The 72,089-nt window shown below is 32.3% G+C and overlaps 5 protein-coding genes and 2 long non-coding RNA genes across 9 annotated transcripts in view; 2 read left to right on the forward strand and 5 right to left on the reverse strand.

The window, feature by feature from the left end:
• Positions 1–4,826: 4,826 nt before the first annotated feature.
• On the reverse strand, positions 4,827–5,786 carry LOC108468329 (protein FANTASTIC FOUR 2-like). Its single transcript, XM_017769219.1, has one exon. It carries the CDS (start codon positions 5,784–5,786, stop codon positions 4,827–4,829), a length of 960 nt encoding a protein of 319 aa, XP_017624708.1.
• A 13,395-nt stretch (positions 5,787–19,181) lies between these two features.
• Positions 19,182–26,367, reverse strand: LOC108469959 (probable transmembrane GTPase FZO-like, chloroplastic). Of its 2 annotated transcripts, XM_017771095.2 has the most exons (11): positions 25,481–26,334; positions 24,672–25,225; positions 24,447–24,515; positions 23,356–23,553; positions 22,431–22,562; positions 21,829–21,915; positions 21,265–21,705; positions 20,957–21,124; positions 20,576–20,806; positions 19,852–19,967; positions 19,182–19,607 (listed from the first exon to the last, which is right to left on the reverse strand). In XM_017771095.2, exons 1-11 carry the CDS (start codon positions 25,983–25,985, stop codon positions 19,325–19,327), a joined length of 2,784 nt encoding a protein of 927 aa, XP_017626584.1. In that variant the 5' UTR covers positions 25,986–26,334; the 3' UTR covers positions 19,182–19,324. The 2 variants fall into 2 exon arrangements, 1 of the variants encoding a protein (XP_017626584.1); XR_008287206.1 differs by lacking the exon at positions 19,182–19,607 and having other exon boundaries at positions 20,576–20,754; positions 25,481–26,367.
• Positions 26,368–28,227: 1,860 nt separating this feature from the next.
• On the forward strand, positions 28,228–40,197 carry LOC128296399 (uncharacterized). The gene is made up of 2 exons (XR_008287017.1): positions 28,228–28,348; positions 39,838–40,197. It is a non-coding gene; the product is annotated as an uncharacterized LOC128296399 (long non-coding RNA).
• A 13,707-nt stretch (positions 40,198–53,904) lies between these two features.
• On the reverse strand, positions 53,905–55,543 carry LOC108469064 (uncharacterized). The gene is made up of 4 exons (XR_001869034.2): positions 55,167–55,543; positions 54,962–55,074; positions 54,799–54,880; positions 53,905–54,164 (listed from the first exon to the last, which is right to left on the reverse strand). It is a non-coding gene; the product is annotated as an uncharacterized LOC108469064 (long non-coding RNA).
• A 2,644-nt stretch (positions 55,544–58,187) lies between these two features.
• Positions 58,188–60,077, reverse strand: LOC108468938 (uncharacterized). Its single transcript, XM_017769807.2, has 6 exons — positions 59,922–60,077; positions 59,633–59,797; positions 59,388–59,510; positions 59,037–59,276; positions 58,781–58,945; positions 58,188–58,697 (listed from the first exon to the last, which is right to left on the reverse strand). The coding sequence occupies exons 1-6, from the start codon at positions 59,970–59,972 to the stop codon at positions 58,380–58,382; spliced, it is 1,062 nt and encodes a 353-aa protein (XP_017625296.1). The 5' UTR covers positions 59,973–60,077; the 3' UTR covers positions 58,188–58,379.
• Positions 60,078–68,055: 7,978 nt separating this feature from the next.
• LOC108467915 (chloroplast stem-loop binding protein of 41 kDa a, chloroplastic) lies at positions 68,056–70,143 on the forward strand. Its single transcript, XM_017768733.2, has 6 exons — positions 68,056–68,545; positions 68,633–68,754; positions 69,004–69,106; positions 69,200–69,338; positions 69,427–69,704; positions 69,808–70,143. Exons 1-6 carry the CDS (start codon positions 68,165–68,167, stop codon positions 69,988–69,990), a joined length of 1,206 nt encoding a protein of 401 aa, XP_017624222.1. The 5' UTR covers positions 68,056–68,164; the 3' UTR covers positions 69,991–70,143.
• Positions 70,144–70,505: 362 nt separating this feature from the next.
• Positions 70,506–72,089, reverse strand: part of LOC108469877 (RAN GTPase-activating protein 1) — a 3,595-nt gene continuing 2,011 nt past the window's right edge. For both annotated transcript variants that reach the window (XM_017770962.2, XM_017770963.2), the window contains one exon: positions 70,506–72,089. This exon is cut by the window's right edge and continues 348 nt beyond it. In XM_017770962.2, the coding sequence (XP_017626451.1) occupies positions 70,810–72,089 (1,280 nt within the window). In that variant the 3' untranslated portion in view covers positions 70,506–70,809.

Raw genomic sequence — 72,089 nt, forward strand, 5'->3', positions numbered from 1 at the left:
AAGTCACTAAACTGTTAAATTCTTTTTAGAAAAAGTGTAACACCCTTAGCTGCCAAGATGACATGGCGTGTATCAAACAACCAATCAAACCGCCCAACGGACCATGGCATTACTGATAGACCTAGATCCTTTGGCGTTGCTTAAATCTTTTAGAAAACAGTTATGAAGATTTCCCTTTCTAATTTTAAAATATTTTTCTTTCTCTAAATCAGTAACGCATTTTTAAAGAAATGAAACAATAGGGGCAATAAAAGTCAGTCTATCAATCATCTGTTGCCATCAATGGTGATTACTTATAAAAGAGATCATAAGCTGCAATTCTAGAAAGCTTGGCGTATGCTTTTATAATAAGGGTAAGTTCTCTTTTAAAAATGAAACAATACAGACCATAAAGTGAAATAAAAAAGTTGGTTACAAAACGGATTTATACGCCACCTGTCAAAGTAGCCATGCATGATACAAAAATTGACAAGTGACTCACTTGCAAACGTAGCTCTAACGTAGTCCCCTTCTACAAGTCTTCTCTTACTAATTAATCGCCTAAGAAAGAAAGGTAACGAAGTAAGTTCAGTTGAACTTAGTGAGTTTCAAATAGACACATAATGTTTAACAAGTTACCGATAATCAGCCTAAAAATGAAGTCATGTTCGAAACTCAGTTTTACAAACACATTACGCCAAGTTGCCTGTATAGTTTTCTGACGACAACACTTCATCAAAACAACGCGCACAGTGCCCCTAGCGAAGACATACTACTAACTTATACATACATATCAACCATAATCATATTTGTTTTCATATTCCTTATTAAATTGAACATGTGTTCTCTCGCAAGGTTGGGCCATGATCTGCTAGTCCAGTTTGCAATAAGGCTTCCCTACCGGAGGCATCACAAATAAAGCTTCTTTCTACATTTTCATATGTCACAAATAGTCTGGTACTAGGCTCGCACACAAGGTGGGTATTCTAATCTTGACATTGGCTATGCTTACACACAACACTGACTTATTACACATACGTTAATAGACACCACCTCGACTCATCTCTAGTAGAGACAACTTACCTTGCACAACCATATATCATAAAGTTTCAAAACCCAAAGGAAGCAAAAAGGAACTTACCAGAACCTTCAAGTCAAAATCTAATCTATTGGTCATTTTCCTCGAATGTTCAGACCTTCGCTAGCTTCTTGAGCTAGATAAGAAACCATCATATCTATCAGGCCATTTTATCTACTAAAAAATGATCATGCATGTACTAATGCAAAGACGTAAATTCCCTCTACATCAACCTAAGGGTTTTCCAGAAATTACCAGTTAGCTAGTACTTATCAATGACGTTTTGAAAAGCTTCTGAAAACCTTCCTTGTCTTCTCTAGTAAAGATAAAAAGAAATTTTTTAAGGACACAGGGAAGAACACAGAAAGGAACAAAGGTGAAAATGTGAGTTACAAGCATCCTTTTATAGCATATACAGCGAAAAATAAGCTTAATGGGAAGGTTAGAAATCTCATTATCACCCTTAAATTCTGAAACTAAGCATGCCTAACAAGATTTGAAATATAATCTTTTACCAAATGCAACTGCTACCACTAATTAGAATGGTAAAACATTACTTGTACACTTAAGCAACCAACTAAACAGGTCATACGGCTACTTAAACATATCAAGTTTTCATCTACAGTACTCTAGTTCAATTTCAACTAGGTCTCAACTAAACTCTAACGATACTTGCCGAGCTTTCATTTCTACAAATTTCATTGCTCCGCAAACTAGCAAGTTCACTCAGGACATCTAGGGTTGGCAAATCATTTCATAAAAGAGTCTGTCAAACCTTAAAGTTCGCCAAATGGCTAATTCCAACAAGGTGCCCCCCAAAACGACATACTGTTAAATTCACGCAACACGCCAACCAAACACTTTTAACTGATAATTCACCCTTTTCTACTCTAGCTTACTCAATTATACACCAAAAGCATATCGGTATGATCTACTCTAGGTAGGCTGTTACAAAAGTTAGATTAGCGAGCTCCAATTGATGATTCAAAAATCGATATGGTGGATCAACACCCTTGATGAGTAGAACATACCTTAGGTCCAAGTTGAAGTGACGGTTAGTGTCAGAGATCAGAGAAGAAATTTGTTTGATTTTTGATTCACAAATTCATGATATTCAAAGTTGTTTCATAAAAAAAAAATAAACTATAGAATAGAGGGCAAAGAAGAACTTTTGATTGTGCAGGCGGTGCGAACAGAGAAGGTCATACAACATCGATTTTAACAGCCTAGTGACTTAAATGAAACTTTTGAATAATTTAGAGACTATTTTGTAAGTTTTTGAAGTTGAGTGATCGAAATGTAAACTTACTAATAGTTTAGTGACCTTGATTGTAATTTACCCATAAGTTTAAAACTGATATTTACATATAAATATATTTATATAGATGTAATTGAGATATATTTTCATGTATATATAATATATAATTTATTTGTTACCAAAATAAAATGACAAGAATATTATATTGTAAGCATGAGAACTTAAGTTCAATCCCAAACAACCTCATTTACCTCCCCTAATATATTTAAATACACTGTGCCTCTACTACTACAAACTCATCTCTTTAGCTCCTTATCACATTGCTAGATATTGACATTTGTTTCACTTAATTTGTAAAATTTTCAATTATGGCATTGACTTTCACAATAAAAATAGATCGACATATACAACTACCCAAACCCTTTCACCTTCTTATTTATTCCTAGTTAACTTATAGCGTCCTCCATCACCGTCCTATATTAAATTTCTCTACTTGTTGAACGTTATGTGGTAAAGAAATTTGAATGAACCAATAAGTATTGGATTTGTTTTTATTCAATTTTGTATATTGAGTAATCTCCGGGAGCTGCACCACACATGTTTTGACGAAAATGATCATAAAATTTTTCATATTCCGGCCTAGCTAGCAAACTAGAGGAAACGTCTTTATATCAAATTAAGCATCTTTCCTTAGTGAAATTATGCGATCTTTTTCCCTATATGAAGTTTAAAAAAAAAAGTATTGAGACATGGTGATTGCCTAAAGATTTTGCTTACAGGTGGGGTGATATGGTGAGAGAATATATGTGCTTAAAGGAAGGTGACCCCAAGGTTCTCAAAGCATATGATGTTTAAGACACAATAAATGCATAAAAAGTGGGTTAATGTATATGGATATCGAAACTCCACGATAGGACACTGCACTCCTCTTTTAAGGAATGTAACCCGCCGCCCGCCCACCTCGCTCTTCGTCTTTGTCTGTGGACTCGACCACCTGGACCCTTTGTCCGTATATATATATTAATATCCCTTACCCCAAAACTCACCTGTTTGACATCCGAATTTGGCACCCACCCCTAAAGATTCTTTTCTTATTTTGCTGAAAAAAGGATCTTTTTTTCCAACATCTATATTGATATGTTTTCAACTTTCCCATGATCTTTCATCTTCAGTACAGATACAGTTCGAGTTTGAGAGGTAAGAATTGTGGGGTCGCTTTGTAAGTGAATGAGAAATTGTCAGTCACATGACATAAATGAAGACGAAGAAGAAGAAGAAGAAGAAACCAGAGGAGACGTTCACCAGTACTAATAATGGCATGGAAGCAGCAGATAACAAATGCATAGCAAAGCACATGGATGATAATGAGCAATGAGGTCAGTTGCATGTTCATGTTGGCCGGCTCTTGCTTGCTTTGTGGGTCCGAAACTTGATAGTTACCTGGCATCCGTACAATGGAGTACCCCCCCTCCCACTTGCGTTATCCCTGTTTCGCGGTGTATATAACTACTCTTCTAATTTTCCAACATTTTGCTCGTGTATATCATTTACGGAAATGTATGTATGTATGTATGTATGTATGTTAATCTATCCGATAAGGAAGATGCTGCTACACGTTGGCCTCTCACCACTGAAACCAATCACATCCACATCGTAATCAAGCACGTTCATTGCCCAACTTTATTTTAACTATGACAAGGATTTGTCCCATACTGTTAGCGTATAACTTTATATGTATTGATAATAAAACTCAAACATTAACACTTCGTTAAGGATCTTAAAATTTAAATTTTAACACATAATTAAATTTGTTGACCGTCATCAGGAGCAAATACAAGGGACAGGCAGGCCCAAAGTCGAAAAAATGAAAATTTGTTTCAATGTTTTTATAAATAATAAAATTAAAATTTTATATATTAAAAATAAAAAAATAGCTTTTAAAAATAATGATAGCTAAAAATTTATAATTCAATTCCATCACTCTAAAATTACATCACGTAATATATGGACTGACTTATTTTGATTAACTTTGATATATTTATTTCATAAAAGATGTAATATATTTATCAACATTTAAAACCCAAGAGTTGCATGTAAATTGTGATTGTAAACCGTTTGGACTGAAGTTAAGATTCCAAATATAAGTTATTGGAGGAATTAAAATCTTATCATTTTCCTCAATGGTGTCCAAGAAAAATTTCCCTACGAAAGCGATGAGCAAAAATTATAGAGGAAGTCCCCCATCATTAATGGATCAACAGTCATATATTTTATAAATATTGATAAGTAACTGAGGTAGGAAAATAAACCAAAAATAGGAGCTGCAGCATAGGAGAAAAGGGAGTGTAGCACGTGACATGGTCTGGTCCAATAACGATAATAACTACCATAAGCATATTTTAGGAAATCCATGGTACGGTAATCTCTTACTTTTTGATATACATAACTCCTGAAAATTAGAAATTAGTAATAATAATTATTATGATAAAGGTAAAAGAAAAAGGAGGGAAATTAGGGGATCCAATCATAGTAATTATTGTCTCTGGGGTTGAGAGAAACCTTCCAACTTTTAGCTTTCAAGTTGTCACCCCACCAACAATGGCTGCCAATTAAGCAACACTTTGTGCCTACGCCCACTTTCTTTGCATCGGCTTGGCCTAGCCAATTTCCTTGTCTCAATTTCAGCCCCAGTACTCCCACTATTTCCTTCCATAACTTCACCTCCCTCATAATGGTTTCTTCTTTGAATTCACCTTCTAACGCTTGATCATTTTCACCATCTTCATCATCTTCATCATCATCTTCTTTTTCTACAAGGTCCTCTCGGACTTCCTCTTCGCCGCCTTCGCTGTGGAAACCATCGGTGACATCCTTGAAAAGTGAAAGCCTAAGCCTGCCTTCACTTCGTTCTGCATGGAAGTACGTATGGCAAGGAGGGATAGTAACGGCTTGAAGAACCAAACGGCCACCCTCTCGGTGAGACTTGACTTGGACGCCATTGGAACCGGTAATGGATGTTAATGGAGGTGGGAAGGTGTTGATACGACTCGTTTTTCGTTTCAATGAACTTTCCCTTGGTTTGGAATTCGATGGATTGTAAACCCCGGTTTGTAATGAAAGCAAGGAAATGTCGCTAACATCACTTCCAGTTTCACTACCTAATCTCTCGGTGCACATTTCAAGGCTTTTTTCACTTAGGATAGAAGCTGAATGCTTTACCAGAGGATGCACGTATACATTGTCATTTTGGGTAGAATATTCATTGGCGTTGGAGAGGAAGTGGAGGAAACTCCAGCCCCCCATCTCCATATTTTGATTGCCTATGAGCTTGGCGTCTTTTTCCTCGTTAGTAGGAGCAATGGAGGCAGGGGAATTTGATTTAGGTGGAGCCAGTTTCAGACTCAAAAAACGTGGTTCCACCACCCTTACCTCCAGGCATGATTGCAACCCTTGACTCACACTTGACGACATTTTTTATTGTTGGAAAAGGTACAGAGATAACAAGGGAGAAACAGGGGAGCTTAAATGAAACTCCTCAACTCTTTTGGAGTTTTCTGAAATCAAATGGGGGTGGGGGGAGATGGGGATTGAAATGAAAGAGATAGCTTTCTTTTTATATTCTGATGAGGTAGAGAAAGAGGCAAGGAACAAAGCAATGAAGATGAATGAAAAGTGAAAGCATTGGGGATAATTTTATACTAGGAGAATTCAGAGACAGAGGAAAAGTCTTAACCTTTTAAGCCCACTAAATCTTTTACAATCTTTTTACTCTACCACACATTTAGGATTAAAAATACGGGAAAAAGTACACAAAGCGACTATATTAAAAATAGGATTGTATTTTATCTTTTATATTTAAAAATAGATAAATTAGTATTTATATATTAGATTAAAGAATAAATTAGTACTTTTTATTAAAAATTTCATTCATTTATTTTTGTTAAAAATTGATATGACATTAAAAAGTTGTATGTAAATGAAGACCGCTATTTGAGAGTTTCTTTGTCGAGAGAAGGAGGTGAAATTTGTTCATATTTATCGTAAAGATAATAGTGGCAGATAGCATGGCATTGTTGGCTTTCAACAGTCAACTTGGTTTGTATGTTTTCTCGAATCCCTGATGATGTTTTACAAAACTTACAGGATGATTGTTTAGAAGTTGCATTCTAACGTTTGATGTAATTCAGATTTATTCTCGTATTAATAAAAAAAATGGTATGGTTAACAAAATAACTAAACAGTCATATGTGACATACTATGTGTACCTCATGTTGATGTATAGTGACTAATTTTTAACCGTAAAAATGAATGAATTTTTAATAAAATGATCAGTTTATTTTTTAATCTAATATATCGAAATACAATTTGACTCTCAAAGGTAAGATTTCCATAAAATTTTTTCCTTAAAAATAGACAACAAAGTTAATAGTTGAAGACAGCTACTCCAAACCCAAATTCCTATTTTATCTTTAAAATTTTAGTTTATCAAAAGAAACATAAAGTTATTATGAGATGTAAGTTTTGTTTAGCTATTAAAAGAAACCCAACCAGAGCAACCACAGAGAAAAGAATCGACCCATTGCTTTTGTTTCTTCTAGCTTTTGCCTATATGTTTTACAATTATGCCATTCACTTTCAATTCTTTGCTCTATAATGACAAGCATTTGCATTCACCCTTAGTTCACCATTGCAAGTGATGCATTCAACCATTTAAGAATAGAAGAAATGATGCATATATATATATATATATATATTAAAATTTAAAATTTTTATACTCCCAAAATAATTTTCTTGTTTTACCTTTAGATGTTACATCTTGATCAAGTAAAGAATAATTATGTAATAAATAAATTTATTAAAATTTATATATAAATAAAATGACTTATTAATTGAAAGGTTAAAGTTGAAGTTTTGAATTCATTATTCAAATATCAACATTTTAAATTTTATTAATTTATAAAAATGGAAAAACAAAAAAAAAATCCTAATTTTTAATAATCACTTTGCTTTTTCATTTCTAACCTTTATAATAGACAAATAAAATATATTATTTGTTAACTAAATGCTCCAAAAAAACAGTAAGGACCGGTTTGTTTGCACAAAAATATACAAGCAAAAAAAAAATTAGGGTTCATACCAAATGATTTAAAAATCCTTAGTATAGAGGCCAAAAAAGTGGTTTCCTACTAACAAGTATGTTGGTTTTTTAGTGTTTAGGAAAAGTTTCCTTATTTACATAAATTGTCCCCCCAATTTTCCAATGGAAACATATATCATAAAGAGGACAATAATGGTGAATGGATGACACTTACACTTGTCTTTCTTCTTACTTCATAAGTTAGGTATCTTGCAAAAACTTGAACACAGAGGAGGCTTGTATTAATTGCATGTTAACCTTGATAGTAAGATTAGAATATTCTTTTCCTTCTTTTGTTTCTTGAAACATTCAACGGTGGAGATTTTAGATTACTCTTATAGTACTTCTCTTTTTCTTTTTGGTTTTTTTATTAAGCTGTCAAGTTTTTAGTCACAATTATTGGACAAACCTTACTACCAAAATAGGCTATTAATTATTTCCATCCCATAATTATTTCATACTTGCAAAGTTTTGGTTTTGATAATTGAATTTTATTGATTGGTATTGACATTATTGTTAGTGTAAGAGGATATGAGTTTGAGTGCACTAAAACGCATTATCTTTCTATTTAAGGATTAAGAAGGGATTATAAGTAGTTTTAGACATTGTATCAAAGAGAATAAATATGATGAAAACTTATTACAATATTAATGTTCAGAAAGAAAATTTTGAAATTGGGTTTTTATACAATGACTATTTGAACTTAAATTATTTTTAGGAAGATGAATACTTGATTAATAGGTCACAATTTAGGTTCTTTTTTTCCTTTAATATTTCAAATCTCACTCTTTTGACTTTAAAAGTACATTCCAACTAGAGTATAAATCAAGTTTATTGTAATTGTGAACACAATACAGTTGTTATATCATAAAAGAACTAAGATTTAAAATAATTATCATAATTGTCTATTGAGCATTAATTCAATAAACATTGTTATTATGACAACAACAAAATGTATATGAGTTCAAGTGCGCTTAAACTTTAAGAAACTTATGAATAAAAATAATCATTATATGAAAAAAATAACTATCACAATTATTTCAAGTTCTAAGAACTACTCTCTAACGAGGCAAGAACTAATAATGTGTTAGTAATTAATAATGGGAAAGCATGCAAAATTAATAATTAACCACTGAAAATTTAATCTATAATCCATCCTTTAGAAAATGTAATTTGGCATAATAATTTATTTGGCTCTTCAACTTTATAAAAAGTTCATTTTATTTCTTAATTTAATTTTTCATCATTTTTAATCTTTGAATTTGTATTTTTTTTTGTCAAATCATCTCAAAATGGATGAAAAAATTAATGTTTGTTAACTTTGCTAATGTTGTATACACGTAGATGACGTGTCAGATTTTTTTTTTTGAAAATTTAAAAATTCAAAAAATTATAAAACGTATTTTTTTAAAATTAATTAAATGCTAACATGTCATTTAGTCATATATAATACTTAAAATAATAGTGGCGTGGGTTCAATCCCTTCCTTTAGTACGTGATTTGTATTTTCTTTCTTTCTTTTGTGATCTTATCCCACAACCTAAAATGAATAAGAGAATTGTATTAATAACGTGTTATAAAATAAAAACAAAGAGAGAAGTATGTATTTTATTCATCAAATAGAATGTTTCTCCAAAGTTTATATGTATAAACATAAAAAGTATATATGTTACAAAATTTTACTCCTAATAAATATTAGAGTCCTAAAGTACATTATAATAAAATACTTATAACAATTACTAATTTATGGTTGACTATTCAATACACTAATAGCAAAATTTTTAGATTGAGTTGAAAAAGTAATGTGTGTGTATTTTTTTTATATATTTATTTGTTTTGATTATATCATATAAGCCCATGTCACAATTCCAACCATACTTATCTATGATATATATATTTGGAAAAATTTTGAACTGACAAGAATACTTTTCATTTTCTATTATATTACAAAATTCAGATTTAAAAATAAAAAAGTTGAAGTGAAATAAAAGTTGTGATAACTACACATTTAAAAATAATTATAATTTAATTTTCAATTATTAGTTAAAAATTTGTGCTAATTTTAAAATAGAGTTTTTACTTAATGAACTTTAAGCATAAAATATAAAAAATTTGTGATAATTATAATTATTAGTTTTAGATGTAAAAAAAGTTATTACTCAAATATAATTTTAAACATCTTAATTATCACTTAATTAATATTACAATTAAGTAAATTAATTAGTTATTATTTTAAATAATGCTACTTTACATTAATTACATAAAATAAAACTATATTATATGTTGAAGATGTTAAAATATTTTAATTAAAATTTAAAATTTTCTATTATAATATTAAAATTGATGAGTTAATATATTTTAAATATATTCAATAATTCAAATAAGAAATATTATTTTACATTAAGTATTGAAATTGAAAGTATAATATTTAAAAATTAATTAAATATTAAACGTGTAAAATCACATGCAACATATATGACATTAAAACTAGTAAATCTAAAAACTTCACTACAATTTATAAAATAATTTTCTTTTATTTATTACTTTAACTTGATTTTAATTTTAATTAATCATGATTAGTGGATACTTTAAGAATGTTTATTTAATCCTTATTTAAGTGGTGGATTTCTACTTCCAAATTAATCATTACAAGCATGGCATTTGAACCAACATAAATGTTAAAATTAGCTCCATGAGTTAAGCATTTCTTTTTCACGGTGCTTTAAAAGTCTGTTTGAGAGAAGCGGCCACAAAAAGGCGCAACATGTAATAATATTTTTAAAAAAGGACAAATTTTGTATTTGTTTTGTTTCAATTTCTAAAATTATCCATAACGACATAGAAGTCATAATTTTTTTTTGACAGAATTAAATTATATATTTTATGATACTAAAAATGTAATTTTGTCATTTTAATAGCCTATATCTTTATAATTTTTAGAGGATTAAGTCAATTTTTTATCATGTTGGGGGGCAAAATGTAATTTTACCATTACTAATTTAAACTTCTATAAATTATAAAGGCCTAAATGGAAAATTTTCCATTTTAGGGGAGCCGGGGCCCTTGCTAGCCCCCTAGGTCTGCTCCTATTCGACCCTTGAATAAGAATATAACGCACTTTAGCGCACTCTAGAGTGATCATGGGTTGGGGACTGCCTGACCAAGGCTCGCCTTGAAAAATGGGAGGTTTGGGTAAAAATATAGGCCGAAAAATGGGCTTGGGCAAAAAAAACGAGGCCGTTTAAAAAAGGGCAGACCTCGAGTAAGAGTTTTTGGCCCGGCCAATTATATATTAATATATTTTTTTATTTTATTTTTATTATTTTAAATTTTTAATATAACTATTTTTTATTATATTGTTAATTGTGTATTGTTTTAAGAATTGTTTTAGTATTATTTTTATTTGTTTTAATATTTATTTTATGTTTTTAAATATATTTGATTTATTATATTTTTAAATTTTTTATTTAATGAAATAAGAAAAAAAAAAAAATTAATATGGGCGGGGCGGCCAGGCTCAAGCTTAGTAATTTTATTTCGGGCGGGCTTGGGCAAAATTTTAGGCCCATATTTGAGGCGGTAGGGCAGGGCCTAGTATCTGGGCCTAAAAATTTATTTGTGCCCGGCCCGAACCCAGCCCGGCCCATGATCACCTCTAGCGCATTCGAACATATATCTTCTTGAACTGACAACATTATTGATACCGACTGAGTAAAGATTTAGGTATTCCAACAAATCTTATATTTGAATCTCAATATTTTATCCACCTCTCTTCATTTCTTATTGGAAAAGAAAAAAACTATGATTTCTTATTGTGATATAAGTTGTGCCTATATAATAAATTACAATTCAAATATGCATTATTTTTATTTTCAACACCTTTAAAATCGTTATGTTATAAAAGTAGTATTAAGTGAGAATCGTGCATAACGGATTCCTCAGTAAAGTAAAATAAGTAAAATAAATGATAAAAGAGAATGTTGATGGATTCCAAAGAAAGTTGAATTAAGTATGTTGTGATATATTATTCTAAGATAGGGACTAAATTATAAAAGTATGAAAAGTTTTGTGACTCAAGTGTAAATAATCAAAATTTTTGGGGCAAGATATAAATATGGGAAAGTTGAAAGACTAAAAGTGAAAATAACCCCAAAAGTTCTTGTGACACAAAATTAGTAAGTGGGGACCAAATTGAATAAGTGGAGAAAGATAAGGGAATAAATCACAATTTTATTGAAAATGAATAGTGATTCAAGGATGGAATTGTAGAGAACTTTGAAGGGCAAAATGGTCATTTCTTAATTTGGATAATTATCAATTATTGAGTTGTAATAATTAAAGATTATTGGTGTAGAAACTTTATTAGTTAAAATATTTTATTATTATTTTACTATTATTTTATTTTTATATTTATTAATGATTAAGTAAAAGATGGAAAGAAAAGAATTCTTTGCATCTTTCTTTCAAGTTCATGCCATCATCATCCATGGAGAAAATGAGTTATGCTTTCTTTGCGATTTGGTCTTTTCCTTGAAATTAAGAGAGAAATTCTTGAAATTCCATTAAAATTTTTAGTAAAATCAATCCTCCAAGAATCTAGTGAACTTAGATTTTAATAAGGAAGATTGAATGCTCATGTTTGAGGAGATAGAAAATCAAGCTACAGCTTAAAAGCAAAAGAACAAGGTATGAATATTAAGGTTTCATAATGTTTTCAAGTTTAATTTTGTTAGAAAGATATAGAAATGATGTTAAAGTAAAAATTTCTCATGGAAAGCTTTATGTTCTTGACAAGATATTGAAGAGAGAGATAAAGGAAGCAATTCAAGTGGCAAGGAAAAGAGAAAAACAAGTGATTAAAGGTTGAAGAGAGGTAAGTACCCTTGAATTCTCTTGTCTCCGAAAGATTAAAATGTAAACTTTGTGAAAGTTGTGATAAATTAGTAAAATAAAGTATAAAACAATTTGATATGTAAAATATTATATTTTAAAAGAAGGGTTAATTGAAGTGAAATATGGTAAAGAAATAGACATAAAGTGATCTTGAAGTGAGTTTATACTAAATCGTGAACTTTATAAAATTTATAATTGAAATAAGAAAAGTGAATAGAATATAAATTAGACATGTGAAATAAGATATTATGATGAATTAATGGATTAAAGTGCTATGTGATAGTGAATATTGAATTTCGTGGTAAAATGGATTAAATTGAAAAGTGCGTAAAAGTTTTACGTGTTATTATTTTATAAGTGAAAATGATGTAGAGAACAAGAAATATAAGGTTTATTGTGAATTAAGAATTTACTAAATAAAGTTTCGTGATTATTGTAAATGAAATTACAATTATTTTTTAAATCATGGGAAAATGAGGACTAAATTGAAGAAGTGAAAAGTGTAGCTAAATTATGAAAATCATGAAAAAATACTAGTATGAATAAAATTTGTGGTTAGTCATAGAATGGAAGTGTAAAGAAAATACTCTTGAAAAATTTAATGTTCGAAATTATATGTTCATGTAATATTAAATAGTAAACTAGAATGAAAAAAATGTGAAAGTATATTGAAATCATGAAAATCGTGAAATAAAGTAGTCGTGATTAATTACTGTGAATTAAGTGATATTCGATTGCCCATGTATACTAGCGTTGAATTTCATGGATATAATTGGCATGCTATAGGAGCTCGAGCGTTCCTATGTTATTCATGATATTCTTGATATCGCACTTCGATGCCTCATGTTCTATTATGTACCTTAGTGCTTGTGTTTCCAACATATTTGTGTTTCTTGTATCATGATATGTTCCATGTATCCATCTGGTTCAAATGTGGCTATGATGGACTAAAAAGTCATGGTAAGTGATTTCTGATATAAGTTTTGTTCTTGTTAATCTGTGAAATGATAAAATTAGTGAATCAAAGTATTAGTTAATTTTATAAATATGGAATAATCTATTGATTATTAATATATATTCATGAATTGTAATAGTAATAATGTTTATGGTAAATAAAAATCAAAGAAATTGTAAGATATGAATTCATGGGTACTTACTAAGCTTTCACAAGCTTGACACGTTATTTTTCAACACGTAGGTGAAAGATCAGATTGAAGTTCTCATTCGAATTAGTGACCTCGACAAATCTCATCTAATCATTAAGGCTTGGGAGAAAAGGGGTATGAAATAAATCCTATGGTATATATGATGACATGTACATAGGTGAATTAATGAAGTAAGAAAGAAAGTGTCTAGTTGTTCTAATATTTGAGTTTAATATGTTTTGAACGGTAAATATGAAGTATTACATAGTTTATGAGCTTTGATTATTGTTTGGAATGATTGTAGACAATTTGGTATGAGTTGGAGTTGTTTGAAAACTAAATTTTCAAGTTCCCTATCCCAGGTCTCGAGACATACGAAATATGTCTCAAGACACAAGAACTTTGAAGTTAAAAAGCTACAGTATCAAGGTCATGTCTCAAGACATATTGGACTTTGTTTCGAGAAATAAGCCTCTTTGTCTCGAGACATACACTCATTTGTCTCAAGACAATACAACTTCAAAGCTAAAGTCCTATAGTAAAATGAAACAGTCTCTAGACATTCAAACCCTTGTCTCGAGACATATTGACCTAGAACTAAAAAAGTTTAGTTGGGCCAAAGGATACCTTAAACGAGTTTAGAATGGAATTAAACTTTATTGTTAGTCTAGTTAAGTTCTAAAAAGAATAATGTAACCTTGATAAGAGCCCAAATCATAAGTATTTGATATAGAAAGAATGTTCAATGCTAAATGTAACATTCATTACTCGAGTTTCTTGAGTAAGCGGTGTTACATTATTGATCGACGATTTTTCATTTTGTATTTATTCATGTTTATGATTATCTTATAAATAACAAAAAAAAAGTATAATTTTATCTATAACAAAAAAGAAACTTACCTCTATCACATAAGGTCCAAATTTCGATTTTTATATTTGTAAACCTTGTTCCCCTTCCCTTCCACAACTGTAATGTAACTACTTGTATTAAAAAAAAAACACATAAAGAGAAGCAACAACCTTGAAGAGTTTCATTTGAAGTATGATTCCTGAAGAGTTTTTATTCCTATCTCAACAACAAGCTTTTAAAGAATCCTAATTCAAGCATTAGACTTGGAATTGAAAATAGACCTTTTACCGTACCCCGGTGTGCGTGCATCGAGGTTGTAAAAACAATGCAAATTAAATATATATAAATGTGGTATACTCCAAGTGAACAAGTTAGATTGTAATATAATTTAATTTACAACGAAATATGACAGTATTCTGAGGATCTTATCCAAGGGAGGTATGACTAAAACTAAATTAAATAGTAATCAAGAACACACAAAACTAAGTCTAAATAGCTACTACCCTAATTACTATAGTACGACGAAGCCTGAATTCAGAGTATATGAACTAAATATTACTAAAAGGATCTAATTGCCAAAATACTAAAGTTGGCAGATAAATTATCAAGAATGACAAACAATAGTTGATCAATTTACATGGTTGTAATTAACCTAGACTTAGTGATTTTTACCAATTAATTATTAATTGACCAAATTAATACCTTTCGGCCTATAATTCTATCAATTAATCAATTCAGTCCATTTACCTTTCAACCTGATGGATCTAAATGAGAAAATTTGAATCGGTTCTGAGTAAAATCTCCTTTCAGTCTCATCTACCTAAACAACTACATAGAGTCGTCAATTTTAGAGTTTAAGTTCATTCAATTTAATCCAATTAATCAGTTTCAAACCCCAAGTTATATTAACTACGCTCATTTCAATTAACCAACCTCTCTAAGAATTTAGTTATGACCCATTCTAATTATCCCAAACCCACTTAATTTGCAAAGCATTAATGAAATTAATGATAAGAAAGAATAAGGTTTAGAAAAGCTCAATATTCTGAAGACTTCTAATGATGGAGATCAACTTGGGCGGCGACAAAGATTCTTGTAATAGAAGTGTTTGATCATTTATGACTGGTAAATCCGTCGTAAACAAAAGTGAGAAAACTTAAATAAAGAAAACTAAAAAATGAAATTGAGAAAAACTGAATTTTAATAGAAACAAAAACTGAAACAAAAATGTTTAAAGAAAATCCTACAAACTATCTACTAAGCTATTAGAAATTGTAACGAGCCTCCTTGAATTGTGTTTTTCAATTAACATTTATAGAACTAATTTTCTTTTACCTAATTGGGTCGACTCTGCCCTGATTTACAAGTTAAAGTTGATTGCGGACAGAAACACCCTTTTAGATTTTAACTTTGTCAAGCATCAATGTCGCGACATTATATGTCCAACATTGTGACTTGGCAGGCAATTTACTCGAATTTTTGGATATGGGCTTAGTTATCGTGACTTTGCTACAACCTTGGGATCGACTTCCATCTTTGGCTACTATCGAGAAAGTCGGGACTTTGCTTGTTGATGTCGTGACTTTATATCATTCATGTCACGACCTTGGCCACAGTCTACTAGCCTTATCGATGTTGCTCGAAAATTCTTCTAAGTGTTTGTGCAACTTCAATGTTGTGACTTTATGGTCTCCATGTCACGACATTCTAGGCAGTTCACTAACTGCTTGGATTATTTGATTCAAGTCGTTTCCTACACCGTTACATCAACTCGTTAGACTTCATTAGGCTTGAGTTGGCCTAATTGGTCGAGAAACATCACAAAAAGGCTTGTTTTATTTACTTAAGTCTAACTAACATATGATTCATAAAACTACTAAAATGACATAAAAATGATCAATGATAAGCTCATTAAGTATCGAAAAGAACATAATTTTCCATATCAAATTATGGAAGATCAACCTTAAAGATAATATAAAGACTTGAAAATAATATAAAAAAACCGTATTTTCTCTTCTTTGAACCCTCTTTTCTCAAGATCTTATTTTTTCGTTTTAGCCTTTCTGCGAGTGGCTGTCGGGTTGTCGAGTTGGCGTGACTCTCATCTTCAATCTCAGTTGCTAGTCTCTTTCCTTTTGCCTTTCTATTCAGTAAAATAACCCAAGCAACCACCTTCCCTTTTGTGATGACTTTATTTCGTCAGTAAAAGGAGGTGACTTGCTTCTTCCCTACTGATAGATCGTCTTTAGTCTTCTCAACTTTTTTTTAATGATCCGACAAGATCTCCATTTAAGGTGGAGCTCCATTGACAACTGGCTTTGATGGCTCGTACATAGCAACATTGATCAAGCTGCACCACACCCACTCAAAGGCTTGGGATGAAAGCTCAACAATGCCCTCGACAAGCTCTACGATGGTGATAGCAACCTTAGCTCCTCCTTGCCGGTGGTTCTACTTGATGTGGGTACATCAGCTATGTTTTTATGCGCTCGTCTAGTCACACTCTTTCCTCCTTTGCTTCAAGCAACGGCGGCTAGAATTGCTATGGTGTCCAAGTTTAGCTCCCTTTTGGTTTGGGTTGGGCTTGTTTGACCTTGTGCTTATTTTCCTATTTTTCTAGGCTTTTGAGCTTTGGTTTAGTGAAATGATTTGAATCTTTCTATAAAAAAAAAAAGCACGGAGATAAAGATCAAGATAAAGCTTTCGAATTTAAATGGATTTTATTCTACGTCATATGGAGATAATTATGAGATTAAAGTAACCTACTTCAAAGCCTATTTACGGAGACTTACTTTTGTGAAAAGGATGATGCATTTTAAAAGAGCTTATATGTTCATAATAAGGAAATTTTATTGAATACATTTATTGTTTATTCAACTTTAAGTAATTAGTTAATAGCTTTTAGCGTAGGAGAGGTTGTTTGGTGAGAGTTCATATTATATGTACTAAGGTGGGGCCACAATTATCTAATTGTTAGGATAGATTGATCTTAAATCATTGCATGTATTGTGAGTTTAGTAGTTGATTTCTTATTTCTGTAAGGTCCTAGAGATGTAAGTGATGCAATAAACTACACTACCAATTTGCTTGTGTTTTTTCTCGTGTTTACCACTTTGTTCGTATTATTGTATTAGTACTTACTCCAAAACTTATGAGTAGACCACGTATCATAATAAATTGTCACAACTTACCATTAGACATATTTTCAAAAAAACTAAAAATTATGTATTTATTTGATAATTGATTAAATATGTAATTATTCAAAAATACTCATGATATTTATTAGACAAAATTGAAGTTCTCGATCTCAATTCCTCCTTAATTTCTCAATTATCAATGTAAGTGGAAAGGATTGGACCATTGAGTTGAGTTGCTTTGCTTAGGCAGTGTTGGGTGATAGTTTGGCTCTAGGGTTTAGTTTAGCATATATGGTAGGGAGGGTGATGAAGAATATGTGCCAATTGCACACACACTTTGCCCCAACCATCAAATTTGCTTTCAAAATCTCCCTTCTTCTTTTAAGGTTAGCCAACCAATGGAAAAGTGAGACTCTTTAAATCAATAAGGAAAAGGGTGCATATTGACATTGATCTCACACAATTCAGGAAATAAAAAAGCCACAAAGTTAGGTCTGTTTTCTGCTTTACCTTAAATATTGAAATCATGTTTGTTTATTTATGTATACTTTCCACTTTAAATATGATTATATCAATGAAAGATGATAGAATCAAATTCATAGCTTATGCAAACATGTCGACCCACTGATCTGTTACATAAAGTTTTTTACTATTTCAGGACCACCATATAAAATTATATTTTATCCAAAATTTCCTCTCTTTTTTCAATATATGTATTCAGCATTAATTTATTCTATGAACTAGTTGCTTTGGTTAATTATTAATTTTTTTAAATTATAGAGTAAATATTTAAATATTAAAATATATTTCAAGTCTCTATGTTTTTGGTATATTTGAAATTTAGTCTTCGTACTTATATTTTTAAAATTTTAGTCTCTATTTTTTAATTTAAAATTTAGATACAATTGTTAACATTATTAAATTCTTGTATTAAATTTATTGATGTGACATTTTAAAATTTTTAAAAGTAATCGTTTAATAGCTATATAAAACTTACAATGAACTTAAATTTAACAAATAATTTTAATAATATTAACAACTCTTAAAAGTTACATCAACATTTTAATCAAAATAAAATCTCTAGACTAATGACATCATAAAAAATTAAAATACCAAATTATATCAAAAGTTAAAAAGTATAAAATTGAATCTTAAATATACTATTCTAGTGTAGCACAGAGATCAAAATTAAAATTTGATCATTATTATAATCTTAAATTCGAGTGTAGTATAAAGACTAAATTTAAAATTTGATCATTTCAAAGAGAGTAACTTATGCACGTGTCAACCAAGGAAGGTCCAAACCTTTATAGGTATATAGATGTTGACCCATGTAACGTGTAAAAACCTTGTAAAATATTAAATATTGCTGAATCTAAATTCAAAAGGTTATATAAACAAGATTCTTAAAAATTAGTAAAGCAAAGTAAAGATGCCCACAGTTGAAACTTTGTTTATTAATTGCTTTACCACGGGCTGACCACAAACTTTATGGCCGGTAATTGATATAATAAACAAGACAAAAGGAATAGACTTGAAATTAAAGCTTATAGGCAATTTAACTGGAATATGCATTCTTCTTTACTCAAAAATTTCTCATCCAATCTTAAAAATGTAAAAGCAGAATAAGATGCTTACTTACATTGCTTGCATCTGCAGCTGCATACCATTCACACATTCGTGCTTGTTAAAGATGCTGCAAAATTACTGGGGAAAAACATGCTTTTTTTTTTTTTATTAGTGCATGAAGATATTGTACACTTGAGACCCCAAGAACTGGGATTTAGAAATGGTATAACGCCGTTACATATACAACCTGCCCTCGACTTCTAGCCATTATATTGGTGTTATGATACATGAAGATTTTGAATTTCTACTTGCAGCATTTTAAGTGTTCCCCTCACATTTGATAGTTCATCATTTACCTCTAGAAGTTTGTCCAGTCTATTTTGCGCAGCATCTCGATAAGGCTCCCCGATAATTCTTACAAACTTTTCCAAATTCTGGGTGGTTTCTTGAAGATCCTTCTGCATTGCATCTTCAAGCTCTTGTCCTAAAGCATCTGCTGTCTTTTTCACCTTTTCTATTATTCCTTGTCTACGGGCTGGGAAATTTGAAATGGCTATAAACCTATCATAACAATATTTAATTAATAAGCGGTTGGAAACATTAAACCCTTAACGAATTGTTAAGGTCAAAAGAAAGTGAAATCCGATGCCAAGCGGACCAAGTTACAGGTAACTTAGGAATGAAAGGCGCATAGATTTAATACAGCAAGGACCTTAAGTCACACAGATAACTGACTATTTTATGAAAACTTGGGCATGCTGCTTGAAGATAAAGAATTAATTTATGAACTTAAGAAGATACTTACCCGCCAGCAGAACACAGGCCGAGAGCAAGAAGATCTTCTAAGGTGGTAGGTAATATAGATGTTAGAAGTGAAGCTGACAAACCAGCTGCTCCAAGTCCACCAAAAGTCTCCAAGAACTGAGGTTGAAGAAAGACATTTCATTCAGGCCAACTGAATCGTATTAAAAATTAACATTTGAAAGTAAATTTTAGCACAAGGTAATTAAAAACCAAAAGCAACAACATAGGAGCAGCCATTTTAAAAAGAGATCTAAGAACATTCAACGACAAATAACTGTCAATATGCTCTTTCTGGCAATCCTAAAGGACATGATAAATACCAGTTTTATTTTCACATAATATGTAAAAACAAAGTTTTCCAGCATAACCAGGCCGCATTAGAGCACAAACAAGAACAATTGGCTCCCTGGAGATTTTCTAGGGGCAGTAAAAAATCATTCTTAGCAAAAATTGCTTTAAAGTTTATTCTTTCCTATACATCAATGTATTATTGGTAATGATACAATTACAATGGTGATTGTCATCAATAATCAAGTAGTGGCAGAACAAGGAAATGCAGTTCCATTATGACATGCCTGCATGTGACCCTCATATTTAATGTTGTTAGAGCTTTTCAATCAAATGCCTTACATTCAGACATCATAGAGATTACTGCCTGTTACCACTATCTTGCTTTACTAGTTTGGACAAGTTTTATTGCTACTTAAGAGGAATTCTTAACTCACCACTTCACGAACTTCTCGTTCAAATTGTTTGGAAGTAGCATTGGCACTTAAGTTCTCTATCGCTCTCAAGCTGAGTTCATCCAACTTTCTCAGCATTTCATAGGTCTCCAGAGGATAATTTTTGTCCGAGAAGGTAATGGAGGGCCATTTTTTCTCAAAAGATTCCTTATAAGCCCTTCCTTCACGTGCATTATTTGATTGTAACCATGTCACATAATCTCCAAGTAAGTTCTGTATGCAATTACATACCATAAATCCAAAGTCAAAAGGAAAAGTAACTCGTGCAGCTCTAAAAAAATGGCTCCTAAAACTTGATATTTGAAATAGACATCTAATTTTCACACAACCTAGATTATGAAGAGGTCTGAACCATTAACTCACTTGTGTATCAGCAATGGCAGGACCAAGTATTTCATTTTGAATCCTTGAAGTGGCGGGCAGTGTGGTGGACGATTCCCCCTTGAGTAAAAAGGAAGCCACAACATCAAGATTCGATAGCTGTAAGGTAGATTCTATGAGCTCCAGAGTACGTGATTTTGTAGCATCAATCTGCAATACCACGCACAAGAATAAACAACATAGATATAGACAACACGCACAAGAATAAACAACATAGATATAGACAACAGTATGTAAGAAACAAAGTCATCTACTTGCAGACTCAAAAATTAGTATTCTTAAATTTGTACCGCTGACAAAGTTCGTCTTCTCCAAGAGATGCTTTCATTTTCCATCTTTATTACATACTCTTTCACGCTATCAATAATTTCATTTGCAGAAGACAAGTCCTGCTCTGCAGACTCACAATCTTTTCTATTAAGAGTTTCACAAGCAGAAAGTATTCGCTCAGCAATTGCAATTGGTGTTCCAAGTTTGAGCTTCATTCTCTCCATTCCTCTACTAGTTGATCCATCTAAAAAACTATACAAGAAGTTTTCAAGCTTGTAAAAGCTACTGGTTTTCCAATTTGATTCAGTGAACACTATTTCTCTATATTTTTTTCCATCATCAGAAGTAGCTGAAAGCTTTTCTTCAAGAACTAATCGTGCAGCCACTGGATATAATGTCACGTCTTCTGTGTTTAGCAACTTCTTTGTATTCTCTTTGATGAACGATATTGCCTCCTCTAGCTGCAATAAATGAAGATAACCAATATAAGTCTCAAAAAGTGTCATAATAAGTTATAAGTCAATGTAAATGTATTAACTAACTTCATACTAGCATCAATACTCAATGGGAGGTGAGAATTAAACCTCTTGCGTATTCCGATAAAGATCAGATTTATTCAAAACAAACACAACTTTCTTCTTCCACTGCTGAGTATAACAAAGAAAAGTAACCTGGAAAAAAAAAAAGAACACGTACACTCAGGATCAGCTCACAAAAAATAAGAATTGACCATTAGTAAGGCAATATTTATAACTTTCTGAAATTAAATTCATGAAACTAAACACAAAGCATTTATGGACAGCGCAACATTTCCCAAATCAGTATTAGTAACTCATAATCCATTCTTTGATATCTCAACTAGCTTTATGCCTTCACTTAATGAGCCTTTGGGTTCACTTTGTAATAATTTCAAAGAAAAAAGGGAGAGGTGTCAAAGAAAAATTCCATAGAACCCCATGAACAAACGCTTGATAAAACTTCAAAATGATTAACTTTTTACATGGTAATATCATATCATGGAAAACTTTTCTAAATCCATTTAGTATCAAGTACTGCGTTTCTACACAACAAGCAGCATTGACAGCAGAAAATCAGTGCCTCCAGGGTTAAAATTGATTGCCTCACACAAGAAATGGAGAACATTAAGAAGAAAGCTATGCCACATTACATGCAAAACTAATCTTACCTCACTCTCAGTTAATGGGCGATCTGCAGAAATAACAAAAAAGAGCAAATCGGCACGAGGCACAAATTCCTCAGTCAGGCGCTGTTGCCTTTGAAGAATCACATTGGTCCCTGGTGTATCGACAATATTCATCTGCCCTCGGGAGGAATTTTTAAAAATTAGTTATGGAAAAAAATATAATGACATCCGGACCAATTTCCAAGAAAACAAAACAAAAAAGAGAGGAAAGCAGGCAACAGAAAGAAGATAATCAACCATCCACATTGTGTTTACTTTCACCAAACTTTTCAATTTATCAATCTTCCCTGTCTCATTGATCTTCATCTAATATGCTCAACCTAAATGATGTTCAGCAGGTCTCAAACTTTCTTTGTATTATGGATTGAAAACTCACTTTTAAGCACCTAGGGTAATGAAAATTGTGCCTGATTCTCTTTTACAAAGTAAAATTGCTATTGATTCATTCCCATGTGATAATAAAATCTTTGCAATGTTTTATCACAATAAAAATTGCACGCCATATCCAACAGTCATGCACAACCCATAAAAACAGATTCTGTAAAGGTAACTTGGAATGAATGATATCAAGTACAACACAAATAAGCAAGGTGGATTTGCCTGGTAATTATGTAAATTTCAAACAAGGTTAACAACTATAACATATAGAGAACAGCATATTTCAGCAAGGATTTAAAGCAATATAACGAACAGACAAAATACATGAGATGAAGAATCAACTAACATCTACATGCATAAAGTTTACATTTCTAAACTAACAAACATTTAGTATGATGGTATGCCAGTGCATGGAAAAATACAAAAACTACTATTAATAGTTACAGAGAAACCAGCCCCTGGCAGACCCAAAGGATCTCTGAACTTTTAAATTCAGGTATACAGATGAGGAAATGCCAAAAGGACTCACTTCTTTAAGAATTGGAGCAGGAAGGTAACATATTAGTTGACCATCTGGGTGCCTTTCACAACGCTGCATATCCTTCCGGTCCAACTCAGAATAGCGCAAAAAAGTGATTTCATTAGTCGTGGGAATAACCCCCTCCGTGAGGTATCTTTCCCCAAGAAGAGCATTAATGACAGTGGATTTACCAGAATTGAACTCACCCTGAGAATCCAATATATATCATATCATATTTTATATATGAATAAGTCATAGCAAAGCCAAAAATTTAACAGGATCAAGCAAATTTCTATGCATGAATAAACAAACAATTTCCGTACAATTTCTGCTTTCTCACTGCAGAACATATTTCCTTTTATTGATTAATATAAGGCCAATATCATAGAGACAGGAAATACCATTGCATGATCTTAAGTTATGATTAGAGAGCATTCATAACAAAATAGTAAGAAAGACAAAATGAAAACACACAAACAAATACTAAGAAAGACACAAGCAATCAATTAATTTAAATTGAAACAATACTAATAGAATATTCTAATATGATTCGGTAAAGACATTCTGTCAAATATGACGGAATTAAAATTATTGTTTTATCAGTAAAACAGCAAGAATGATATAACTAAATAAGAATTAATTCAAGTGCTCAACACAGGCAAATGTAACACGTAACAAAAAAAAAAAAAAAGAAAGCCAGAATAATGAACTAATGGATAATGAGGCAGGTGCAGTGGCCATCAAAAGAAAGAGACATAAGCATAGCAGAAAAGGAACACAAGGTTAATCTAATTTATTCCTAGTGGACATGTGCGATCTCATTGAATCTAATTAAATTGCCTATATAATATGAACGCGCTTCGTGAAACCACTGTGACAACTAATGAAATATATGAGGTAGCATATCAACCAAGCTGAAGACATTAAAGCTTAAGCATTCCTTAATTTTATACTCCCTAAACCGAAAGTGAATAGAAAGTAAATAGTCATTCTATCGGTATATGTTCTCAAATAAAGAGATAGGCATTCATTTGAAATTTAGAGCTAATACCAATGCAATCCCAGCAACCAGAGTTTGTTGAAGTTCAGCACACAATTACCACTATAGCCAGTAGAAATGGCTCATCAATCTGAGCAACAGCATCAATAAGAAGTGAAATCTCCTCCATCTGGAATTTAAAACACACAAAGATTCAACCAAAAAAGGAAAAAAAAATGACAATCGAAAACACAGATTCAACCAAAAAAGGAAAATTAAATAATTGACAATCTCATAACCATTATGGAAAATAACTTGAACTACCAAAGCTTAATTAAAAGATCACCAGAGGTGCAGCTTTCTGGAAGACATTTATTGCTTCGGTTAACACTGATCTCTCCTTCTCGATAAGTTGTTTTTCTCTATCTTCCACTTTAATAAAACCAGCCACACCCACTTTCTGGTGAGAGCCACGATTGATTTCCGCCATTTCTAGTTCATCGATGCTCTCATCCTGGCGTTTGTTATTAGTTGTATATACAATGTTAAAAAACTGGCTCAAAACATCATCGGTAATCAACCTCAAATCTTCCAATGACAAAACTACACCACTAGCACCTGATTTGAAAATCTTGGTCAACTCAGTATATGATGGAACCTCTGCTTGTGAATTATTATTAACAACAAAGATCGGTATCTTCACATTTTCATAAACAGTCTTCATTGCCATATTGACGTGCTCTTCTTGACCCAGATCATATATAAGAAAATCAGCACCTTCAGAACTTGAAGCATTTAAAGCAGAATCTGAAGATTGCACGGTCCTAGCTACCAAAGGGAGAAAGACAGAATCTGATTTTGAATCCATCATGGTGTTTCTTGCGACTATGGCAGGAAGGCCTGTAAAGGAAGCATTTCTCGTAAACAAATACAACGATGTTGGATATAGATACCAATGCATTTGATATGACTGAAGACTTTAACAGCTTCACTTTAACATTGGGTCAATTTCATCTTGAAAAACAAGCATGACAATTTCATTACTGTAAACTCTGATAAGCTTTTAAAAAGAAATAAATCCACTTTTACGTGAATAGTCCAATAACCTTGAATAAGCAAACTTTAGAAGAAAAAAGAAAAAGGCAAAAAGCCCACCTTGATCAGAGAGGACCACGCCACTAGCACCGACAGCGGCGGCAATGTCAACGCGCTCCGCGATCAAAAGATAAGCGCGATCTTTAACAACCGCTTTTAACGAACGGGCAGCTTCATAAACCCTGCCGCCACTTCCTTCACCACCATTGAGCACTACAAGACCAACCCATTTGGAGACGGCCTTGTCAATGAAATCGAGCGCATTGTCGTCAGCCAAGACGTCGTCGGGGTCCAACTGGAGAACAAAATTAGGGACCTTGATCTCCGGACGTTTGTAGCCACCAGGGAATAGAGTTCTGGGAGCCTGCTGGTTTTGAGGGCCTTGGGGTCCAAGCTGTTGGGAAGTAGAGCTGAAAGAATTGGTGGAAAGGGAGGGTTTCGTCGGAGGAAGAAAGCGGCGAAAAGGGGATTTAGTAAAGCGAGAGGAGAAAGGAGGAGATGGGCTGAAGTGGAAAAGAGCGGAGGAGGGAGAGGCGGGGGACCGGAGGGAAAGGAGAGGGATCATCGAAAAGGAGAAAAAGGGAACTTCTTTTTTGTGGGATACTTGTGGTAAGTGAAGCAAGTAATTTGGCTATGGAGGCAGAGATTAGAAAAGAAGAAAGGGTGGAGGTTGAGCGAAACAGTGAGTGTTAAGAGAGATGTTATCTTCTTATCCTTTGGAGATATGAGTGATACCGATGAACCCACCACCAATTTGCTAAAAATAAAAATCTGACGGTCACTATGCTAAGAAGCCGTAATGGGCAGCTTTTAGTTCATTGGATTGGAGAGCTTTTGAAAGACTAAAATAGGTGGGAGACCCACTTGGCTGAATTCAATTGTATCCCACCGCCATGGCAATTAGCAAAACCAAAACTTGCTTTTCTGAACAAACATTTTGTCAACAAAAGTTCAATTGTTTAATAATTTTCTAGTGTTTGTTGTTTTTACTTTCTCTATTAATTTTTTTTTCTTTTCTTGCATGTGACTTTAACCATTTAGCCATAAAAAAGTTAATTAACAAATTAGGATTTTTCTTTTAAATTTAAATTATTCTTTTATGTTTTACTACTTCACGTAATCAAGTTAATACATAACATGATAAATAAAGAATCCACAAAAAACTCATATAAAGGAATTAGATTATCTATGGGTTAGGTTAGTACATTTGAAAAGTGAAAGAATTTAAATAAAAATATAGATTCGAAAAATAAATTTGGGTAAGAAAATAATACCTAATTAAAAAACAGGCCAGTTTTTTACTCGGCCTGAATATGGAAAAAATAATTTTTTACTGTTTTCTTATTTTTTCTTTTTTTTTACTATTTTGCTACCATTTCATAATTATATTGCTACTATTTTGTTGTTATAATTAGATATTATATAACTCTTGTTTTATTATTAATTTTGTTACTATTTTAGCGACATTTCTTTGTTAAGTTGTGCCTATCTTAATGTTATTTAAATTTAAGTATACATATTTTTTTCAATTTATAGGAAAATATTTATTTTAATATTTTTAATATTTTGATATATTTTATTTTTTTTTAAAAATCATATAAAAAATTAATATAGATAGACCGGACCTAGATTTTAACATTTTTATCTGACCCAAACATAGCCATCCTGGAATAGATGCTTCCACCAGTTTGGGATTCAAGAAAACGAAAGTAAACATCGTACTGCGTAATATATATATTATCTAACAAAGACATCCTTACGCTCTCCCTCACTACCTTCACCCTATTTTACACCTACTACCAGTCTCGACCTCCCTATGTCCATTTTCACTATCTCCCTCATAACCTCCTCCTCCTTATTGTCAGTCTTACCACCCATTCACCATGTCAAACAAGTATCTAGTACAGCCATTTGTGTGTAGATGTAGTCCTACACATCTTTTCAACCTCCTTCATCTCCATTGTCTTTTAGGCACAAAACCTCCTCACACCCACCCTTGTGCCCTCACCATCTCCACCCTATTTTATGTCTTTACCATCCTATCTCCACTTTCACCATCTCCCTCATCACCTCCTTCTCATTATTATCAGTCTTACCACCCTTTCACCATGTTAAAGGTTAAAGGTGCTTTTAAATAATTAATCTACATGTTTTTAACTTGAGAAAAAAAACATTACCGAGAACTTAGACAGGAACGATTGTTGAGAAGTAAGTTGATAATTAGTTTGAGTAGTTAGCTTTATTGTTAATATAGTTAGTCTGTTAGCAAATAATCTATAAAATGTCAATAAGTTTGTAATTATGGTTTAAGACACTTACTGTGCTTATTGATATCACAGTGTAACAGCCTAATTTTTAGTGGTATCGGGAATAGAGATTTGAGATCACTAAGTCCGACGGGTGAGTTGAAAATTTAATAAATTAATACCTATGAGTCAAATGTGAATATAAAAGCATTTTTGAATTAGTGAATTTGGTGATTTAAAAGAATTAATTAGGTAAATTAGGTCGAGAATGAGGTATCGAGACCTCGAATTCATAAATCGAGCCATAAATATTTTTAGAAATATTTATGGAGTGTTGGTGAGGTAGCAATAAAATTTAGTCAGAAAATTTTGACGTTTTGGTGGTTAATTAAATAAAAAGGACTAAATTGAAAAGGGTGTAAAAGTTGCTAAAAGGATTAAATAGCTCAATTGTCAAATGAGGAAGGACCTAAAGTGAAAATAAGCCCAAAGGAGATATTTTGGGCGGCAATAGCTGAGAAAAATAAGAAATAAGGGCAAAATTGGAAAATTGACAAAATTGGCTAAATAAAAATGGAACTAAATTGGAATATCTAGAATTCTCTTCATTTCTCTTCATATTCATCAGCTGAAAAACAGCCATGGAGGAGGGTTCAAGCTGGTTTTCATACTCTAGCTTCATGTAAGTTTAATTCTTGCTTTCTCCTTGACATTTTTATATTTTTGCACTTTTACAATTGGGTCCAACTTACTATTTCATTAGTTTTTGATTCCATGTCTAATTTTTGAAGTTGTTATGGATGATTTCTGGAAGTATATGATGATTTGGCATGGAATTAGAGCTTTAAATTGTTTATATTCTGATTTTATTGAAAGAATTGAATAGAAAGTGAATGTTTGGGACCTAATTGTAAAAGAGTTTGAAGTTAGAGTTTTATGTAGAAATTCTGAATTTCAATAGTTATGAAATAACTTATAATGTCTATAAAAAGTATTAATTTAGAAAATTATCTTAATTGAGGGGTTAATTGAGTAATGACTGAATTGTATGAATTGTGAAATTTGGGGTAAAAAGGAAATTAACATTTTGCACTAAAACTGTTTTGGGCAACAGTAGTAGTTTAAATTTGAAAAATCACCAAAAATTGTACAAATCGAATTAAAGGATGAATAAAATATGAAATTAAAGCTTATTAAGTCTAGTTTCTTATAAAAGAAATTATGTAAGCAATGGAATTGTAAATCATGAGATACAATAACTTTTGTGAGACAAGGTCAGAATGATTTCGGGTTCCCCTGTTCTGAATTTGGAAAATCATAAAAAAATTGGATAAAAATAATTAGAGGCTTAAATTTATATGTTTAGAATCCTGAATGAGTCTATTTTCAAGAGAAACAAACAAGGACATCATTCAAATCTTGTACGAGAAGATAATTAATTTTTAGTGAAGAAGGGTCGGAACTGTCAGACAGCAGAACAGGGGAGACTTCAATGAATAAACTGTATTAATTGGCCCAACAAAAAATTATGAATTTTTTATGGTAAGAAGACATATAAGTATAGTTTCTAGGAAAATTTATGGATCTTAATTTGGAGTTCTGTAGCTCAAGATAAAAATAATTTAGTGACTATGACACAGATGGACAGCTTGAATATTCAATAAGTAGATAGTGAAAATTATGGATAATGTTACCTACAAGTGTGTTGTTTATACTAAGGATGTGGATGGAGAGGAGGAGGAGGAAAATATACAAAACTATATGAATGACTCGTGTATAAATTGATCACATGCCCGATCATAATCGATAAATGTTGGATTAGAAATGATAAAATATTTTATTTGGTATATTTATTATGAAATTATGATTATCGTTATAATACAAAAATTGAACTTGTGAGTTTATATGGCTAAATTTTAGTGATTATTTGTTAATTTTATGAATTTCATGATGTGTTATTTCATATGTATTGATGATAAAATCGTGAATAATGTAAAAGCATGAAAATTGAATAAATGATCAAATTGAGCATTTCGGTTCGATGACAAGATGAATTGAAGGAAAAGACCATGGTTGGACCATGGCAACAAGTGATAAGTGATAGCTTGGCTACACTTATCTAATCAAGAAAAGTGAAAGTGATAAGTGATAGCTTGGCTACACTTATCGATCAATGACAAATGACAAGTGAAAAGTGGTAGCTTCACTACGATCGATGAAAAGTGGTAGCCGCCACCGATCGGTGAAAAGTGGTAGTTCCGGCTACCTGATCAGTGAAAAGTGGTAGCTCCGGCTACATGATCAGTGAAAAATGGTAGCTCTGGCTATCTAATCAGTGAATAGTGGTAGCTTCGGCTACAAGTGACAAGTGACAAGTGATTTCCGTATAAGACCATATCTGGGATATGGCATCGGTGTGATATATGCTACTGTATAAGACCATATCTGGGATATGGCATCAGTGAGATATGTGATTCGTGTAAGACCATAGCTGGGCTATGGCATCGATATATGAATATGTGTAACACCATAGTTGGGCTATGGCATCATTATGTGAAGATGTGTAAAACCATAGTTGAACTATGGCATCGAGAAAACGAAGTACTCAATTTCGTAAGACGTTCACTAATTTGACAAAGTTTGGTAAGTGTTACATGGAATTATGTTATACAAGGAAGTACGAGTTGATAAGATACGAGTATAGAACTTGGTTGATAAATGAATTCATTTGTGATTATATAATTGTTCATCTTGAATGTACTGTCCATATATATTGATAATTCAAATGTTTTAATGAATAAAATTCCGATATGGAATAAATTGAACACAAGACAAATAATTATGAAATTGAATTCGGAATTCATGAAAATGACAGTTATTGATATATGGAGACATGAGACATTGATATATGAATATAGAAAATGTTTGATAAATGTGTTTATTCATAATTATAGAATTATATACCTCATGTGTACTATTTGCATAAATATGATATTTCAAATACTTTGGTTATTTAAGCTTAAATATGAAATAGTCTGAAATCAAGATAAGTTGTTATGAAAATATATTTAGATTACAGAGATATGGCTGATATATGTTGTATGATTACATAACGTGAAATTGTGTATATATATGAGAAATTGAATGAGAATTAAGCCCATACACGTTTCTTGTTATTTATATAAAGTGTACGACTGACAAGGGTGATGAAGTTATAAACAGAGAGTTACATGGGTTGAAAACACGAGCGTGTGACTCTCCAAAGTGTGAAAATTTTCTAAGTGTTGCAAAAGTTTCATATGTTTACAGTTTGGTCCCGAACCACCCTGAATGTATGTTTTGGGCCCCGTAGGCCCATATAAGAGATGTTAAACATATGTATGAAAGTTTTTAATTTAGAAAAAATTTTATGGCTGATTTTTTTACATGATTGATCATATTAAGTTTGGTAATGCCTCGTACCCTATTCTAGGCTTAGAATACGGGTAGGGGATGTTACACACAGAGTATTTTTTTCATTCATAATCAGTTTTTCAACAATGGTATCAGAGCTCCGGCGATCGTTAACTTTCCAATCACCAAAGTCTAGTCACAAAATCTGTTTGGTTTGCTGATTCGATGTTAATTCGTTTCGGGTTATAAAGGTTAAAAACTAAGCCTTTTTTTTTTATTTTTCTACTGGTCCAATTACATTTTTTGGTGGGTGTGGTCCAATTGGTAATTTAGGGCTTTTTTTTTTCTTGTGGCTGTTTTCTTTTGTTTGCATCGTTCTTGATCGATAGACTTCTTTTCTTCAATACTGGTTGCTTTGCAATCATGGTGAATCATTCTAATTTGGTTATTGATTTTAATCACCTTCTTTACTTGCATCCGTTGGATACTCCAGGTGCCTTGTTGGTTTCTTATCAGTTGCTTGGAATTGATAATTACAATGTCTAGAGTCGGTCAATGAAGATTGTGCTGTTAGCTAAAAATAAATTGGGGTTTGTAGATGGTACTTATTCTAAAGAGTCATTACGAGATGAGTTGGGATATCAATGGGAGTGATGTAATGCTATTGTATTATCTTGGATTCTGAATGCAGTAAACAGTGAGTTTCAGCAGGAATCATTTTTGCCTCTAGCACAGCAGCCGTATGGAAAGACCTTAGAGAACGTTTTCATAAGGTTGATAGCTCTAGGTTTTTTTTTACATTGAGAAATTACTTTGTATCTTCAAGATACTAATTCTATATATGTGTACTTCACTACACTGAGATTGTTTTGGGATGAATACGATGCTCTTGTACCTTTTTCTTTATATAGTTGTGATCAGTCAAGGCAAAATGTTGAACATGTGTTGTAACAGTGCCTAGTTCAGTTTCTGATGGGGTTGAGTGAGTCGTATAATGCGGTGCACAGTCAAATATTGTTGATGAACCCATTACCAACTGTAAATCAAGCTTACTCTATGCTTATACAAGAGGAATCTCAGAAGCAGCATAGTTCGAGTGTTGTAGGTTCAGATCCAGTTTCTTTACACTTAGCACATATCATTCAAAAGAAGCGATTTAATGGAACGTGTGATCATTGCAAGATTAAAGGGCATAAAAGAGAGAATTGTTATAGGATAATTGGCTACCAGACTGATTTTGGGCTCACTAAGAATGAGACAAATAATGTTTCAGGGTCTAAGGTAAACAATGCTTCAATCAATGATTCTGCTAGTAATGGTGAAGTGGTTCATGATGTTGGTATTGTGGTTGGTCCACAAACACCTGTGTTTACTCAAAACACAATATCAACAAATGTTAAGCTTGTTGAACAAGGAGCCTACTGTTGAAGTTGTTGCGCGCTTAGCAAGTATGGTTTGTGTGTCTAATAGTTGGATTATGGATAGTAGAGCTACTGACCACATGCTATCTGATTTCCAATTCTTAGAATTTTCTATTGTATATATATCAAATTCTCCTTGTGTTCGAATTCTGAATGGTTCTTCTGTTTTGGTTACCCACATTGGCACTTGCATTATTCTACCTAACCTTAAGCTTACCAAAGTTCTCTATGTTTCAAATGTCAATTATAACTTTCTCTCTATTTCTAAACTTACTAATGATCTCCAATGTTTTGTTTCATTTTATCCTAATTTTTGTCTTATTTAGGACCTCTCAAGTGGAAAGATGAGGGGGATTTGTAGGGAGCAAGGTGGTCTTTATATCCTGCAACCCTCTCAACAGACTAACATAGTTGCAACTCCACCTACTACAACTCTTTCAGCAAATGTTAAACCATCTTTCCTTTGGCATGCTAGACTTGGCCATACTTTTGTTTCAAGATTAAATAAGGTGCTTAATCTTCCCTGCACAGTTTCGAATAATGATAGCATCTAACAGTGTCTAGTATGTCCCCTTGCTAAACAAACTAGATTGTCATTCCCTATAAGCACAACTCGTGTTGATGATATTTTTTCTCTTATTCACATAGATTTGTAGAGGCCCTATCGAATTTCTACTCATAATGGTCATAGGTATTTTTTAACTATTATTGATGATTATTCGAGAATGACATGGGTGTATTTGTTGCGATCCAAAAGTGATGCTCTTGTATCTCTTAAACAATTCTTTGGCTTGATCAAGAATCAATTTTCCATCAGCATCAAAATGTTCATAGTGATAATGGATATGATTTTTTTAACAATGGTGTAATGAATATTTTAGTATGATGGGAACTGTGGATCAAAGCTCATGTGCTTATACTCCTCAACAAAATAGGGTTGTCGAGCGTAAGCATAGACATTTGCTTAAATTTGCTAGGTCTCTCAAATTTTAGTCTAATATACCTAGTAAAATTTGGGGTGAATGTGTCTTAATTGTTTGTTTTTTAATCAATCACCTACCTACTCCTCTCTTGAATTGGAAGAGTCCTTTTGAAGTTTTATATCGTAAACCTATTGATCTTTCTCATTTGCATGTGTTTGGATGTCTTTGCTATGCTACCACACCTAATTATTGAGATAAATTTTCTCCAAAGGTTGTTCATTCTTTCTTTATGAGATATTCTAATGTTCAAAAAGGCTACCTATTATTCAATTTTGAAACTAAAAGTTTTTTTTGTTAATCGAGACGTTATATTTCATGAGACTGTGTTTCCTTTTACATTTCCCAACAAAAATTTTGTGTTTCTCCCTACAATTTATTGCTCTCATTTTCTTGCTCTTGAGCCCATGCCTTCCATTCCTATACTTCTCACATCGCCAGTTTCACCAGCAGCCAGTACCTCACCAATCTTACCACCTACTAATATTTCACCGAGTTAGTCTTGTACTTTTCATGAGCCATCATTTTCCCCGTTTGTTCAGCCAACCTCTTCCACTTCAATCTCCTTACGATGCACCACACAGTCTGTTAAACAACCTGCATGGATGAGGGATTATGTTTGCTCCAACCAATCTTTCATTTCCCTTGCTTTAGGTGCATACCACATTTTTCATGTGTATTCTATTTTGTATTTACTTGCTCATACTCAGTCATTTGCAGCCCATATTTTTTCCATGTCTGAACCCCAAACATATACTGAGGCTATCTCGGATCTAAGATGAGTCGATGCCATCCAACAAGAAATTCGTGATTTGGAAGACAATGGTACGTGGGAGGTTGTTTCTTTACCCTCTGGTGTGGTTCCTTTCGGGTGCAAATGGGTCTATAAGATCAAATACAATTCTGAAAGTTCTATTGAGTGATTTAAAGCTCGAGTAGTGGGGAAAGGATACAACTAGCAGGCTGGTATTTATTTTCAGGAAACATTTTCTCCTGTAGTCAAGCATGTTACTGTTCGGACAATCATTAGTGTGGTTACCATGAATAACTAGCCTCTTTTCCAAATGGATGTCTACAGTAAGGTGATCTGCATGAGGGGGTTTATATGGATATCCTAGAAGGTTTTCGCAAACAGGGGGAGCACAAGGTGTTTCGTTTGCTCAAATCATTGTACGGGTTGAAGCAAACTTCTCGATAGTGGAATTTGAAGCTCAATGAGGCATTATTGCAAGAAGGTTACAAACAAAGCAGACATGACTATTCTTTATTTTCAAAAAGGCAGGAAGGTAACGTAGTCATACTAATTGTCTATGTTGATTATTTGTTAATCACAGGAAGTGACATTGGTGTGATTAATGAGCTTAAAATGGTTCTGCACCAAAACTTTAAGATGAAGGACTTGGATGTACTAAATTTTTTTCTTGGTATAGAGGTTATGAGGTCAAGTAAAGGTATTGTGTTAAGCCAGATAAAGTATGCATTGGAGTTGATAGCCGATGTTGGGTTAATAGAAGCAAAACCAGCAAGTACACCTCTTGAACAAAATCAGAAACTTACTTCAACTGAATATGACGAAACTATACAACCAACTGTCAGTGGTGATGAGCTAGTTTCAGATATTGCAGTATATCAACGACTTCCCAGAAGACTACTCTATTTGAACAGCACACGACCAGACATATCCTTTGCGGTTCAACACTTAAGCCAATTCATGCACAGACCAAATAAATCTCATTTGGAAGCTACTTTTTGGGTAGTTTAATATATAAAGAAAAATCATAGCCAAGGTATTATGTTGATTGCATCTAATAAACCACAGCTTGTTGCGTTTTGTGATTTAGATTAGGCTCCATGTCCCATGTCCAGATGATAAATCACTGGTTTTTGTGTTAAGCTTGGGGACTCTCTAATTCTATAGAAGTCAAAGAAGTAAAGTATTGTGTCTCGTTCATTAGCAGAAGCTGAATACAGGAGTATGGCATCAGTAGTAGCAGAGATTATTTGGTTGGATGGCTTGTTGAAAGAAATTTGCCTTAATCAGTGGCACACTTCTTTACTAGTTTTAGATAGTCGGTAATATTACAAATTGTAGCCAATCTTGTATTTCATGAACACACGAAACATATAGAGATCAATTGTCATTTTGTACGAGATGAAATTTGAGAAGGTTTGATTCAAATGCAGCATATAGGAACAACTAAATAACTTGCAAATTTGATGACTAAAGCACTTGGAATCAAGCAACATGAATATTAAGAGTCCAAATTAAGGGTTAAAGATCTATTTCGCTTCTTAACTTGAGGAGGAATGTTGAGAAGTCAGTTGATAATTAGTTTGAGTAGTTAGCTTTATTGTTAATATAGTTAGACTATTAGCAAATAATCTATAAAAGGTCAATAAGTTTGTAATTATGATTTAAGACACTTATTGTACTTACTAATATCACAAAGTATTTTTTCATTCATGATCAGTTTTTCAACATAGACAGCTTGATTCTCGAAGCTTTTCCATTGCCATTGCTATCGACGTAACAACCATTTATACAACGTTTGATGCACCTACAGCTGCATATAATTAAAATCATGGAAAGAACAAATAGGATTAGCAAAACCAAAGCTTTTCCTCTGTATTTAAGGGTTTCTTTCATAGTAAAAGCTATTTCTGGTGATGATGATGGACTACAGTATATGGATGCCTCAATATTTTCTTGTTTCAAGGTAGAGTGAACTGGGTTTTGATAATGCTAAAGTAGAACCCAAAGTAGGTATATATAGACTACTCTCTCTCACCAACCAAGTAGAAGGTCAATGAGATCTTTTTATTTTTGAGGAACAATGAAAAAGCAATCATGATTTCCTTCATATTTTTTTAACTACGTCAAATAACTTCTACCATTATCTTTTATTTGTGGAGAAAAGAGTGCGTATTTCTAACCTTTGATTTTTAGATACTTTAAAAATCTAAGGGTTACAAATTTTAGGGTGCCAAGGTATTATTTTTTAAGAAAAGAGTGAGTATTTCTAACCGTTGATTTTTAGATACTTTTAAGGGTTACAAATTTTATGATGCCAGAGTATTTTTTTTTTAAGAAAAGAATGTTTATTAAAGGTTTTCATGGGAATGTTTATTAAAGGTTTTCATGGGTCGGGTCTAGCCAAGTTTAAGCATGATATTAATATATTTTATGCTTGCCTAGCCCCAGTCCAGCCCGAAAAATTTTGTCCAAACCTGTCCATATTTGCAAACAACTAACCCAAGCCCAATTTAAGCCCGCCCAAATTATTTTTATTTTTTAAAAATATTTATTTTAATATTTAATAATTTTATACATTTTTTATTTATTGAATTTTTTTATATAGTCATCTGAACATTATTTTAATGTTTACATTATAGTAATATTATACATTTAGTATAGGTTTTTTTAATGTGTTCTAAATTACATAATATATCAAAATAACATAATATAAAATATTATAAACTTAAAACGGGTTGGGCCGGGCTCAGGCATTGAATGTTTAAACCTGAGCCTAGCCCATATTTTAAGTAGGCATAATTTTTTTGCCCAAGCCCATTTTTTGGGCCTAATATTTTTGTCCAAACCTTCCCAAATTTTTTGTGGGTAGCCCGGCCCATTAATAGGTCTAGTGCTTACACACGTCAAGAGAAGTTTTTTATTCCAACCATTTCTTTTGTCAACATAGTGTTAGCTTTATTCTTTAAAAAAAAAACTCATTAATGACTGTCTAGGATTCTTGGGATGAGATTTTTTAAAATTATCCCAGGATTTTCTGAATTTTAAAATTTTATCACGAGATTTCCTGTTAGGGTTTGGGTTAAGGAAGACATTTTTTTCCTTATTGAATTCTAACTCTAAACTGGGATTCTTGGGCCTAAGAATCTGGAATAAAATTCGAACATCACATCTAAAAATTTTTAGACAAATGGTTCTAACATTTTAGACATCACATCCCATAAACGTTTTTTTTAAAAACTTTTCAAACTTTTCAGGAAAACCCTTCTTGTTAGAAGCGTTTTTTAAGCTTGTATAATGAAGTTCCATATTGAAATTTCGAGCAGATTTTTTTCATAATGAGAAGATTGTTGATGATAAAAATCTAAGGAGGATTTCGTCATAGTTGGAGTTCTGGCTCATCATCTTCACCTTCGCCTCCATCTTGATATTCATCTTCATCTTCATCTTCACCGCATTCCTCCGTGCTAGATTGCATTTGTATCCTAATTTCCCATTGTATATTGTCTGTGGTATTAATAGGTAGATACGAAGATGACCTACCTTTGTAGATGATGTTAGGGGTATTTGCGACACTATCGGTGGAAAAGTACATGGTGCCAAATAACCCAATTGTGGATAGAATGTTGGACTTGCAAGTGATGGCAGATACATTGGTGTTGTTGTCGTCAGTGGCGTGTAATATGATTTGTAACAACCCATTTTTAGGTCAAATCTGAACAGTGGTTTCTAGACAATAAATCTGAAGTCAAAATATTTATTTTATTATTTTAATAAGGTTTACAGTATGATAGATTAACTATATGAAATTTTCGTTAAGAAATTTTACTGTTTAAATGCTTAATTCGGTAAAAAGAACTAAATCGCATGACGCGTAAAAGTTGAGTTCTATTGTTTAAATGTATTAAATAGCTATGGATCATTAAAGTAAAAGTCCTTATACTAAAATTTTCATTAAGAAATTTTATCGCTTAAATGCTTAATTCGGTAAAAAGAACTAAATCGCGTAACGCGTAAAATAGCTATGAATTATTAAAGTAAAAGTCCTTAAACTGAAATTTGACCATGATTAAGGTTAGTGGACATTTATGTCCATGAATTACATGATATATTAAGGTTTTATAATAAGGTTAAATATGTAATTTAGTTAATTATGTTTAATAAAATAAAACAAAACAAAAATTTAGCTCATCCTTGATCTTTATTGCCGAAATTGAGAAAAAAAATAAGGGTTTGAAGCTTCCATGGTTTCAGCACATTCTTAGCTAAATTAAGGTACGGTTTTATCTCGATTTTTAATGATTTCTACATTTTTGAGCTCATTGCAGCTTAATCTAGCTAGACTGTACCTTCGTTTTTGAAATTGCTATAGATTTTAAATGATGTCATTGTTGAATACTTGAGTTATTTGATGTTTAATGATAGATTATGGAAGCTTGATGATAGTTTTACAAGTTTTATAAAGTGATTTTTGATAAAAATGTCAAATAGGGATTAAATTGTGAAATTGTAAAATGTGGTAGTTAAAAGTGTGAAATAATGAAAGATTTAGGCTGCTAGTAGTATATAGGAAATTCGGCTATCATGGGTTATAGCCTAATTGTGTAATTTTGTATTTTTATGTGTTAAAGACTAAATTGCAAAGTAGTCAAAAGTCTAGCAGTAAATTTATAATTTAGACAAAATGAATGTTTTAGGCTAAATTGAATTGAATGAAAATTTGAATGAATTAATTTGATATCATATAGATTAAGATAAACAAATACCAGAATTAGATCGGGAAAAACGAAAAGTGGATGAATAGCCGATAGTTTTATTCGAGGTTACGAGGTAAGTTCGTATAATTAGAATCGAACTTTTCTATATTTGTAATTATTGAAATGAAAATGTATAGTTGAAATACTTGAAGTATGAATGCTTTATTGATATAATGTATATGTTACCGAGCCATGTTTGAATCGTATGAATTCATAGGATACGAGGGACATGATACTGGTATTACCGTTTTGGTCGAGCTCCTGTATTTGTTGCCGACTCACCACAGCTCGTATGAGCTTACCGATGTATCAGCTCGAAAGAGCTTACTATTTTCAACTCATTGGAGCTTACCATTTCAGCTCGTATGAGCTTACTGTTCAGCTCGTATGAGCTTACTGTTCAGCTCGTATGAGCTTATCGTTTTAGCTCAATAGAGCTTACCGTTTAAGCTCAATAGAGCTTACTGTTCATCAGCTCAGGAGGAGCTTACTGATCATGGCTCGAAAGAGCATATATGATGATGAATTGACGGATTCTGACATTGTTCACTCGATTATCCTTTGAAGTTCTAATAGGTTCAATGGACCTAAATAATGTTATACAGACGAGTTACGGTTTATAAATGTTACTAATGTTATATATGATATATGAATTTGGAATGATGCTAAGCATTGTATTAATGAATGGTTTCATGTATATTTTTACAATGACTAACATATGATGAATACTTGTGATTAGGTGTTGGTTAATTAAATTGGTTGCATTTTTTGTATTTCTTTGATTATGTATAAATGGTAAGTTTAATTCTGTATTATACGGGCTTACTAAGCTATAAAGCTTACTCTGTTTCTTTTTCTGTGTTTCATAGAGGCTCGTTAGCTCGCTTGTTTCGGACAAGCCGGAGTTGCACATCACACTATCCAATTTTCGATTAGTACTTTTGATCTTGTGGATATATGTGAATATGGCATGTATAGGCTAGTTTGAAAGATGTGAGTTATGTCACTTGATATCATGATTGTGGTATATTTTTGTGTATAAATAAGCCATGAGATTTGGCTTATTTTGATGTTATGTTTTGGTTGAATTGAAGTGTTCAATTATGGTATGTTTTGGCAAGGAATGATGGAATGAAAATGTGTAAGTGAAGTTTTGTTATGTAGTTGATATATGAATGGATTATACATGGTATTAAGTAGGTAATTGAATATCAAGTTGAATTGGTATATATATTGTCTATGAAATGTTATAGAATGAATGTCAATTGGGTTATGAAATGTGATCATTTATACTTGTTAATATTTATGTATTTAGGGTGGAAAAATGGCTTTGCAAATAGCCTATTTTTGTCCACATGGGCAAGGACACCGGCATTTGTCTCAGCCATGTGTGACACACGGTCATGTTGCACAGCCGTGTGTCCCCTGGTGTTGAAACAGAATTGAAGTCAGTATACTCCACACGGCCTCACACACAGGTGTGTGACTGGCCGTGTGATACAAGTTAGTATACCCTCTAAATGACACACTGCCTAGCACACGGGCGTGTGACTTGGCCGTGTTGCATAAGTCAGTATCCTCTTCAGTTTTCACACGGCCTGGCACACAAACGTGTCCTCAGTTGTGTGTCACAAGTCAGTATGTATGCCCTGTTTTCACACAGTCTAAGACATGGGCGTGTCTACTAGCCGTGTGAGGCGCACGGCCTATTCAATGTGAAAATATTTCTAAGTTTCCAAAATTTTAATATGTTACCGATTTAGTCCCGAATGCATGATTAAAGCTTTGTATGCTCGATTTAAGTACATATTAAATGTGAATGAATGATATTGACTGACATGAGATGTTATTTGATTTATGATTGTTCTGAATTGAGTTATAAGTCCGATAATGCCTTTTAACCTATTCCAGCGACGATTACAGGTTAGGGGTGTTACATGATCCTAGGGATAGAGATGGTGAAAAAAATATTCCTGGAAAAGGTATTGATACATGGTATGATGGTGCATAATATGGTGCTTGTGTAAAAAAATGGGGTTTGTGAAAGCACTAAAAAAATATGAACCATACTGATTGGAAGGTGGTGCACCCATCGATATAGTATTTGGGATTGGAGTTGATGTTAATGAGGTCAACATGTAATCCTATTTGTGGCCTCGTGTGGGGTCTTTTTGGCCTTCTAAGAAAATAATGCCTACTCATGTGGGTCTTTGGCAATAAATATAGTTTAACATAAACTTTAAACTATGTCATGTAATCTGAAGAGGATGCCAAATCCGGTCAAACAATTGGTTTGAACATAGGTGTGATATTGTAACTATGTTCCTAGATGTAGATATATTTGGCATGGAATTTAGACCTATTCTCATTGGTTCTCCCCCGCAAGTCAATCTTGTGACGTTCATCGACCTCATAAGGTAACGGCAGAATACTTTTCCTAAACTCGAACTAGCACATCACTCGATCAGATTCGTGCATCTCAACCGTTGCAAAAATGATCAATGACACTTTAACATGCCAGATATTACAATTCACCAAAAATTCGACTGGATGCATTCTTGAATTATTGGATCAGAATATGGCATCCTTTCAAACTACAGTACAAAATTATAAATTTTATTATGTACCTAAAATTAAATTTCAAATCATTACATAAATATTATATAATTGAAAATTTCAAAAACTAACCTCAACTTCTAATCATTGATCTAACAATAGCTGAGTATCTTTAAGCTCATTCGATATACCCATATGACTTGCATTATTGTTCCACCTATTCAAATAATATGTTGTTTCAAAAATATAATAATGGAAAATATTAAGATAACTATATTATTAAATGAATTTTACCTTATTACGAGTGGGAATTCATAAAGAACATTTACTCGAGGACGTAAAAATGCTCGGTGGTACCATGCCTATGACTAAAGAAGGAGTATGCAACCATCTTTTTAAATTTTTTATGCTTCAGTTGCCCAACACATCTCTCGATACAATGTCACCAACACAGTTGATCCCTAATTGAGTCGCCCCGCTTCTTTTAAGTCGACTAGTTGTAGAAGCCATATTAAATGTACTAGATTTTGAGATTTATCTAGCATTAGAAGACCCCTGATTAACCTCAGTATGAATGCTCACACGTATTGTTGTCTTTCAACAGTACTAGCCGAGTTGTCGATATTTGAGAAATTTTCTTCTAATCATTTCATCTCTATCCGACTATCACTAAACTTGTCTGACACCTTGTCTAATAGTTGGTCGCAAATTGCGCTCCAATCATTAACGCCTACTACCCCCATAACAAATTGTAATGTTACATCATCGAGTGTGATTGTACATTCACTGCATGAAAATGGAATGTGTGTAACACCCGAAACCCGACCTAGACATTACAACCAAATTCTGGAGGTCACATTAGCCACCGAAATGGCTAAGTAAAAACAATCAAGCCTTCAGAAATTGATTTTTTTAAGTGTTTGCTTCTTTTTCAGAAAACCCATATTGGGATTTTCTTTACTTATAAAAACATTAATGTTACCAAGTTTTTTTTTTTTTTAAAAGATCCAATTAAACATAAGTCCTTATTAATTTTGGAAACATATTTTACTTATAATTTACTTTTCAGAAATTCAAGTACAGATTTTGCAGCAGAAAAATACGATGACTTTAGTTTGTTATTTAAAATGTTTCAAACTTATATGATCAATTTTTTGGTTTTCCAATTATTTAAACATATTACATGCATGCTAAATCAAAATAAAACCCGAAGTCCAATCCCATACCATAGTTTGTATAAAAAAATTTACAGTCCTAAATAATTATGAAATTATAAAATTAAAATACTTTAATTAGCAAAAACTAAAACAAGCCCTCCAAATGTCGTGTTTGATCCTAACTTGGAGGATTATCTGAAAGGAGAAAATTAAGGGGGTGAGCTTTGAGAAGTTCAATCAAGTAGAGTCTTAAGTGAAATTTTTTTATTTGTAGTGAAAAGGTAGTTAGTTAGTTTATCAGAATCAAAGTCAAAGCCCGCATAATGGGCTTTGACTTTGTGACAAAAAAAGGAATTGTCGAAAAACAAATTATGTGGATAATTATTATTATCATTATCCGATATTACTAATGAGTAAACCTCTAGTAACAAGATAAAAGCGAATTTTTCCTTCGTGAAATGAAATTGAATTTGGAGAGACAAATAAAACAATTTTATCCTCCTCATTATGTATGTATATAGAATTTAAATAGAGAAAAAATAGAATAGAAATATAGAGTTTTGCATCTTTCTATATCTCCCGAAAATTCTATTTTTACTAATATAGAGTAAAAATGTAACAATTCATTTATAAAGTTGTTCTTAGAAAAACAATAACCATCCACACAATGTCAATAATAGTACACAGCACATCATCAATCAGTGCCATCAATACAAAGTTTGTAATAAGCATGAAAATTATCAACCAGTGCATGAGCATGGGTATGTTCAAATGATGCAATACAAAGTATCAATAGAACAAATCTTACCCCCATCCGCTACACACCATCTCTATCCACTCAATACACCAATTAGGATAATTAGAAGCCCTTCCAACCTAACACACCAAAGTAATGATCTTTAGCCACCAGAAATTATGCAGACAAGTTGCCAGATTTATTGCGAAAACATCGCTAAAAATAGATAATGCAGTTTAACAGCCAAATCAAAATTTGTGGGTAAACTACCAAAATCGCATATCGTAATCTGCCAAAACTTCCTCGAAATCATACATAACCGAACCCCAATGCATATGTAAATGATATTACTTGAATCAGACATTCCCATATGCAAATAAAACAGATCAAAACGTACTAGTTCCACATATAGTTTAACAGATCAAAAACATGCTATTGGCATAGTCAAATAAAACTTATCAGAACATACTAATTGCACTTATAGTTTAACATATCAAAACATGCTATTGGCACATTCGGCCATCACAAAAACAAGCAAGTATCATTTTCAGCTAAGGGTGAGCACTCGATTGAATCGATTCGAATCAAATGAAAAAATTTTGAGTTAATCGAGTTGACAAATCCTATTTTATCACCCTAACTCAATTTAAAATTTTCTCGAATCGAGTCAAGTGAGATGAAATTCGAATAGAATATATTTGTTCGAGTTAAATTAAAAAATGATTTTGGGTCTTTATAATCACTATCACTCACCGTAATCAAATTTGTCCACCGAAATTAAATTTGTTATTAACTTTCATCCCCTTCTAATTTCTTTATTAATTTTTATATATGGGTTAGCTTATTTGCTTGCTTAGTTGCTTCAATTATCTTGTGATTCTTGCCACTATATATTTTGACATTATAAAATATATAAATGTAAAAATGTGACTTTTAAAAAAATTATCTTAAAGATCAAATGTGAAATTAATACCAACATAAAATTTTAACACGAATATTTTATGACATCATAAATAATTCTATTTTAACAAAAATTTATAAAGATTCAATATGATTAAACAATTCAATAATATAAATAGTACAAAATGTGAAATTTAATTTAATAATATAAATAGTAGATATAGATAATTTTAATTTAATTTAATAATTTAGGGTAAGATGAAAAGTAAAAGTTTAAGGGAAAATAAAAAGTTTTGGGGGTTGAGGGAGTAAAATTTTGGGGGGGACATATTAAAGAAAAATTGGGGGAGGGGGTAGAAAGTGGAGTGGGATGGAAGGGGAGTAAAAGTTTTGGGAAAAAGTAAAGAAGTTTGGGAGTTTGGGGTAAAAATGTAAAATATTATAGTTTGATATTCAGTTTATTCGAATTCGAAAACCAAACTCGATTCAAACTCGAAATCGGAAAAAAAATTTGAGTTAACTCGAATAATTCGATTAATTTGAATAACTGGATCCATTTAACTCTAAATTATTTTTTTATTTTTTCGAGTCAAATCGTGTTTTACTCACCCCTATTTTCAGCAACACAATAGGTACACATACGCATTCGGCTAACTCAAATTAGAGCACACTCACCTTCGATCATGTCATCCAACTCACTTACCCGTATTTGGCCATAATTGAAACATACCCAAAGTTAATCAACTTACACCAAATTTTACAGTTAAGGGAAATACTTACATTCAACCTCCATCAGAAGAAAACATAAGTCACAATTGAACGATACCAATTAAAACACAACATCATTTAGTTCTTATCATACACTTATAGATCACATAGGGTTAGGATTCACACATATATGACTCAACAATATTTATTTATACATACATTCGGTTATCACCAAATCATACAATTCACTTATGAATAAGACACACACACACATACGAATTACAAAAGGTTAGGAACTCCACCTGATCTATATAGAAGATGGCTAAGGGCGACAAATAAGATTTGTCGAATATTGAGAGAAACAACTACAGGTCACCAAAGGGCTGCTACTGTTGTTGGCTAATGGCACACGGGGAGCGACAAATTGCAATGGCTGTCGATTGCATATGACAAGATGCAATGACTATCGAAGGATGCCGATTGCGTGCGACAGAATGCGATGACTACTAATACAGAAGATAGAGCAGTAAGAAATGAAAAGAAAAGATAGCCAAAAGAAGAAACACCGAAAATTTCAACAACGGAGAACTACAACAACAAAAGGAAACAATGTGCAAAAAAGTTGGAGAAAGAGGGGGAAGTGGGACGACAAAAAAGCGAGAATTTTAGGGAATAATTCTCAATTTTTTTTAAAAAATATATTAAACAATATCCTAACCTATCAGATTTATCTTTTATCACAATTTGGTGGTTTAGAGTTTGCATTTGACCCACCCTCTAACAGCAAGGGCGACATAATAGGGGAAGAACAAAAATATTTATCACTTTTTCACATAACAAGATTCAAACTTGATATATTGGGGAATGCTAAAATCTTAGCATTAAACCAACAAGCTCATTCTTGATAATGAGCAAACAAAAATTAAAGATGAGCTATACGTGCTAATCCAGATATTGAGACAAAATTAATAAAAATTTTCAAGGAAAGGGAATCAAACACAAGACCTCAAGCACACAATCCATAACACTTAACCACTAGACCAAATCAATTTACTTTTAGAAAATGCACAGATAAAATAAAAAATCAGGGCGTGACCATTCTCTCTTAATTCACAAACATGATTCTTCTAGGCCCATTTTTAGGGTGTGATAATTTGTGTCTCAAATCTCTATCTTTCCACCAAAGCGTTGATAAGTGCGGGCTCCAATTTAGTCTTCCGAGCATACGAGACAAATGCATGAATCCCGCCTCTTGCAAGTGTTGTTCAATAATGCGTAGTGCCGTCGCACTTAAATTATGTATATATGTCTCGATAATTCGATCTTTGGTCCGATTATATAAACATAAAAAATTAAAAAATTAATAATTTTAACAACTTAATAATTATATTAATTAAAAGAAAAAAATTAATAATGTTTTCTTACCATTTGTAATTAGATGTCGAAATGTGTTTGTCATCCAAACAAATAAGAGGCATTGATTTTTAAAATTATAAAAATCAAATAAAATCAAGAAATTAAGAAATATAAAATTAAGACAAGAAGAATTTGAGAGAAATGGAATAAAAAATGAGAATAAAATAGTAGAGAGAATTGAGAGAATAGGATTGAATGAAGAAAAAAATAAGTAGGGTTTATATAGAAAATGAAATAGTCGTTTAGGGGCAAAAATGTAATTAGCCGTCTAAAATTTTAACAGTTGAGAAAAAAATTGATCGATTTATACTTTTTGACCGTTGGATCAAATGACCATATTTTTCTCTCCGAAATCGACATATTTCCCTAAATTTGGGGAAAACGACCTAATTTGCTAATTAACCCGGTCTTGTACTTATCTAAAATATCAGTAAAAATTATCATTTAAATATTTTGTTTACAAAAATTGTCCAATTTATAAAGTAAATTAGAGTCTTCAGCATTTACAAGTAAGTCGAGCAAGTCCTACTATTTTGCCATTACTTTTTGTTTACAACAAAAAAGATTTGTCTAAAAACATGGAACGAGTGCTAGCGAAAATTTTAAAAGAAATTAATACAATCAGATTCAACTTGGTTAGTTAAACAATAATAAATCATCAGCAATCTAATACATTGATGTGTTTTAATATGCTTTCACAAGTTAAAGAAGTTGATTTGAAATTAATCTTGAACAACCCACAAGAAATTGCACTTCTTTATAAAAGTAATCATATCTCAAATTGGAAAACTTAAAATCAGGTGAATCAAAAATTGTTACAAAGAAAACTCAAAGATCTTCTCACATAAAGATAGTTAGAAGATCTTAGAAAGTCTAGTCAAAGTTAACCTTGTGAAATCTTTCTATTAATCTCAAACTTCCCGTAAAGACTATACTACTTTACTAAAACAACCATATCTTGAGTTGCATACCTCAAAATCAGGTGATTCAAAAACCATTTCATAGATAATTCAAAGACCTACGATTTAGAAACTAGAATTGTGCAAAAAGTTATTCAAAACAACTTGAAAAGTTTAGTTGAAATGGACTCCATGGAATCTTATTAGATTAATTCTGAATTCTCAGATAACTTAAATCATTTTTTTTAACCAATCAAATCTTCTCTACTATTCTTTAACTCACAAATTGAACGAATAGTGGATATTTTTCTAAATGCAAACATAAGTACTTACTTAAAAATTCATAAAAAATCGATTCCGAACAAACTCTCTCTTTTTTAATTAAATGAGTAAATTGACAACTAAAGTTTTCTAATTTGTATTAATTCATGAATCTTCATGAATCTTTTCTTTTTAGCCAATATTAGATATTTAGAGACCTTATTATGAACCTAGTTATTTGGAATTATCAATAAAATAAAAAAGTCCTAGGCGAGTTAACAACATAGGTGGTAATCCTAGTTATATAAGGACTCTTATTCCACAATCTATGCTTGCTTAGGTAGCAAACATGCTTCCTATATAAGCCGACCACCTTATGACCCTATTTGAGTAAACTTACATATGTATTTTAAACTCTTAATTAAATTTTTAACTAAAATTAATTATCTAATTAAATAATTTACAAAAACTTTATTTTAATTATGTTAAAGTCATAAAGAATTTGGAGAAGTCTACCAATACGGCATGTTTTCTTTATTTTTTCGTCTGCTCTATTGTGGCACATTTCTTGGTTTCTAGGTTTTAATTTTAAGGTTTGTTTGTTTTGCTTTATCGATTAGGGTTTTTTTAAAAAGGAAAAAGTAACAAATTGTTGTCTTTAACGTTGAATTCTTAAGCATAATATGGAAGGGAATGAAGATCTTATGCGAGTTGGGCTAATTTATTCATTTTTTTGGGTCAAATTCATGATCTTTCGTCAGAATTTGTCACTGAAGTAGTTGTAAAATAGTTTGGTAATTTTATTTGGGTGTTTGAAGAGTGCGATTCAAGGAAATTTATTAGAGGGGTGAAACAGTATATACGTATTCGAGTGAAGATTGATGTACGTTTGCCACTGAAACGTAAAAATTAACTTCGGCTTTCACTTGGTAATTTTATTTATGCGAAATTAAAAAATGAGAAACTCACATTATTCTGTTTATTATGTGTGCGACAAGGTCATGGGGATAGTTTCTATCTAGTTCGGTTGAATAACGATTTCCAAGAGGGAGATATGGGATGGGATAGTTTCTAGGGTTTAGGGTTTAGGGACATTGAGTATTTAGCTGCACGAGGATAAGGGAACAGAAAATTCAGGAGGAGTTGAAAAGTTCTCTTGGGATCGAATGGTAGGGATACTATACTATTGGATTATAAAAAGCATATTAACCCAATATTGGGTATAAATTTGGAAGGTAATCTGAATATGGAAAATGGAGATCGATTAAGTTGGTTAATTGGGCATGGATAGGAACTGATGGTATATGATCTAGAGGAAAATCCAATAGCACGTCTTGAGGGAAAAAAGAGGATGAGACAAATGATTTCTACTGCTAATGGTTCTGGTAGTTCAGATGCATTGGTGGTAATTGAAGAGAGTATGCAGGTTCTTACCTCAGAATTATAAACGACTACTAAAGGGCAATCCGATCGGCAGCAATAAAACTCTTATGTTGGAATGTTCGCAGGTTGAGGAGTTCGTGAGCAATTAGAAAGCTTCAGCATACGTTGAAACTTAATCATTCCTAAATTGTCTTTTTTATAGAAATGAAGCTGGATTCACGAAGGATGGAGGGTGTTCATAGAAAATGTGGGTTTTATAACAAAATTGATGTACAAGCTGAGGGTATAAGAGGTGGGCTTTGTCTGGGATGGAAATGAGATGTATCTATAATTTTAAGAAGTTTTTTGAAGCATTACATAAATATAGAGGTTCAAGAAAACTCAAGTGGGGAAAATTGAAGGACGAAGAGTTTCTATGGCTCTCCAAAGGTGAGGGGTTGATTAGAGGTTTGGAATATTTTAAAATGGTTGGGTCAAGATCAAAATTTTCCTTGGATGGTATGGGGAGATTTTAATGAGATTCTTTATTCTTATAAGAAGAATAGTGGGTTACCATAGGAGGAAGGGCGTGTGAAGGAGTTCTGAGATATTGACTAAATGTCACCTAGAAGATCTAGGATATGAAGGACCATGGTTTACATGGGAAAGATAAAACTTTGCAGAAAACAATATTAGAGAGGTTGGACGATGTAGTAAAGATAAAACTGTTGGGAAATGTTTCCATATTGTAGTAAACATGTAACTGTTTTCTATTTATTTGAACGATAAATAAATAAATAAAATTAATTTTACATTCCACTATTATGTCTTTTTTATTTTCTGTCTTTTATATTTTGCATGCATAGAAAAATTTTGACAAGCAAATATTAGTTCATTGATTATCTAAAATTCAAACTGAGAATAAGTGGCATTGTAAAGAACGTTTACATTGTAAAAAAGACAAACTTACTTCAGTAGATAATCTAAATGAGTCTGTAATCTCGTAAAAGGATCAAAGTAAGTATTTGATTCAAATACTAAGAAGGATTATTATGTCGTCTACAATTCCAATTGGGGAGATGGCTAGTTTTGGCTATCAGAGCAATTGGCTCCACGAAGACATAGATGTATTCATTGGTAGAATGATACATTGGACTGGACCCAAGATGAATTAATTCTAAATCCATTTGTGAATTAATTCACTTGTGACGTTCATGGTGTGGTTTACCTAAATCCTGAGTTAGTCACTGACCATGCGTATACAACTCATATGATTTGATATAAGTAGAGGCTTATGCTCTAAAAATGATCGAGCCCATAGTCATATGTTGGGCACATGACAAGTGTATAGCATGGCTTTCTAGCAACTGTGGAATTCATAGCTTAATTAAAGAGTTAATGATATCCTCTCATTGGCATTGTGAGGATTGATAAATATGGAACGTGGCCACGAGTTGCTTGTTCTCGAACAAGCAATTTATCACAGTCATTTGTTGATAGTGATCATATTAATCATTAAGAAGACACAATGGTGACAATGAGATAAAATATTATTGTATTGAATGAACGAATTTAACTCAAAGGAATGAAGGATATCATATGATGGTAACACACATGACGAGGTCATTGGACAAAGCAATTGGATGAATTACTTTCATAAATAGTATACAATAAGGAGTTTTCAAGCATGATACATTTTCTGAATTGATTCCATGATTATGTAATTGCAAGTTATCGGAATGATACATCTGGACATAATTGCAATCACTAGAGCCTAATTGCATATGTCAGGTTGATCCATCTGCTAGCTCAACAAAAGTTCGATCTGATTGCATTTGAATTAGAAAAAAATTCTATGACTTCGAGAATAATTTAATTGAGTCGATTTATTAGATGTGGAATTAAATTAAGTGGTCGTAAGAATTGTTAAACTAGAGAATTTGATTAAAGAATTTTCTTAAAAATTAATTTGGAAATTCTAAGTGATTGTTGAAAAATTAATTTTGATTAAGTAAAATTAAATTAATTAAAATTAACATGACATTTTTGAAAATTAATTTTCAAGTCAGAAAATTGGCCCAATGGGTAATTGAACTTGAATATTGGACCTGAGATAGTAAATTGGGCCCGGGAGCCCAAACCGAGACCAAGACTCAAAAACTGGTCTAATCGGACTCGGCATGTAAAATCAGGCAACAGTCTAAATAGACCGGATCGATCGAGTCGTCAGGCCAAACTGACAGCAGTCGAACCGACTTAAGGTGCAGTAAGGGTGCCGTACCTACATCACCGCATTACGGTAGTGCAAGTGGTCATGACAAGAACATCCGATATTTACGGCAGATTGGTCATCGGTGGTTGATCAGTGGAAGAGTTACATTTCCACTGGAATTCTACCAGAGAATTTGATTTTAAATTAATTATTTTAAAAATAAAATTATTTTAATAATTTAATATTAAATTAAATTTAATACTTATCTTAATTGCATTTTATTCATTTAATATTAAAGTTATTATCTTAATATGAAATTTAATTTAATGTTTATGTTGTAGATAAGCATTCTATTATTTTAATAAGATTTAATATTAAATTTAATTCAATATTTATCTTGATAAATATTATATTAATTTAATATTAAAGTGATTAAGCTTAATCATAGTTGAACTCTCTAAACTCTCCCTATATAAAGAGAGTATTAGGTCATTATTTACACACACGTGAATTCAAGAGAAAGTTATAGAGAGAAAATTCGCTGAAGAGATTATTACAGAAAATTTCTAAAGATATTTTTCTGATTTACAACTTGACCCAAAAGTTTAGAGAAACTGTAAAATTATTTTATTGGTAATTTTGTGAAAAAATTTCAAATTCGAAGCGAGCCCACACTCAACAAACATGAGCTTGAGTATAGCGGAGAAGACTACTCAGTCGAAGCGCTCATCCTAGACGAATCGAAAATGTACAATTTTGATTAAGTGTTTATTACTTCAGATATCACAACCAATATCTTATTTTGGAAAATTTTTTAAACTCTAGTTTTCCCTAAATTTATTTTCCATTGTGTTTTCCAAACTCGTTTTCCAACTGAAACCACGGTACAAATTTCACTTTGAATCATGGTGGACTTTAGAGGAGTCTTGTAACCCTAAGATTCGTAAGTTGTGGAGTACCAATGGGTGGATTGTTCTTGAATGTATGAAATTTTTATGTTTAGGTTTGCAGAAGTGGACTAATTCGTTGAAAAAGAGAAAGAAGGGTAATATAGAAACGCTTCAAAGAAAATTAGGAGATTTGAATTTGGAGATGAAAGATGAGATGAATATTGCGAAGCTTTTGGATACATAAGTGACGCTCAATTTGGAGATAGACAAGGAAGAATGTTATTAGAAGCAAAGGGCGAGAGCTAATTGGCTGAAATTAAAGGATTGAAATATGATGTTTTTTCATCGGTTTACTTCTCAACGTCATCGAACAAATTGGGTTAGGGGGTTACAAGGCGAGGATAGAATGATTATAATGGAGCAAGGAGGTATGTTAAATATAGCGAATACTTATTTCTCTAATCTATTTTCATCTCAAGGTTTTGGCAACTCGAATCATATTTTGGAAGAGGTGAGACAGTGTAAAATGGAAGAGCAAAACAGGATCTTATCATCAAAATATGAATAGAAGGAGATTCTTGCTGAGTTAAAAAAGATGGCCCCAACTAAAGCTTCGGGTTCTGATGGTATACCTGCTTTGTTCTATTAGAAGTATTGGCATATTGTAGGCCAAGATGTTGGTTCATTTTGTCTAGATATTCTTAATGGAGGCACTTCCTTATTGGAGATTAATCGGACTCACATTGTTCTTATTCCAAGAATTGCAAATTTGACCAAGTTAGTGCATTTTCAACCCATTAGTCTATGTTCAGTCATTTATAAAATTATCTCAAAAACAGTGGTAAATCAATTTCAAAAAGTGTTGAATAATTGTATTGACGAGGCATAAAGTGCTTTTGTTTCGGGTCGACAAATCACGGATAATATTCTTTTAGCTTATGAGGTTTTGAATGCTTTTTTTTAAAAAAAAAGAACAAGAATGAGAGGCTTTTTTACATTGAAACTTGATATGAATAAAGCGTATGATAGAGTGGAGTGGATGTTCTTGAGGGAAGTAATGCTAAAAAATGGGTTTTTCAACTGGTTGGGCCGATTTCATTTTGGAATGCATTAGTGCAGTTTCTTATTTCATAGTGCTTAATTGGGAAATGAGAGAGGTCTTTACACCAACTAGGGGCCTTAGACAGGGTGATCCACTTAGCCCTTATTTTTTCCTCATATGTAGTGAGGGTCTTTCAACCCTTATGAGATTAGCGATGAGGGATGGTTTATTAAAAAAGGCAAAAATGTATCATCGAAGACCAGAAATATCTCATTTATTATTTGCCAATGATTGTATTCTTTTTGGTGAAGCCACAAAAGAAGGAGCCTTGGTCTTAAAGCAGATTTTGTAGGAGTATGACATAAGTTCGAGTTAATATGTTAACTTTGATAAATCAGTTATTTTTTCAGTTCAAAAATACAAGAACAACAAAGAAGAATGCTCTCTAAAGAATTAGAGGTATATTTTTCATCAGACCTGAAAAAATATTTAAGCCTTCCTGATATGGTTGGATGAAAAAGAAACAAACTTTTAATTTGTTGAAAGATCGTATGCTAAATTGTATTAAGAGTTAGTGTGTGTAGCCATTATCACAAGAAGGTAATGAGGTGTTTATAAAAAGTGTCCTTCAGGCCATCTCTACTTATGCTATGTCCTTTTCTTTGACCGAAGTCCCTGTGCTTAGAGTTGGAAAGAATTATTAGTCAATTTTGGTGGCAAAAGCATGGGGAAAAGAAAGGGATTCATTAATGTGAATGGTTGAATTTATGTGATCCCAAAGATAATGGGGGAATGGGTTTTCAAAGTTTAACGAAGTTTAATTTGGCGCTTCTGGCAGAGCAATGTTGGCATTTAATGACTAATACAAACATGTTGTTAGTAAGATCGCTAAAAGCAAAGTATTATCCGAAGTCGGATTTCATGAGTTCAAACTTGGGAGCTTACACATCTTATACCTAGAAGAATATATCGTCTGCAAAGGGATTACTTCAAGACGGTTTGTGCTGGCGCATGGGTACTGGTTCCAAAATTAATGTTTGGATAGATGCGTGGGTTCCTGGATTGGAGGGGCACAGAATTTAGACAATATATATTGGCAAAAATTTAGTAAATGTTTCTGATTTAATTGATCAACAAACTGGGCAATGCAATTTTCAGTTTATTACCAGTATGTTTAGTGCTAAGGAAGCAAGGAAAACTCTATGTATTCCTTTAACACAGACACTTTAGAGGGATTCAATTGCCTGGCGAGGCGAGGCGCCTGGGGTATTCTCGGTTCGTAGTGGGTACAACATTCTTATACAAAATTCATTTTTATCTAGGCCTTACTGGAATCAAATAAATTATACAATTTTTTTCAAGCTGTGGAAACTTAACCTACCGGAGAAGATAAAATTTACAGTCTAGAACTCATTTCGAGATTGTATCATCGTAGTAGAAGTGTGGAACAAATTAAACATTTAATAGCATATAGAGTTCATTGTTCTTATCTTTCAGGATTGACTTGATAATTTAGTTTCTACCTCGTCTAACCAAACTTGTAGGATAATGGGGTGTACCCTTTAGGTGTTATGGACTGAAATAAATAAATATGTGCATGATGGGATTAAAAATCAGGCTCAAACAATACCAGAAAGGATTAAAGCTCAATTAGAAGAATTAGATGCCTTAAACAAACTGTTACTTGTTACCAGAGTTGAGATTGTAGGATGGAGGCCTCCAGAGAACGCTTTCATAAAGATAAATTTTGATGGGGCTTTTCAAACTCACTCCCTAAACTCATGAGCGAGGATTGTTATTAGAAATCAAATGGGGTTATTTTGGGGTCAACAAAAAATATTAATAATCACATACCAATGGGTTTCGCTGCGGTAGCTATTGCATGTCTCTAAGTAATGTGATTGGGCATTGATTTTGGGTTTCAAGATGCGATGATCAAAGGCGGTTCACTTACGGTGATAAAGAAACTGCAGGCAAACAGAAAAGATGATTCATGCATCAGTGCTTACATCTCAAATCTAAACCCTTTGATGAAGAGATTTAAAAACTGTATTCTCACATATTCAGAGGTAGGGGAACCAAGTGGGTCATCTTTTGGCCATTGAAGGATTAAAGGGGGAAAGGAATACTTATCTTCTTGATAAGGTGCCAAATTTCGTAAAGGAGGCGGCGGAGAAATATTGGCAGGGAACGGTTGGGGGGAGTATCTCTGGTACTGTGCAATGAGAATCAAGTTCAAGGTAATGTTGGGCTGCACACTTACCGGGGAAAGCAGTAGTGAAAGGAAGTAAGAGTCAATAGGAGAAAATAGATAGTGGTGTTTTTCAAGCCATTGTCGAATGCTTCTGATTTTAAGAGCCATAAGGATCTGGTTTTGGGAAAGGAAATATTTGGAAATGGACTTTTTTTTATTGTGATTTGTGTTTCCAAATGGCAGAGTCCATTAATTAGGCTGGGGTATAGTTATTATTTTTAGGAAATTGGGTTTGACTGTTTGTGGGGATTTAGTTTTCCATTTGTTATGGTTGTTGGACTATTTTGATTTATTTATTAATATCTTCCAACTGGGTTATTTCAAAAAAAAAATTATGTTAAAGTTATGTCAATTTTACTATATTAAAATGCATGCATAAATTTATTAAATTAATTTTATTTCATTTAAAATAATTAGATAACATTATCTTTTAATTTAGCTCCACTTAGGATTTTTCATTCAATCCGGATACCAAAGTGATTAAATTAACCTTATATTAAATTAATCATTAAATTTAAAAAAAAAACACTTATTACTCCGATAAGTAAAACTAGTGAATCATTTTTCTTTGTTCAATCATTTATTATTCCATACAAGTGTTCATATTACATGCAATCTCTTAAAGAGTTATGTTGAGGTAATAAAGAGAGCAATTGAACATATATAATGAAGGCTAAAATAACATGTAATTAAGTTCCGACTCTTCATTTATCAATTACATAGTTATTTCGTTATGGATTCAATCTACCAAAGGTACCACGATTGAGCTCCACATTATATATCATTACGAAAGCTACTTATTTTAAACTTTAGTTCAATGGTCTTATCATATGTGTGTTATCTTTATAAGATATCCATGATCTTTCTAGGTTAAATTTTTTCACCTAATTCGATCCATTTTATGTCAAAGTCACCATTATTTCTTCCATGACGAAAATTATCATTAATCAAATCAATAATAATAATGAAAAAATGTTTGTCCTTGATAAATACCATTAACCTTGTCCCATTTTCATAATTCATACAATACAATTGAGAGGATACCATTTACTTTTTTTTATCGAGCTATGGTTCCACTATTGTAAGTGAAGTCATATCATACATAAGTCATATACTCAATATGCCAACTTTTTGCCCCTTACCAAGATTGTAAGTTTTCGACATATCAAAGTATATGATCATTCACATACTTAATTTAGGTTAATCATACCATAAACGTTACAAATGAATAAATTTGTAAATGAATTTAGAATAAATTCAACTTGAGTCTTATCTAATATATTGTGAGCCCAAATAATCACATCTATAACTCTATTTCTAGAAGCCAATTCTGCTCTGATAGCCAAGATAAATTATGCTCAGATAACCAAGATAAATTATCTCCCCAATCAGATTTATAGATTATATACTAGTCCTTTGAATAAATCATTTGTTCAATTTGATTCTTTAAACTATAAGCAATTTAGATTACTTATTAATATATGTTATCTTCTCACATTATAATTTGACCATAAAATGCAATTTAATCTTGGTTGAACTTTAATTAGTGAATGAGTAAATATTTACTTATATATTTTACTTTACAAGAAAAAATCATTTAGGATAATCTAACATATATAATGAATGAAATTTGTTTATTTTCATGAATAAATAATTTAACCATTTTAACAATTTATCAAATATGATGAAATTAAGAAAATTGAGATTTAAGGAAATTTTATTTGTTTATACTTAACAGGTTTTTAGCAGAGCCTCAATTGAGATTAAGGAAATTTTGCAAATTGCCAAGTTATTAATTTCATCATTTATTTTAGTCCTAATACTACAAATCATCATGTTAAAGCTTCTATCTCAAATATTTTTTAGGTGGAATCTACGATTGGACCAGATAGATACCTTGGACTTACATTAGTGGTGGAACAAAAAATGTGCATTTACTGGAATCAGAGTGCATTGCTGCTAAAGAGAATCAGTGGAGTGCATGACTGCTTAGAGTGGTGAGGGAATTTTTATCAAGTCAGTGCTTCAATCTATTCCTACATATTTGAATTACAATTGTGTGTGTGCTGAAACCAGTAAGGCAATGCGTGAGGAACGTCGGGGTATCTACTAGTTGTAGTGGTCAAAACTTTGCGTGCCAAAAACTAGTGAGGGATTGGGGTTTAGGGACATGCATGCATTCAATTTAGCTATGCTTGCCAAACAAATTTGGTGAAATACTACAAAACCTCAATCATTGGTAAGCAAAGTTCTATAAGCTAGATACTTCCCTGTGGGTAGGAACCCACCTATACTTGGCGAAGCCTTTGGAATGCAAGGCATGTCTCGTGGACAGTTTATGCTGGAAGGTTGGGAATGGTGTTAATATTCGAATGTGAATTGATAAATGGGTACCTAGTCTTCCATCCTGCAAAGCACAATCTTAAAATCAACAGAACAACAATCTCTTTTGGGTAAAGGACCTATACACTTAGGGATATTTGATTTTTTAAGCCTGTCTTGCAGAAGCCCGAGCTCAACACTTAGGGCCATCTGATGATATGTTAGTACGATAGCACTTGAGATTGTTTTGCTTGCCATACTTGAGTAGTTCTTATGTTGCTTTCTAGGCATATTTTAAAACTAGTCATGATTCAGAAAAGTACAGTATATGGTGGTGCTTCTACTGTAGAATTTAGAAATTAAACCCTTCTCTTATGCAAACTCATAGCATCTTGTTATTCTTGCAGCATTTGAAAGATATTCATCAAATAACTTGTACAGATGGAAAACAATGTTTTGTTGTGTAATGAAAATGGTAGTTAGGCAGAAAAAAATGATGACAAATTCTGCAAAAACAAGAGTTGTATATTATTTGAGATTCATAGGACAATGATAACCATCTCCAATTGAGAAGGAAACACTGATAACTTCCACCAAGATTGATGGAAGTGGAAGCAAAGTATACAATCTTAAAACCTACTTCAAACTTGACACAGTAATTAACAAAATTATTTCTTAATTTGGTTTGCGAGTGACCTAATGCTGTTCTTCATCAAAGTAGTGATCAAGGGACGTGGATATGCCAAAGATATCAGTTCGAGGTGTTTGAGTAACTCTATTATCAGCATCATCACTATCCCCTCCTCCATTGATTTCCTCTTCTTCTGCAATGGGAGATGAGAAGTCCAAGCACATTCCTCTTATCACTTCTTCATATGATGCAGATAGATCTTGGGAAGTCATTTGATGGTACTCTACAAGCTGGTGAAGGCACTGGTTTTCCCTCACCAGGTTTGCATTTTCATTGGCCAGTCTTGATTTCTCTGCTAGCAGTGCTTCCAATTGAAGCCTCACCTGTCCCAAAAAAGGCAAACAGTGATTTACAATCTGCCAAGACGAGAAACTACTGTCTGTAAGTGGATACAGAAGAAACTCACCAGATCATCTTCCTCGGGTCGGATCCCTTTGGTGAACCCATCTCGAAGCCTTCTATTCTCTTCCTCTAGCAAACTGCAACGCTCTTGCATAAAACATAAATCAGATTTTATGGACTTCAACTCTCTGGCAAGTGAAGCTGCCTTGGTGGCCATCGAAATTGCAAGCTGAAAGAAGGGAAGCAAAAAGGGTTTGTGAAACTTGAGAGAGCGTGGCCTATTAGTTGATGAACAAGTGAAAGCAAAGTAAGAAGTTTACATTTTTGGTTTTCTTCATCATCTTCTTGTTTTGGGGGCTTTGCTCATTCTCCTTTTGTGAACCATCATCTCCTTTATTATCATCTGAGCACTCACTGTAATCAAACTTCCTTTTCAGACCGATCTTACTCTCTTCTTGGTTTCCTTTTTGCTTTGGGTCTTCCTCTTTAGTCTCCGAATTCTTCAGTTTACTATGAAACAAATCGGTCAACGTTGGAGGTTTAGCCAGCTCTCTAGTTCCCTTTATAACAGAGCAGAAGTTTAGCAAATTTGAGCTACAAAGCTAATCTCATGAACATAATTCTAAGGGCCGTTTTGCTTTAAATTTGGAATAAAATTTGTTTAAAATTACCTGAAGAGCATTGTCAAGGTTATTAGATAGCTGAGAGAGTGTTTGTGAGATGGAATCAAACCCTCTAAGCAAGAGCATTGAATCCTCTTTCAATCGCTTAGCTCTGTTGGATTCTCTTGAATTCTGCAACCCCCAAAGAAAATAACGGAGCAAAAACCTTATCAATTCAACATCACCCCCACAAGCAAATTTTCATAGCATAGCACAATTAACTTCAAAAAGATGAAAAATGAAGAAAAACTTACGATCTCCGTAGGGAAAGAAGGATCCACATTTTGGACGGAGATCTTGGCATTCCGGTCACCAATGAGTGCATCGACCCGGCTACGGAGGGTGCTCCAAAAACGCTTGTCTGAAGCTGGGCTGAAGAGTGGAGATGAAGAAGAAGCAGCCATTAAACTAGTGGGATCCTGCAAACGTGTTCAAATTACAAACCAAAGAAAATGATATATTAGAAGAATGGAGAAACAAAAGAAGAAGAACCCCACTAAAGCATAGAAGAAGGGAAAGAAAAGGTAGAAAAGAGAAAAGAACCTTCGTAAGAGGAGGTGGAGAGGGAGTATCAACAGAGACTGAAGCAGCCATGGCTATTGGAGGAGAAAAGCGAAAGGGGAGAAAGAAGCAGAAAAGTAAGAGTGTAACGGCTAATTTTGACGCTGGGAATTTAAAAAGAGTGCGCCGATCGGTGCTAAGGCTAACGTTCATATATCTAATACGATAAAAATAATTTTATTTTTATTGTTTTTAATTGTTATATACCTAAAATTATGTAGATGATTTTATTTTTAAAAATTAATATGCTAAATATTTAATGAAATAGTTTTAATATATATTAAAAAGGTTAAATTTTCAAATATTTACTATTTTAAAAATAAAATAAAATAAAATATATATTATTAGTAGCTTATTTTTAAAAATTAATTGAATTTTAATCAGTTCAGCATTGTTTATTTGTATTAATTAAACTGAAATTGAAAAGATTGGGTTTGATTTGAATTTTGTTGGTTTGTTATGATGCTTTGAATTTTAGGGAATTATTGAGTTTGACCATCCTCCTACTTTATAGCTTAGCTAAGGCTAATTTTGTAAATGCTGGAATCTGGATTTCTTAAAACAGTTGGGCTCAAGCCCAAACTTTGTCTTTTCTTTTTCCTTTTTTTTATAAAAAAATTACATTAATTGTGTTTAAACTTTGTTTAAAATTATTTTTAGTGACCTAACTTTTAAAAATTATGTAATAGCTACTAATGTTGTTAAATTGTTATTTTTTTGTCAGTCAATTGTTAACTTCTGCTAAAAAAAAGTAACGTTGCCCTAATTCAAAGCACTAATAGTTAATTTGATCCTCACTATAATTAAAAATTTGATTTTGATATTTTTAATTTTTTTAAAAATAATATATTAAAAATTCATATAGACAATCACAGTATTTGAATTTTTACAAAATAAAATAAGATTAAATAACCATTCACTTAGATCCTACTTGTTTTTTCATTTGCTTTGTTGTTTTACACTCTCTTCATTTTCATATTTCTTTTCTTCTTTTTTTTTTTTAATTTAGATTAGTGTCAACTTCGCTCTTCTTGGACCATTAAAATAATATATATATATATATATATATATATATATATGTTATATTTATAACTAGAAGTAAAATTTTGACATAAAATTTAAGAGAAGAAATGGTGGGTTTGGAGAAGAATAACACTTTATATTATAAATTTAAAATTCAAAATTTCATAACTAAAATTTAGTTTAAAACGCAATCAATTAGTAGTTAAGTTACAGAAAAGAAATGACAAGTTTAGAAAAAAAAAAAGTAGGGTACCTTATATTATAAATTAGAAAAAATAAATCACAATTTCAAAATTTAAAACAAACTAAAGAACTCAGACAATATAATAGAAGATTTTACTTTTCTCTCTTGCCCTACTTTTATAATTTGAAATTCAACTTGCTAGCCAACTAAAATTTAGAAAACAAAGCTTTAACACTTAATTTGTTATTATTAATTTAAAGAAACAAGTAATTTGTTATTATACCATTATTTGATCTAACATATATGGTGTAATTGGTAAATTTATATTTTGATTTTCTTTAATAATTAATAATTTAATTGTTAAATTCATTAATAAAAGAAGAAAATAGTGGGAAAAATGAAAACTAGAAAGAAAATGAAGGATATATATGTCATAAAATAAAAGAAGAGAATAAAGAACAAAAAGAATGGGAGAGCAAAGAGAGAGTGTATTTTATTAATCAATCAGGATATTTACAAAACTTTTTCAAAGTCTCTATTACAGTATAAGAAGTATAAATGAAGTAGATCTATCTACTTCTAATGACTATTAGAGTTTAAAGTCTATTAAAACTTATCTTGATCTTAATAAACATCCAATTAATAAGATATTCATAATAGGATAAGATTTTATTGTAATTATTATAATTATCTTCTTTTTTCTTTATTTTTGCAAAGAGGAAGGTAAAGTCGTAATAATACCTATGATATCATTTAGTAAAATATTCTCTATCCTTATCAATGGACTTTCAAAAATTAGATAAATTAGAATCCTATGTGATGGCATGATGGTTAAGGGTGTTTACCGCCCCAGATGTGACTTGAGTTCAAATTACGCTAGTCACGTTAGTTGTTCGGGATGCAACTAAATTTGTCATAAAATTGGTAGCTAAGTTTGCCTCCATGTGTATGGAATTAGCTTGAACTTCTCAATTCCTCCGACACAGTTCCTTGATGCTAAGAACCAATGCAAATAGACTCACTTCTTTAGATTCATCATTGAGAATGTGTACTACAATGGATTTGTTACATTCCGGTACTAATTTTCAAATTCTTCTATCCTATGCCACCATTAAAGATTTTCCATAATTCTACCTAGGTAACCTTGCTTACCTTTACATTCCTACCATAATTGATTACCCAAGCTCCATTAGTATCTCGAAACACTCTCTAGTTGAGGATTTTATAGTTTAGCTTCACCTATCCAAGTTTAAGAGAAGTCCAATCGATATTTTTTATAGTTTAACATTTATGTGAAGTGCAACTTGCATACTAATACATTTGTTCTGTGACTTGTGGTATTGTAAAAGGTGGTGATGAAAATAGTAACTCAAAAACTGTTATCACTTTACTAACTCCTTGCAAGTATACAAAATTGTTATCAAATAATAAATTACAACGAAATAACTTTATTAAACTCACAAAAAATTAATAATCAAACTAAATAAATAAATAATACAACCCAAGTTAATTAATTAAAGTAACTAACTATTAAATCTAAAATCAACTAAAATTAATTAAACAAACAAGAGAAAGTATAACTAAATCTAATCTAATCTAATCTACTATTCACTAAGAACATAAAAATAAACAAGTGCAAGGAGAAATTGTAGTGGTGTAGTGGTTAACAAATCTTTAATTAGTGGTTAATAAATCTTTAGTTAATCGAACTTAATAATCTATTCTAGTAATTGATGAATCCAGGGTTCATAACTAAGATGTGCATCAAAGTGTAGGTACCAAAATTGAAGCATAGCTAACAAGCATCTAGAAATTTCCTAAGTTGGTGTATAACTTATATGAGTTAATTATAAGAGCACAAGCAACATTTATATAGTTAGCCCATTTTATTGTGGAATGCAAACACATAAGCTTTAATGAATGATGCCAAGGAATGACAAATAAGGGTTACACTTTGTTTTTTCATTTGCTTTGTTGTTTTACACTCTCTTCATTTTCATATTTCTTTTCTTCTTTTTTTTTTTTAATTTAGATTAGTGTCAACTTCGCTCTTCTTGGACCATTAAAATAATATATATATATATATATATATATATATATATATTATATTTATAACTAGAAGTAAAATTTTGACATAAAATTTAAGAGAAGAAATGGTGGGTTTGGAGAAGAATAACACTTTATATTATAAATTTAAAATTCAAAATTTCATAACTAAAATTTAGTTTAAAACGCAATCAATTAGTAGTTAAGTTACAGAAAAGAAATGACAAGTTTAGAAAAAAAAAAAGTAGGGTACCTTATATTATAAATTAGAAAAAATAAATCACAATTTCAAAATTTAAAACAAACTAAAGAACTCAGACAATATAATAGAAGATTTTACTTTTTCTCTTGCCCTACTTTTATAATTTGAAATTCAACTTGCTAGCCAACTAAAATTTAGAAAACAAAGCTTTAACACTTAATTTGTTATTATTAATTTAAAGAAACAAGTAATTTGTTATTATACCATTATTTGATCTAACATATATGGTGTAATTGGTAAATTTATATTTTGATTTTCTTTAATAATTAATAATTTAATTGTTAAATTCATTAATAAAAGAAGAAAATAGTGGGAAAAATGAAAACTAGAAAGAAAATGAAGGATATATATGTCATAAAATAAAAGAAGAGAATAAAGAACAAAAAGAATGGGAGAGCAAAGAGAGAGTGTATTTTATTAATCAATCAGGATATTTACAAAACTTTTTCAAAGTCTCTATTACAGGTATAAGAAGTATAAATGAAGTAGATCTATCTACTTCTAATGACTATTAGAGTTTAAAGTCTATTAAAACTTATCTTGATCTTAATAAACATCCAATTAATAAGATATTCATAATAGGATAAGATTTTATTGTAATTATTATAATTATCTTCTTTTTTTCTTTATTTTTGCAAAGAGGAAGGTAAAGTCGTAATAATACCTATGATATCATTTAGTAAAATATTCTCTATCCTTATCAATGGACTTTCAAAAATTAGATAAATTAGAATCCTATGTGATGGCATGATGGTTAAGGGTGTTTACCGCCCCAGATGTGACTTGAGTTCAAATTACGCTAGTCACGTTAGTTGTTCGGGATGCAACTAAATTTGTCATAAAATTGGTAGCTAAGTTTGCCTCCATGTGTATGGAATTAGCTTGAACTTCTCAATTCCTCCGACACAGTTCCTTGATGCTAAGAACCAATGCAAATAGACTCACTTCTTTAGATTCATCATTGAGAATGTGTACTACAATGGATTTGTTACATTCCGGTACTAATTTTCAAATTCTTCTATCCTATGCCACCATTAAAGATTTTCCATAATTCTACCTAGGTAACCTTGCTTACCTTTACATTCCTACCATAATTGATTACCCAAGCTCCATTAGTATCTCGAAACACTCTCTAGTTGAGGATTTTATAGTTTAGCTTCACCTATCCAAGTTTAAGAGAAGTCCAATCGATATTTTTTATAGTTTAACATTTATGTGAAGTGCAACTTGCATACTAATACATTTGTTCTGTGACTTGTGGTATTGTAAAAGGTGGTGATGAAAATAGTAACTCAAAAACTGTTATCACTTTACTAACTCCTTGCAAGTATACAAAATTGTTATCAAATAATAAATTACAACGAAATAACTTTATTAAACTCACAAAAAATTAATAATCAAACTAAATAAATAAATAATACAACCCAAGTTAATTAATTAAAGTAACTAACTATTAAATCTAAAATCAACTAAAATTAATTAAACAAACAAGAGAAAGTATAACTAAATCTAATCTAATCTAATCTACTATTCACTAAGAACATAAAAATAAACAAGTGCAAGGAGAAATTGTAGTGGTGTAGTGGTTAACAAATCTTTAATTAGTGGTTAATAAATCTTTAGTTAATCGAACTTAATAATCTATTCTAGTAATTGATGAATCCAGGGTTCATAACTAAGATGTGCATCAAAGTGTAGGTACCAAAATTGAAGCATAGCTAACAAGCATCTAGAAATTTCCTAAGTTGGTGTATAACTTATATGAGTTAATTATAAGAGCACAAGCAACATTTATATAGTTAGCCCATTTTATTGTGGAATGCAAACACATAAGCTTTAATGAATGATGCCAAGGAATGACAAATAAGGGTTACACTCAATGTTGAAAAACTCACTGCCATTATCAATCTTAATGATTTTGATGGGAACAAAAAATTGAGTTTGTGCTAAAGAAATAAATTATTTAAGGCAAATAATGGCATCACCTAAATTGATAAAGCCAAGTAATATTAGTGTGGTTATATAAAATGGTCAAAAAAAAAAAATCATCAACCACCATATGTTGATATAATATAAGGACCTCTGAGATCAATGTGTGTGAGTGAAAAAGCATCTTGTACCTGTGAATGACTAATAAGAAAGTGTGAACGAACTTACTTAGGCAAATAGAAGAATTTGTAGTGTGCTTTTTACAAATGAATTTAAAAATGTGAAATCTAATTCACTTTCTACAAATATGCATGTCCAAGTCGAGCGTGCCAAACTAAAGTAGAAACATCGGTAGAAGAACAAAATTAAGTAAGAAAATTGGTAAAAGAAGAAAAAAAAAATACATGGAAGAAGATTGAGACAATGTTGATTGATTTTTGGTTAGACACAAGGATGTAGAGACCTTGCTTTTTATCAATCTCCTTCATCCTTTTAGAACAAAGATCTTAGATTATGCAAAAGTCAAAGATAAAAAAAAAAAAAAAAAAAAGACGAAACAATTTAGATCCTAAGTTAATTTTGGGATTGAAATAAATTGTAACAAAATTATAGTAGATAAAGAATATTAATAAAGTTTTCATTTTTTTTTTATTTTGGTAACTACATATAGCCTATATGAGAAATATGTACTAAAATCCAATGCAAAAATGAATCTTTCACTGAATTATACAACATACCTGTCAAGTTGACAACAACATAAACCAACAATCATTTATTTAATAAATAAAATTTTTTTGAGTAAAACAAGAGCCGACTTAGGTGTACTATTATTGTTTAATGCTGTAAATTTGTTCGTTAAATAACCTTACAATTTTTTCTTTATAAATTTAAAAGGTTTAAAATTATCACATATAAATGTATGGAATTGAAACCTACCAAGCGTTCCCATTGCCTCTCTTTGGACTTGTATAAAATATGCTTGGTTGATAAACCACAAAAGCTATATCAACAAAATTTAACTTCTGACAATAGTATAGGTTTCATTTAGTACCACAAAAACTAAAAGAGCATCTGTTAAATCACATGTTGAACATTGTTTGGTGATGCATCACAAGCATAAAAAGAAAAATAAAACAATGCATCATATTCATTCCATAGCTGCCTAAGTAAGAAAAATAAATTGATTTGGAATTAATTTGCAATGAAATTTCTCTACAAATAAAATATATTCAAGCCATCAAAATTTTCAAATCTTTCCTTAAAATTTTGCCAAATCTAAGAGGCATTAGATGTTTCTCCATGCAATGTATTTAAAATCCAAGAAAGTAGATAGCATTATGTCACGTGTCGAGACTTTAGCTCTAGTCATGTCTGACCCTCAGCTCGATGCGTACGACAACAAGTCGATACTTACTTGGAGAGCTTTTGACACACTTAACCTAAACAAGCAGAAGAAAAAGATGGGAAATGTGGAAGTGTTTATTATTCTCAAAAGCTAGTTTGTGTATACAAATGAGGGAGGGGAGGCTTTACTTATATAGGGAAACCCTTTTTGATTCGATGATTACAAATGATTACAATGGACATTCCAAATTACATTCTAGAATCTTCACACCTAACGTTATTAAATGATATACATAGGTGGATGATTTTAGAGTTTTTATAATCTTCTATATGGTTCTACAAAGATTTGGTCCCTTCTTCGGACTTCTAGAATCTTTCAAGATATTTCGACAACCTCATAGCTCAAATTTCTCGTGTTTGATCTGTTCTCGACTTGACAAGGTCTTACTCACTCACGTATCATGATAAATGCTACTTCCTACTATGAGTAAAGCATCAGATCATAGGATTATTTCTCCCCACCAGGGTTTGTTGCCATCAACAAAACCCCATTTATTTCTAATTAGCAAATCAATCCTTATCAATCTATTCCACACATTATAATTCTCAAAACCCAGCAACTGTTACGGAATAAAGAATGTACTTGACGTATTAAAAAGGTGTAGATAGAGTGAATGGTTGAAACTAACAGCTACCATTGAAGAGCCACTGGTGATCTTTTGGTTCACTCAATATTGTGAACAAGAAAAAAGAAATTACAATAAAAATCTAGGAAATTGAACAAACAACAAAATGTTTTCAAGTCTTATCCAAGCTCCAATACCATGTCAAACACATCAATGATGGACGAAAACAATGAAAAACAAAGAGAAATTTGTTATAATTATCACTAATAATTTACTACTTATTAACTATTCAGCTAATTAACCACTTTATCTAACTCACCATCATAACTACTACATTAATTAATTGACCACTCAACATCAATTTAGATTCTTTTAACATAAAATTATTACCAAGTAATGAAAAAATTGAAGCCCCAATTCTAGAATATATTTTTATAATTATTTAATATTTTATTTTTGGTAAATCTTATAAAAAAACAATAAATCCTTTTCTTATCAAAATGTATAATAAATATAATAATAATAATACACGTAATTTGTTATAATATATCAAAATTTTAATAGATCCTTTATATGAAAAATATTTAATATATAAATCTAGCGTTCATCAAACTATTATATAAATTTACCAAAATGAAAAAATTATTAGTGAAATTAAATACCGACTTACTAAAAAAATAAGTAGCAGCCTAGGGGCAAATGCAAGGGGCCAATCAACAACCGTTACCTTTAGATAAAGCCTTGACCATGATCCATATGAAACTGCTGGTTCTGAAGCAAGCACCAAAAAGAAAAGGTAACATTCATTTCAATGGCTGCTTTTGCTTCTTCTTCGTCCTCCTCTCTCCTCTTCTCATCTCCACCTACCAAGTTTCCTTCACCTTCTCTATATCCTCCTCTACGCTTGTCTCTTCCCACTTCTTCTTTTCTCTCTTCTTCTCTTTCACTTTCTCCTTCCTCCCATGCCTACCCCACCAGCTCTAGACGATACTCTGCTTCTTCTTTCACTATCAGGGCCTCTGCTGCAGAGAAGAAGAAGGTCCTTATAGTTAATACAAACAGTGGCGGCCATGCAGTTATCGGTTTCTACTTTGCCAAAGAGCTGCTGGGTTCTGGCCATGAGGTTACCATCTTCACTGTTGGAGAAGAGGGCTCTGATAAAATGAAGAAGCCCCCCTTCAACAGATTCTCTGTAAGATCAAATAGCAACCGCCTCCAGGCCTTGTTTTCTGGTTTTTGTAATCACTATTTTAATGTGGAATTTGAGAAATGTTTATAGGAAATTACGAGTGCTGGAGGGAAGACGGTGTGGGGAGACCCTGCAGATGTTGGCAAGGTTGTTGCAGGGGCAACCTTTGATGTGGTGTTGGATAACAATGGCAAGGACTTGGACACTGTCAGGTTTGTTACCATTAATTCCAAACAAACTCATCCTTCAGTTTATGCCACCTTCGTGTGCACATGTGTCCGTCTATATACCTGTTACCATAGTAATTGATTAAAATTGGAAACATCAAAGAAGAGTAACAATCATTAGGCTAAAGAAAAGGAAAAGTAAGAAATTGCATACCTGTATGTAATGTAGAGCGTTTCATTTTATGGCCAAAAAGGAAAAGGCAGATCATTCTAATTCCAGTCTTCTCAACATAGGCCGGTGGTAGATTGGGCAAAGAGCTCTGGAGTGAAGCAATTCTTGTTCATCAGTAGTGCGGGAATCTATAAGCCAACCGACGAGCCTCCTCATGTTGAAGGGGTATATGACAATATGTCATTATGTATATGTAATGCCTCAAGCATGAATAATTTTACTGGATGCATAGTTTAAGCAAAATCTTGGCTATTGCAGGATGTTGTTAAAGCTGATGCCGGCCATGTTGGAGTCGAGAAATATGTTGCAGAAGTTTTCAGTAGCTGGGCTGTATTCCGGCCACAATACATGATTGGATCCGGAAACAACAAAGACTGCGAGGAGTGGTTCTTTGATCGTAAGTGAAGAAACATTTTGGACTTTGTTATTCGTAAAACTTCACTATCAGATAATGACATGGATGACATTTCTTACAATATATATAGGAATTGTTAGAAAGAGACCGGTGCCAATCCCAGGCTCAGGGATGCAACTTACAAACATCGCCCACGTTTGGGACTTATCCTCTATGCTTACCCTAGCTGTTGAGAAGCCAGAAGCTGCATGTTGTAATATCTTCAATTGTGTGAGTGACCGGGCAGTGACTCTGGATGGAATGGCCAAATTGTGTGCTGCAGCTGCTGGCTTACCAGTTGAAATTGTTCATTATGATCCGAAAGCTATTGGAATCGATGCAAAGAAAGCTTTTCCTTTCCGTAATGTGGTAAATATCATTATGATATCTTCGTCTTGAATCCACCGATTAGACAAATGCAAAGCTGATGTGAACTGTAGTATATAATCACTATTATCCTTCCTATGTGCAGCACTTTTACGCCGAACCAAGGGCTGCAAAGGACATACTGGGGTGGAAGAGCACCACAAATCTGCCAGAAGACTTGAAGGAGCGATTCGAGGAGTATGTGAAGATAGGGCGTGACAAGAAGCCTATGCAGTTTGAGATGGATGATAAGATACTAGGGTCCCTTAAAGTTCCAGTAGCTGTCTGATCGACCACTATCAAGTGTCATTTTAAACTCAGATCCACTCCATTCTGCAATACTTTATGAGGATGCATTTTTGTTTTCCTTCCCCTTCACCTCATTTCTGTGTTACATAATTCATTTCCTCTGATAATAAATAAAGCTTTTATCTTTCCATAATGCATTTCAAGACGGAACAAGCGTAGGATCATTTACCCTCCGCAAGGCATGCATTTATTAATATAAAGAAATCAAAAGAATAATTGAATAAAACCTACTACCATAATACAGTTACGTAATTGATAATCCAAGCAACTTGTCATCCCAAAGAAGTATTGGGTGGACGTACTTTGACGTCAGGATAAGGTCTCAATTGCAAAGCAGTAAAAGTGGCAAGCCCACAACAGAAAAAGGTAATTACAAACATAATTGAACAAGATGACAACACGAGCAAGATGGCATTAGGCAGGATGTCGTTCTGAATTATGCATTTGAAGGGGGGGGGGGGTGGGGATTGCATGCTAAACCATTGAACAATGATATGATCTGGAACATAAGACTGCTGAATCCTAGTTCATTGCAGCTATAACTAAAGGAAAGATAATAGACTGTCCAAGAAGTACATAGCTCAGTAAAAAGTTCAAACTAAATTCAGCTCCCTGCTAAATAATGCTACAACAATTCAGGATGTTTCAATTGACTGAGGAATTAAGCTTCACAAACCTGAACTACAGTTGGATCTACCACACTAATGTTGCACAGCTATAGTACCTTATAATAAATCAAAATAGAAAATAGACAGGCTTTTCGGATGCCGCAAAAGCAGCTGGCATGCATAGCATATGACTACTCTCCTTGCTCGATCTTGAGATCCTTAAGCTTGGACTCCAATTCATTCCCTTCTTCTGCATTCTCCTCATCTTCGTCTTCATCCTCATAATCTTCTCCTTCTGGATCATTGTCCTCCAAAGAACCAAGCATGTCAGGGGAACTTTTAAACAATTCTTTAATCTCATCTATCCCTTCATCAGATATGAAATTTCCATTGATATTCAGCAACTTAAATCCAGGTATTTTCACAACCACCTGGGCCAAAAGCCTTGCCCCAGCTCTCCTAATAGCATTTGTGCTCATATCAACTTCATTCAACTGACCATGACCCTCCCCTAATGACTTACCAATCAAAATAGCACCTTCATCCTTGAGTTCATTCTCAGCCAAGTTTAATTTTGAGAGGAATTGTTTTGATGCAATGCAGGCTGCTAAAGAAGCTGTACCTTTGGCTGTAATGTCATTTCCAGCCATGTCCAGAACTTCAAGTGAAGGTGCAGACTCTTTCAGAGCATTGGCAAGTGCTTCCGCCCCATCATCCTCTAGGTTCAAGTAACTGAGGTAAACCTCAGTAAGACCTGCAAACAGAGAGAGAGCTTTGCTCAAAGCAACTCCAGCTCCCACGCCAAACATGTTGTCACGCAGATCAAGTTTCTTTAAGCGGGTACATGTCTTCAGTGCTTCAGCTAGAGCCACACCACCATCTGTGCCAACTCTTGTAGATGAACACCGGAAATCCTCCAATGCATGAGAACGTTTCACAATATCAGAGATAGCAATTGCACCTTCATCCCCTGTCATGTTATTGTGAAACTGAAGAACTTTCAGCTTTTCGGTAGAAGGAATTAGCTCAGAAACTGCTTGTGCAGCTTCTTCTGAAATACCATCATTAATCAAATAAAGCTCCTCCAAATTATTCTGTGACTTCAGGAGAGCCCCAAATGCCCGAACACCCTTTTCACCCAAGGCATTGTTTGAAAGGTTCAGGTACCTTAACTGACAACCTTCCAGGACAGAAGAAAAAAGATTCATGACTTCAAGTGCTTCAGACTCTGGCCTTCCAGCAATAAAATCTGAAAGGTCTATCTCAGTTAATTGTTTCTTAACGGACGACAAGAGGGGTGCAGCAACATTTGCTGCATCCAAGCCAAAACTTCTGTTGCTAAAACATATCTTAGTATATGAATTTCCTGGCTCTCTAAGTGGCTTCAGAATCTCCTCAGCCTCCTCTGCATCTATAAATGCCCTGCGACCTCCAGATATATCAAAGACAGTTTCATGAATACTGGTTTTAT

The sequence above is a fragment of the Gossypium arboreum genome, chromosome 8 (genome assembly GCF_025698485.1).
Source record: "Gossypium arboreum isolate Shixiya-1 chromosome 8, ASM2569848v2, whole genome shotgun sequence".
NCBI classification, from domain to species: Eukaryota; Viridiplantae; Streptophyta; class Magnoliopsida; order Malvales; family Malvaceae; genus Gossypium; species Gossypium arboreum.

Coding starts and splice junctions, on each gene's coding strand:
- LOC108468329 (XM_017769219.1), bottom strand. CDS start 5,786: ATGTCGTCAAGTGTGAGTCAAGGGTTGCAATCATGCCTGGAGGTAAGG.
- LOC108469959 (XM_017771095.2), bottom strand. CDS start 25,985: ATGATCCCTCTCCTTTCCCTCCGGTCCCCCGCCTCTCCCTCCTCCGCT. Junction 20,807..20,956: donor CTGCCATTGCTGATACACAA/GTGAGTTAATGG, acceptor AATTGCATACAG/AACTTACTTGGAGATTATGT. Junction 19,608..19,851: donor GGCCTGTGTTCTGCTGGCGG/GTAAGTATCTTC, acceptor TTGTTATGATAG/GTTTATAGCCATTTCAAATT.
- LOC108468938 (XM_017769807.2), bottom strand. CDS start 59,972: ATGGCTGCTTCAGTCTCTGTTGATACTCCCTCTCCACCTCCTCTTACG. Junction 58,946..59,036: donor TGATGAAGAAAACCAAAAAT/GTAAACTTCTTA, acceptor CCCTTCTTTCAG/CTTGCAATTTCGATGGCCAC. Junction 58,698..58,780: donor GACCCGAGGAAGATGATCTG/GTGAGTTTCTTC, acceptor TTTTTGGGACAG/GTGAGGCTTCAATTGGAAGC.
- LOC108467915 (XM_017768733.2), top strand. CDS start 68,165: ATGGCTGCTTTTGCTTCTTCTTCGTCCTCCTCTCTCCTCTTCTCATCT. Junction 68,546..68,632: donor CCCCCTTCAACAGATTCTCT/GTAAGATCAAAT, acceptor AAATGTTTATAG/GAAATTACGAGTGCTGGAGG. Junction 69,339..69,426: donor CGAGGAGTGGTTCTTTGATC/GTAAGTGAAGAA, acceptor CAATATATATAG/GAATTGTTAGAAAGAGACCG.